This window comes from Alosa pseudoharengus, unplaced genomic scaffold, assembly GCF_046254945.1.
Source record: "Alosa pseudoharengus isolate Yale_2024_CS ecotype anadromous, Long Island Sound unplaced genomic scaffold, YU_APseudo_1.1 YU_APseudo_1.1_scf_4, whole genome shotgun sequence".
Classification (NCBI taxonomy): Eukaryota; Metazoa; Chordata; class Actinopteri; order Clupeiformes; family Clupeidae; genus Alosa; species Alosa pseudoharengus.
In genome coordinates, this window is record NW_027468774.1 from 39989099 (window position 1) to 40061187 (window position 72089).

A 72089-nucleotide genomic window follows, 5' to 3' on the forward strand; every position below is an offset into this window, starting at 1 on the left:
TGTATGAAGGGGAAAACCCAACAATACTTGTAGTGGACAAGTCATCTGGGGCTGGCTGTCTCTAGAACACACAACAACACACAACTATCCCCCCAGAGGACAGGCCACACTTTCAATGACAGTGGAGACGTGGCAACGAACAGACTTGTCATCGCCCTCTGGGTGTCAAGAGGAGCGGACAGATGGATGGACAGAGGCGTCTTGAGTTTCACTGCCCGGAGCACTCAGCAGAGCCGCAGAGGCTCTCCAGGGCCATGCAGAGAATCTGCTGCTCTGAAGGAGGAACTGATCCTCTCTGCTTTGGGTAAGCTACACAGCCAAGTCCACAGACCAACGAAGGAGGAGCAGAGATGCAGACTGTCATTAGTGGTTTGCAAACAGAGAAGGACTGATAGGAAGGGAGAAATGACAGGAGGAAGAGCAGGAGTTAGTCAGAGAGAGAGAGAGAGAGAGAGAGAGAGAGAGAGAGAGATTTCATTTGAGATGGTGGAGATTTCATTTGGGAAAGTAAAGTTCACCATTGATGGTCTCCTGAGGCGAACGTGACTCTCAATTTCAACTGGGTTTAGCAAACCTAATCTAATCCACAACAGACCGCCAAACACAATCACACCACACCCATGTCTAAACTGAGGCCAAAATGACTTTTCAGCCTCCTTTGCCTTGATTTTTGTTTTTCTATTTTTCATTGATTGACACATTGCCGGATGCAGATTGTTGAAATTGGAAAATACCATAATTGTGTGTTCTAGTCATGGAACACATCTATGAAACAAGATTAATGAAAGCTGTTGTACATGTGCTAACAATATGATAGGACCATGACCAATTAAGACACTTCAAGCCAATGGCAGGGTGAAGGGTGCCGTTTTAATGGGGTAAAACATATTCTCACATGGAGCAGAGACCTGTAAAGCTGACTGGGGGTTGTGACACAAGGCTGGACGAGGTGCCCAATGAAATGTGACACAGGATGGAGTGAGGGAGGGCACAGGAAGCAGAGGACTCAACAGATTTATGAAACAATGTGATCAAGAATTGACTGATCAAGAGTTAACTAGTTAACACAAAAGAATACTAGAAACAACTAATCCAAGTCTTTCTGCTCTTAGATATTTTGAAGGAAAGATTATGATGATTATGATGATAAATGCACTCAAAATGCACAGATTATTATCCCAGTGCAACGTTTATTCTTATCTTGCACATCTCTTTTTTAGAGCAACGTGCCAAGGGGTGTGGCAATTAACGACCTAAGGAGAGGTCTGGTGCATTGTCTAAAAATCGCTATCGTCCACTGACCAAGAAAAACCTGGTCAGAAGTCCATGGCGAGTTGTTTATGTTATTTTAAGAGTGCATTATCAACAGTGATATGGGCGGGTGCACAACGCACCCTGCTTCTCTCATCCACAAATGCGCAATGGGAAATTTAAGTAGAATGAAGATATTACGAAATACATCTCACAATGAGTAGTTATTCACCATCATTTGCAAATTGGTAATGACGGATAAAAGTGATGAGGAGAGAGGTGAGGCAAATATGAAGCACAGCTGAAGACGCACTGTCACGAGATGTAAGCAAGCAACTCCTCTGCGTTTTTTATTCAGTCATTCGAACATTATTGGCAGGGCCAGGTTAAGGTCATCTGGGGCCCGGGGCAGAGGCCTCCCCGAGGCCCCCCCCCCCCATTTTTTTTCAATATATATTACTATTATTATTATTATTATTAATATACATAAGACAGAGAGAGAGAGGCGATTAAATTATGACAGACATAATGTAAAAATGAAATTTGCATTTATATTGTGGAACCATATAACCAACATACCAACACAGAAAAAACAAGTAGCCTACAAACATGGGGCAATGCACACAAAAAAATCAACCATAAAAATATTACATTATTACCATCAATTACTTCAACTAAGGCTTGAAAACTGCCAGTGGTACCCAGGTCAGACTAAAATGTACAACTCTCGAACTCTGAACTCATGAAACATTGTAGCCTAGACTTTGGCGCGCGCGCACACAGCCTGATGCATTGTAACACACATCATGATGCATTGTAACACGCTGTCTGTAATACACTGTAACACGCAGCCCTAGCCAGCCAGGACGTCAAATACATTGAAACACGCAGTCTAGCGCGCACACACAGCCCAACCACATCAAATACAAACAAGGGGGGTGTCGCATCCGATAACGGTAACGTTGTCAGGGACATGGGTATGCCTAGACGTGGACTTATCACTATTTTGATCCTCGTTTTGAAAAAAGTGGACAGGGCGCCTGCAGGAATGAATGCGATGGTACGCACACACCCAACTAACTTTCAACGCTTTGATAATATTTGTCCCGGTTAGGTTCCTGTATTGGTCAGTTAAAAAGTAGCCTACATACTGAAGTAGGCTAATAACATCCACATGCAATATCTTTATAACAACGCCTAACAACGACCTATTTATTTGGACAACTTTGTATATAAAGGCTAAAGTTAAGCTAGTTTTGTTCTAGCGAAGGCTACGTTCACGTATGGCTTTAAACAGTGGTAATGCTAGCCTAATCTTGCCTACCTTGTGCTTGCGGCTTGCCCATTTGAAATAACTCCTCTCGCTTTGCTGTCTCCATCCTTTCTGTTTTCGTTGTTTAAAAAAAAAAACCTGTTATATCCATGATGAGTCTCGAGTTAATGAATTAGCTTATACCATTGTTTGCTGATAACCAGCATAGAAAGTAATAGAAAACAACAAGCTAGCCTACAGCTTCTGTAGGATGCCTGTGTATCTCTCCTGCTCAAACAAAAGGTGCGCGCGTGCATAGTTCTGCATTAAGTTGATTTTGATAACGTTACAAACTTTACTTTACAGAAAATTGTAAATATGCAGTTAATGGAATAGGCTACTGTTCAGAGTTGAGAAGTTATGGTAGTCTAGGCCAATTTGATGTGAATACACGCACACAGGGGAAATTCTCTCTCGTTGTTGAGTAGCCTGGCTGATACGCACAGTGCGTACGGCCATGGTTTTGGCGCGCATTACTGAGAACGTCTGGCTGAAGCTCTCTCTTTTTTCGAGATCCGCTTTCATATTTCCTAATTGTCTCATGCGAAGCCATTGTTGTCTGTGATAGCATGCATTGATACGGGCAAAGACAGGTGACGATAAGACACTTGTTTTCTTTTTTTAAATGTCCCGCGCCGGGGCCCCCTAGTGGCCGGGCCCGGGGCAGCAGCCCCTTTGCCCAATGCCCAAACGCGGCCCTGATTATTGGGTAATGCTTTTTCTATGTTTTCGATGGTAACCTCATTGTCAGTCAATAGTGAAAGTAATTAACTGTGTATAACTGTTTTGCCGTTGACTGACACCACGGTGAAGTTAGTTTCACTTTGCCAATGAGTTCAAATGTGTGTAGGCTATACTCCGCTAGGTTTTAGTAAAGCATTGTTTAGTGAAATAACTGTTCCATACAGTCTCGCGTGAAAGCAGATTCCTTCTGATGCGCTGTTTAAAGTTGCACTGCTCGCTGTTAAAGATAATAACAGATGTCATTCTCATTGGTTTAACTGATGTTATGCCCAAAACACACCCATGACTGATTAAGAAACCTAAGAACGCCTTGTTTGATAATGAAAACGCCCAATGTTTGATAATGAAAACACTCCCAATGTGAACTGGACATCCCACTAAATTTAAATAAGCGTTTCACCAGTGACCATGCGTTTTAGACTGCGATAATAGGGCCCTAAGTCTTGTTTTATCAAAAGTATGCGCTGTAGCCAGTTTCATTGATCATAGTGGAAGCTAATTGTTGCAGCAGAAGCTGCGCAAATGGAACGCTTCAGTTACGCACCTAGTGCAGCCTCCCTGTTAGACCCCCATTGTTGCTGAACACACAGCATTTTGGGCCATAGAGGATTTAAACTGAAAAACACCTCAGCGACGTCTGGGCTAATGTTGTGATGGGCTCAATCGTGTACAGTAGGTGTCTTTGGGTGCTGAAAAGTGTGAGTGGTGACGAGGGTGGCAGTGACCTTAACTGTTTACACAGATTTGCTTGGTGGCTGTTTCTCGTCTAGCCTACTGCTAACAGCAGCGGCTCTATGGCACCTTTTGGCAGCTCTCAGCTGCCTGGACGCATTCTTTCCCCAACACGTCACACAAATTTCAGCATCCTGCAGAACACGCTCCATGTTGGGGTGCTGGGAGTTTGACAGGGTGAGCAATCTAAAAGATGAATAACAATAACGTTGCAGAATTTTATTCTTAATGGACAGGGGAGATTTAACATTATAACATTTCACTAGTACCAGTGAAAGCATGCCTTTGTGTCAGTTAATTTCTCGAACAACTACAGGCTCAGAGTAAAAAGACTGTGTATATACAACTGATATGAGTCACAAGCATGGTCATTCCCCGAGGAGAGGCTATGGAAGAGTGAAATGTGATCCGTGGACTAGTCGTGTTTAGGCATTCCATTAAGGGAGAAGCGCAAGCTTAGCACAGGGAGGGGAGGGGAGAGTTTGTCTTTTCTCTTAAACAGAAGCGGAGGGTTGGGCAACACATACATCAAGAACCATTTGGATTCATCCTTACCCAGTCCACCCAACCCCACCCCACTCCACCCCACCTTAGCACTTCTGAGCAAGAACCACCTCTTCACTAGACTGCCTCCCTCTGAGGTTTTCTAACTTCTTTTATGCTATTTCACTGCTGAATGTTGGCCATACATTTTGGTTTAAACAGTTGTACTTACTGTAGTAGTTTGTTTACTCAACTATTTGTCTGTCTTCTATTTTTACCAAATGTCTTTGTTTTGTCTCAGTGTGTACCTTTTTGTTTTATTCTTGAGTCACTTATTCATCATACTCTTTCTTTCTCTCTATCTTTCTTTCGTTCTCTCTTTCCTTTCTTCTCGTCTTTCTTCCATTCTTCCTTTTTCTTTCTCCCACTCTCTCTCTCTCCCTGTCTCCAGAGGTGGAGAGTAAGCACAGTAATGTTCTCTCCAGACGGGGCTCTGAGCTCACTCTCTGACTAATTTTCCCATACTGGAACACATCTGAGAGAGGAGGAGGAGGGTGGGGGGGTGAAGAGGGGGAGCCTCCCCCAGACCACCACTTTTCTGCAGGACATTTTCTTTCCAGCTCAGCGCAGGTCTGGGCGAAGTATTCTCAGCTGAGGAGGGAGAACTCTCCCTAACTGCATACGGCACAGCACAGCACAGCACAGCACATGGGCCATGCGAGCAGTGAGAGGCTGAGGAGTAACTGTCTAGAAATGCAAACCTTGGTCTGATTTTCCACCCTGGGAAAGAACTGGTGAATGTTGCTTTTAGTGTGTGTGAACTTGAACACTTCTTTTTGCAATGATCTCAGGAGAGAAATATTTAATCACATTAGACTAAATGTGTTTTACACAATTTTACAAACTTTTACAGATCAGTAAAACCTTCTGGTAAAGCAGCACTAAAGGGTTTTGGTCTAAGCTAAATAGCACACAGTATCCTTTACATTTCCAAGAGGAGGTGGTCCATCCCAGACCTGTTCTTACATTGTTATAGAATTTTGGATCTGGATTACAATCCTATAGTGAACATCCTGGGCAACTAGTGGAAATAACAGCTGTGCTTATCCATTTTTCACATGAAAATCTGCCATCATAATAAGTTTGAGGACATTATACAAACTACAAACATGTATATATAAAAATTGTAGAGCTCTGCATGATGTGCCTTTAATCTTTAATCTACTGCCTTTATCAAATACAAGCCAATTGGTAGCCTAAGCCAGTGTTTTTCAACCACTGTGCCGGGGCACACTAGTGTGCCGTGAGAGATCATCAGGTGTGCCGCAGAAAATTAACCAAATGTCACTCACTGGTCCAGAAAAGCAACTGTTGCATCAAAGAATTTATAACCACATGCTCTCATTGATTGCATGATTGCACTATTTGTGGTATGCAGGCATTGTACAACGGGGGCCCCATTTCCAGTATTCACAGAATCATCACATATCCAGTTCATAACAATTAAATTAAATTAGATATAGTCACCTGCAAATGAAACAGAGGGCGCTTGTTTTATTGAGCAGGTCTTGCATAGAAGCCATAATAAGGCCATATCTGTGTATTATTTGAAATTTTAGGCTATGGTATGTTTATTTTTTCTTCACACAGGATGTTAGTGTGCCGTGGGACATTTTAAGTGTCAAAAGTGTGCCGTGGCACAGAAAAGGTTGAAAAACACTGGCCTAAGCAATGCACATGTTTTAACGCGCAGTTTAGCAGTAAATCAAGTCCTATTCAACACTGTGGTTTGTTATCTGAGAGCAAAACCAAACATGTGCCATTGACACAACACATACATTAGAACTAGTATGTTTGCATGCACTCATAATTGATATGTAAACCATGACTTTGCCCCGAAGTCTTTTCAGGTTTACAGGGCCATAAAAAACTGTTCTGTGCTTAGATGTGAGTCTAATGTTTGTCTAAGCACAGACAGTACCAGACTGGGGTCTTCCCTCAGATGGAGAGCAAAGGCTGTCCTCCAACATAAGAATGAAAGTGAGAGGTATGTACAGTATACATGAATAAGGAAAAGAGAAAGAAAGAGACAGAGAGAGAGTCAGAGTCATATATGAATATCCCCTTTAACTATGGCTGACAGCCAAACTATTGCACCAAGTGAACTCCAAAGTGCAGTGTGATTTATTTTAGTTGGGGATTTTGTTCACAGCAGGAGTAATTATGAAGTCCCCATCTTGCATCAGATTCATACCAGCCAGTTAATTAGCAAGACAGAGGCTGTGGCTTTTCCTCTGAATGACAGACAACAGGCACAGCAGACAGGTTAAATTGAGGCCAGGACGGATCAGACACAGTGCAGGTTGGTGTCTGAATCAAAGTTTCAAAGTGAAACTTGCACAGCATGTGGTATGTGCTCTGATCAAGAAGAAATATATCTTGCTAACCCATCACAAAAATAATCCATGACCGTCTCTGCCATAACTGCCATCAAATGTGTTCTTGCTTGCGAAAATAGTCCTTGGAGTAAATCAGGCATTCATACCCTCTAATGATGATCAACAGTCATGATATAAGCCAACCTATGATTTTACTCCACATAAGTGAGTTGGTGGACCTAACGAGACTTGGAGTCCATTTTGTAGAATGTGTATGTGCTGATCGAAAAAGATGTTATTCTTACCCTCGGGAACAGAAAAATGTTTACCTTAACAAAAATGTCAAGTGATTAAGTGCTTGAATGTCAACATACAGAGCCATAGGCAGTGTCTGTTCATCCAGTGTCTTTGCACTGTGTCTGGTAAATGACATACCCAGTAATATGTTCTATACTCATTGTCTTCTCCAGACTTGCCATTACCAAAGTGCTCTAAATTATACCACTGAAGTGTTCCATAAAACCTCTAAACAAAATGAACACACATCACATCTTCCTTTTATTCCTCATTCTCTCTCTCTTTCTCTCTCTCTCTCTCTCTCTCTCTCTCTCTCTCTCTCTACTGCATTCCTAAAACTCTCCTCTGCCTTTTTTCAGCCCTTCCTCCTTGGTGTAAATTTGGGATGGTTCCCCCTCTGTCTCCCCTCCTCCGCTCTGCTCCACTCTGCTCTCTGCAGAAGGGTTGGCTGCTCCCAGCACTGTCATATTTTCCATGAACTCTCCTGTCTGTTTCTAAGTCAGCATCTGAGCATAGCTGAGCAGATGGAGAAAAACGAAGAAGAAAGAAAGAGTGAGAGAGAGAGAGAGGAAAATCAGAAAAGGGCAGGATGAAAGAGAAAAAGAGCACAGGGAATGGCTGTCTTGAGTTTGCGTAAAAGACTCCATAGCTGCTGTAAAGTGGCTAAAATGTGTCCCTTCATTTACACCGAGTAACAACTTTTTTTGCAGATGTTTACATTGATGTTACCTTGATCACTTATCACTTGTGTGACTGAACTAGATCAACACTGAACCATTTGAGAATGAAACACACCAGTCAAAATGGGAAAAAACATTGAAGAAGTACTAGTCTGCAAGGGTAAAGCTGATTTTTACTAAAGCAATGTAAAGATGTAAGACAAAGACATTATTGCAAGAGATCAGGGTTAAAATGTCTTATTCAAATAGCTTAAAAGTAGTTTGAAAGCATTGTCCCTAATCAGTGTAGTCTTGATCTACTAACATGCACAACATGAAGCTTCTATACAATGGCTGCTACTTCCACACCAAATTATAGTGTTCAGATCACTTTGCTTTTCCATCCTCTGTCATTTGGAAGCCCATGAGCCAAAATGGCTCCCTGACCTCCATGGTTTCACAGAGATGACATTACATGGCACTATGTAATGTAGCCAACACTCCTGTCCTGTGTCTTTCCTGTGAAAGGACATACAGTAGTTGTTTTAAGGCGTGTCCAAATTGCCACCTCCTCTGTGAAGCAAGAGTATCCCTTAACTGTTTTCCAACTGGTCTTGGTTCAGTGGTTTAGTTTTAGTAGGAACAGGGTAAAATTGTATATGGTCTTTTAAGACAGACCCCGTGTCGGTCTTTTGAAACTAAGCGTTGCATACTTCCACTTCCCATGGTGTAACTTTCTCTTGTTTCTACAGGGAGTTACTGACAGCCTAGCCAAGACCTGATACACACAACCAGACCATTTGAAGAGATTAAATTATTAAATGAAAAGAGAGAAAAAGAGTTAGAGAGGAACAGAAGGGTAAAAGAATGAGAGCGAAAAAGAGACAGAGAAAGACAGAGAGGGGAGAAAGAGAGAGAAGTGCAATTCCACTCTCCCAGGTTCTGTTTTGGTAAATTATATGTCTCTAAAGCTGAAGTCTGCCTGGCTCTGTGAGCAGCTCTAAGCCCAGCCCTCTCCACTGTGAGATCTCTGTCAACGTGGTCAAGCTCCGGATTCCGTATGCACTCTCATGGCCTGTGCAGATTACACGATTTTAGCCCAATTTTGCCATGATTTTGTCGTAGCTGACAAATTTTCAGTGTCATGCCCTAATATGAGTGGTCGGAACGATGCCGAAGGAGGAATGCGTCTTGTAATGTGACATATTCAACGACCAGCGATTTATTGTCTACAACGTTCCATGACTCCACGACCAAAAGTCTAGCATGCCAGACTTTTTGGGGAATCTCCTACGACTCCCATGTCGACACTGACACTATGTCGACACACAACGAGTAGGCTATGATAAGCTACATGATCTTGTAATGTGGCCAAAGATGCTGCAAGAATTTATGTTTCTATGATCTCCTAGTCTGACGTGGTCAATTATAAAAGACCTTCGTAGAAGACAAAAAAAATCTTGTAACCTGGACAGGCCATTAGAGAGACACATCTGCTGGTTTCTCCAGTGTCAGTGATTATGAGAGGCTGGAAAGACTCCAGCCTGCTGCTTCTTTCTTCTCTTAATCTTTGTCAGGTCAAATCTTGAAGCTGAAAATTCTGCGCTGTAATGTTATGCTTTGACAGCCCATTCATTATATTGCATTTGAATGTGAACCCGACGTTTTACAAGCATATTTAATGGTGTTTGGATGCAGAAGACATTCTGTGCTTACTGTAATTCATTTTGTAATCATTCTCTTTATTTAGCTGCTCTTTATACCCAAACATCTATCCAAGAAATCCTTTTACACTCAATCCAAAACCAAAAATAACGCCCATACACTTCTATAGCATTTTACTTAATACAAAGTTTATGAAAGGACATGATCTGGGGTGATATTTTGACTGCTGTGTTTCTAATTGACTTTAGGGACTCCATGGAGCAGGCCTGGTGGATGCGTGGCTGTGATGGAGTGCTTCCGGGATTAGCCCCGATGGCGGAGCGTCTCTCTGGGGCCGCCACTGCCGCTGTGCAGCCAGTGGAGTGGAGGAGGAGGAGGAGGAGAAGGCCGTCCACCCTGTAATTGGGCTGCTGCTTCCTCCCTCTCATTTCTACAAAACACTGCCTTCATTCGCCCTGGTTGGCAAGTCCCACGGTCATGGTGGTTCATCTCTTTCCCCCTCTCTCTCTCTCCTTCTCTCTTTCTTTCTGCATTTGTTCATCTGTCCTTCTGTCTTGTTCTGCCTCTCATTTCTTCCTTTCTTATATCTCCTCTCGTTGTTTCTGTCTCCTCTCTTGTTCCTTATTGTACTTGGTTATCTCCATCCTCCCCCACTCTCTATCTCTCTGTCTATGTCCCCACCAGCTCACTGGATCATCCCTGTAGTCAATGGTTTTTGCAGACCTGATAATTATTATCATCTGTGTTTGTGTGTGCCTGAGAAGGAAGACTGGCTCAGGACTGGCCAGCAAGCTGTTGGCAACATATGCGCCACCCAGATGGACACACCCAGGTACCATTACCAGCTGAGGACTGGCATAGGGTACAAGAGCTGTCTCTATGGAGACACTGTTAACAGATACTGATCGGAAAAGGGAGGTCTGGACAACTGAAAAGCATTCGTAATGGCTGAAAATGACTACAGATCCCAGTAGATCTACAAACAACCTGTGAGAATCCTGTTCTGTGTCGGAGAACTCCAAAGGGCTCTATGTTACTGCACTGTTTCATTTCATGTAGAGTGTGTACAGCAATGGCAGTGGTAGCATCAACTGTGCCGACATGCAACCTCCGCTTCATCAAACAGCTAAATACCAAAACAGTCACTCTGACGTCCACTGCAGCTATGCATGCCTATATGTTGATTTGACATCCATTGCTACTGATGACATAGCAGAATACATAAAATGACACAAAAAGACCACCCTATAAATCTTGAGGGTGGAAAACCTCAGAGCAACTCGGAGTAATGAATGATCAAGTTCAATTATCACACGATTTGTGTGTTACCGCTTGACCCTTGAGTTTGCCCTCCCCTTACTATTGGCCTTGAGGAGATGCCCTAGCGGTTGCCTAGCCGACGCCGTACAGTATAGACTGGGCTGCCACGGCTGTGGGGACGTGGCTCTCTCAACGTTTGGCCGTGTGCTCGTCCTCCCTGCACCACACCAGCGTCTTCCCCCAACCAACACAAACAATGAGAGACACAGCACACAGCGCGGCCGGGCTGAAATGAGCTCCAGTTGGGCGCACTGCAAATCCACTGCAGACAAGCCACTGGACCCAAGAGAGAGACGGAGAGAGAGGGGGGGGAGAGAAAGAGAGAGAGAGAGAGAGAGAGACTCTCAGTGTCCTTTTTCTTTCACTTATTGTTGTCATTACGCAGTCTTATGCATGCAGAGGACAACATAATCTAATATCGGTCAGTATGTGTCTTACTCACTGGTGAGGAAGGGGTGTACTACATACATCTACTGCCTGAGGTGGATGGGAAACAAGTGTGTGTGTGTGTGTGTGTGTGTGTGTGTGTGTGTGTGTGTGTGTGTGTGTGTGTGTGTGTGTGTGTCCACATGTATGTGTGTGTGTGTGTGTGTGTGTGTGTGTGTGTGTGTGTGCGTGTATGTGCTGAAGGATGCCCCACTTAGTTGGCATACACTGACAGAGGTTTAGTAAACACATTAGATTGTGCAAGATGATGTTACAAAAGTCATCACAGACGTAAATCTTTCCGAGCTCTACTATCTACAAGCTTCACAGAACTGCTCCTACATGTGCAGATGAGGCCCTGCTCTGCCATGCCCTTAAGACAGGGTTGAGAGGGGCTTGTCGCTGTGCTCAGATATGTATAACAGGGGAAGATGAAAGATAGAAATGGCTTCTTAAAAAGAGGTGGGATAGGGAGGAGAAACTGAGAGCATGAGAGAAGAAGATTTGAAGTAGGGCTGCACGGTTTGGGGAGAATATATTTATGTCGATTTTCATTTCATTTGCGATAGAATTTTTGGAAGTCAAGCTCCAGTTCCAGTTCAAGTTCCAGCTTTTAAGTTGGGCCACTTCTGATTGTCGAGCATATCTATAATACATGAGAAGCACAGCACTCCTGTAAGGTGAACTTCACTCTCTGTCAGTGACATGAATATAAAAATCATAGATTGACTAGATTGACCATTGGGACAAAGTTGCAAGCTGCGTGATTAACTGCAGTCTATACAAGTAGCTAATTACATTCGTTCAAATTGTGCAGCCCTAATTGAAAGCAGAGGAAATAGAGGACCTGCATGATGACTGGAATCTAAACTCTGTGAATTTCACCGTGCGAAAGGAGAAAGAAAAAAGTGAAAAGATGGACAATAATCTTTAGGCCATAAGTGTTTAGATCAACAACTTATAGTATAACACATTTAAAAGCGAAACTAAGAAATAACAAGTCTTTTTGTGAAGAGAAGGGAATTATAAAAGGAACAGCAGTGTTTTGGGGGAAAATATACAATGTCATTCAAGTTAGCGCTTAGAAAAACAAAGGATGGCCCCTGCTACTCAGTGTCAAGTAGTGTTTAGATGCGGCTCTCCAAGTTTACGCAGCCAGATCAAAATGTTAAGGCCGCTAACACTGTATTTATATTTATCTTGTTGCTAATAGACCATTAAAGTTGATTATAACAGAACAAAACCAGAAATCCCAGACAGTTTTTTTTACTATCTTTTGCTATAGCATATACTGTAATAGCAACATATAAACATGCCGGTGTAAATTGATACACTGATTCTAATGGAATTCTATCGCTAACAACAGATGGATGTCAGACGGGCGACTGAAAAGCGCTTCAAAAACGACTCTGGAGTAAATTCCCTGTTAAGCTTCAGCTTTCTTAAGAGAGCTGCTTCTGCACCTACACCTGCAGGCTTTGCTAGTAACATATAAAAAGGAATGACCCTCTGAAGGCCCTAACAGGTGTGATCTTAAATAAACCGAATAAACAATCCCAACACCCCTTAAAGCCCCAGACATCTGTCATTCTTGCACATAAAGCGCCTGGCCTGCACATGAGTGTGGGCTGAACCAACCTAGAAATGGAAGTGACAAGAACGGCCAGGTGCTCTGTACTTTGTAGAGCTTAGTGTTGAATGTTTTCCCAAATGTCTGTCTGGATGCTCCTCTATGTTTTTACCCTTTTTATGCAACCTGTCCATTTGTGCCCCAAGGTGAAGGTCTTCCAGGAAAACACTCAAAGCCACAGACAAATCTATTTCTGTTGCACGTTTTTGTATGATATGCATGCGCATGACATTTGTGCATGTGTGTGTGTGTGTGTGTGTGTGTGTGTGTGTGTGTGTGTGAGTGTTTTACAGTAACTCAAGGACAGGATCTCTCTCTCTCATTTGCTCTCTCTCTCTCTCTCTCACTCACTGATACACACACAGACACACACACACACACACACAGACACACACACAAACACACACAATACTTTGGGTATAAGCGAGAGAGGGCACCTGTAATTGAAGTGGATGATTTTCATCTTACCGTTAATGACAGGTATTCACCGTCTCGAAAACTGAAGCAGCTTTTAAAGAGCCTCCTTTCAGACCCCTCACCCCCTTACTCCCCACCACAGACCTCCAGAAGCCAGCCTGTAATTTGTCTGGAACGAGAAGAATTATCAAAGTGGGAGCACTGCCACTGCAGCAGACAGATGCAACATACAAACACCGTTTACTATTCACAGTGAGACAAGTTCAAAGGTCTTCACAGCCACTAACACAGTACACTTTGTTTACCGATCAGTATTTATCGTAACACTATGGCTTCCAAAAGTGTAAAGGGCCAGGGCATGTCATCACTGGCCAGAAGAAAAGAGATTGCTTATTCATGATTGTGTGTTTTTTAGTGGTAAATACAATCCTGTAGCTGTGATTTTTAAACAGACTGCAAAGTGCATGTTTACATCTTGCTACAACTCTGTCCTAAGCAACATCCTACACTGCCATGTGCCAACCTGGGTTGGTTTGAGTGTCCAAGCATCTGAATACAGTTTTTCTCAGTCGCTTTGGTGCTTTTCTCACATCACTATTAACATTTGCACAGCAGTTAGTGCATTTCTCAAAACAATTAGTGCAAACGGCAAAACCTAGTGGATGACCTGCAAAAGCACGTCACTTGCTCAAAATGGATAGTCCATTCCTCAAAAGCAAGTATTTATGTCAATGAAACTGTCAGTCATCAAAATGAGAAGTCTTGACACCATCGTTTATGAACAAGATAGTCAAATGGCTTTGTCATGTTTTGATTATGACAGTTTATTCTCTCAGTGTTTTCCAATGCAAAAAAAAGGTCAGAACTCGGTGACACTACCTGAACATGCTCAAGACAGCACTATACAGCACTTGCACAGCCATTTGAAAACTACAGTAAAGTTACACATTGCTCTAGTTAGGTGAGTAAGTGAGTACAAGACACTGAATGCGTACATTTTTACTGTATGCTCTTTGCAATTCCACAGCATTGTGACAGAATTTGATAACTAGTTCAACAATTTTGTATGTAATGACTCAAGCAATGAAATGAAGACTTAGTTTTATTGTGAACGACTATTCAGCATCCATAAGTATAGTTAATTTTGACTGACATGACAAAGCAACTGATACATGTTCAAAAGCATTTGCAATTTGTTCAGAGGAAGGAGAAATTGCTACTATGATGTGCACAAATGACTAAATGTTGTGGAGGTTGAACTAATAGTTATGAGAATTTTCATTCTGATCTGAGAAAAGCACCAAAGCGACTGAGAAAAACTGTATCTAGAACAACATGGACAGAGACAGAGGAAGAAGCCAAGAGGAATGTAATGTGTTAGAGAGAGTGGGAATAAGATGAAAAAACAACTGGGAGAGATAGATAGATAGATAGATAGATAGATAAATAGATAGATAGATAAATAGAGAGAGAGGGAGACAGACAGACAAACAGAAAGACAGAGGAAAGAGAGTGATTAAGATATGGAGATATGGAACACTGCATCTTAAAATCCATTTAAGCAGCAGCTCTACCACCAAATCCTCAGCCATAAAGACCCGACACCAAGATTAGAATGTCAACCTACTGGTGTGTGTCAAAAGGCCATTTTATTGTCACAAGACAATATTATTAAGTCCACCCTGTTGGGATGTAACACACTGATTTAATCATAACTGTAACTACATCCTTGTGAATGTCAAAGGGGTACATCTGTAAATGGACTCCCACTGGGTTCTAACTCAGAATGACTCTTGTCTATCCTCATGATCTCTTGGGCAAGTCTGCCAGCCAGTGTTCTGTTTTTCAGAGGAGCAACAAGGAGATAAGTCATCAAACTATGTTTTCTCAATGATCAGCAAGTCCTGTGTAGAATTATTTTTCTTTTCTTTGGGATAGCACAGCTTGCAGACAAAGTCAATTCTAGGCTAATATTAAAATAGCAGAGCATTGTTACAACATATACTTTCTTTTTGCTATTTCTTGCACATACACACTTCAAAGAGTACCACATAATTTCACCCATATGCCCCTAAACACTCTTAGATGTGTAGTCCATGTACCATTCATATACAAAAAGATGTAGTGTAGCCATGTCTGTACCAAACATTCCTTATAAGACTTCAGAGGGCACTTTATTTATTCTTGAAAAGGATTCCTCGAGGTGAAATTCAAACTAGCCTTTTCCCCATGTCTGTCTGTCTGGCCTTTGGAGCACTTGTGAGTTTTGGATGTCCTCCAACTGTGCCAGTTTTCAGGCGGTCTGTTGGAACCTGAGTGAAGGGATGACCATGGCTGTCACTGAGAGATATTTAGATCTGTTGACAACAATGCACTAAGTAATATGTGTACCCTGATTCTGATTCAGATCAGTTGTAAACTTTAATTTACAAACTACTATGACCTTGGTGACATTTGTGTTTTTGCAATGCAGTCATGTCTGGTGACAGACCAGCTCCATGGTTGTGCTACCTGTCTGCAGATGTAAACTGTTAGCATCTGTGTGCTGATTGGCCAGCTCACCTGCTGCTTTACAGAAGCCCTGGGTAACACAGGCGCCGGTTGCCACGACAGCAGGCCCACACCAGGACTCTAATGGGCGCTTGTGAAGTGTGCCTCGCAGTCAGCAGTTACCGGCTAGCTGACGCCAGGAGAGATGTGAGACATACTGTACACACACACGCGCGCACGCGCACACACACACTCACACACACACACACACACCAACACACACTCACAGAGAAACACACAGAGCCTCAGATGAGGAACAAGCAAGCCTACACAGACACATGGATAAACACATATTTAAAGGAGGAATACAAACAAACACACAGTCGACCACACACACCTTTGTACAATCTCACACTCAATTGATACATGAGCACACAGGTGCAAAACACAATGCACACATAAGAATATGTTCACACAAACATGAGAAACACACACTCTGAAGAGACATGCTGAGCAGAGGAAACACTCTGACAGCGGGCACACACACTTTCAGAGATAACTCGTATCTGTATTTTTAACAGTTAACTGCACCAGCAGCACTTTATAATTAAATTGCTCAATCAAAAATGCATTCAAGACAGTATCAACATCAATCACAAAGAAAGATAAATACACAATTACAGGAACCAACTTCTTTCATTCACATGACATCCCTGTCCAAGCATCCAATAGCCTAAATGAACCGGTTCACAATGTGTGTGAACTGGAGTATGATTTGATCTATAATACCCAATCAAACTGTTCCTTTACTGGTTCCTTATTGTGAGACAAATGTCTTTGTGAATCTTCCTATGTGGGCATGACCATCCAACACCATTATCTCCAACTGAAGTAGGGTTTATTTCATTACAAAAATTAAAAGTGTCATTCAAACGGAGCAGCAATTTTTCCCTTTAGAGTCTAAACAGTCTAGGAGAGCGTGAGGTCATAAAGTGCATTTGGGGAAAATACTGATGCCAGGCGTCTCTTGTTTCCTGGTTTGTTTTCATCTGAGTGTCGAGACATGAGACCCTAATGAAACAATACGAGGGAACCTCTCTTCTCCCTGACATCACGGTGTTCACAGCCACTTAAAAGACCCCAAGTTCAGATTAATGAGGTGGCTACCCAGTGCCTGTCCCAAAATCACACTTTTCTTACAGTGGTGCCCTGGGGGCAAGCGTGCTGGAGTTTAACATCTGCTGGCAAGCTGGGACAGGCAAGCCCTGGCTACTGTATAGGCATAGTTAGACTTAAAGGGATAGCTCATACACAAATTACAAGATTCAACACTTTCTTCTCAATCTTATAGCAAAATGCTATATCATTTGCGAGTCGGTAGTTTACTGAAGGATTGGTCCTTCTGAATCACATCATCAGTCTGTACGGAGTTGTCACCATTCACACCCAGTGGGGACTATAGAATTATAACCACACTGACTCTACTGACTAACTAACATGAGACTGTGAGAGTGTTTACTGCTGTTGTGCCAACTGCACATCTAAGAAGATTTCATGCAGAGGTTCATCTTCATTGCAAATCACTGTGCTGCCTCCATACAAATCACAAGATATTAATTTAATGGTAATAATAATGATAATGATAATAAGCTTTATTCGTATAGCACCTTTCATACACAGAATGCAGCTCAAAGTGCTTTACATTTGGAACATGTAACACAATAATAGAAAAGAATCAGTCATTCCTCTTCATTGCTGTGGCTGTTTATGATCCAATCAGTAGTATATCAGAAATACTGATCCTGGACACCGTCAGAGCTGTTGTTGTAAAGTAAACATCTTCATGGAACTAACCTGATCAGAAATGGGGCCTTGAGCATCATGAAGTTGTCACTGCCAGTAAAAACTATAGTAGGATGTTTAATGCCTTGGTACTAAGAAAGTGCCAAAAGCAAGTGATTTGTCTGTTTTTCTAGTGATGCTTCAGTCACAAATTATATTACAGTTTCCAATACAGTATAGTATGATGAAAAAGTGGAGGCTAGTAGAACATTAAGATTACCACTACTGTACTACAAATGTGGTTACAAAAGCAAGAAATCACTTATAAACTACATTAATTACCAAACTAAATAATACGTTGCTATTGTCGTATCACTATAACGTACTTAACAAACCTAATGGTTCTTTCCCATTGAGTAAAAGTGACTGATAGCTATGTCCACTTTATGATACATGGAAACAGCATACAGAGAGTGCCTCTGGGGTTTGTATTGCAGAAAGCTACATGGCAACGTGGTGGGGGTGGCACAAATACTCCCCCAGGTGAAGTGTGCCCCATTAAAACCTCGCTCCACCAAAACAGACACAAAATGCCTCATTTACTGGTGCCTCTGTTCCTGCCTTGCAGATGTTCGCAAACTACGTGTTGGGCGTTTTAATGTATGATTATTAGACATGTTTTTTCCCCCTTTGTTTCCCCCTCCCTCCTTCTCACCCACCTCTCTCTCTCTCTCTCTCTCTCTCTTTCTATCTCTCTCCCCCCCCCCTCTTTAAGACCCAATCGAGGCATTTTAGAAACATGTGTCTCCAGCAAAACTTCAAACAGCCAGCTTCCGTCCATAAAAGTGGAGCGGCGGCTTTTGTTGGGAGGCACCTTTAAGTGGACGCTCAAGGGGCCACCAGCTACTGGGTGTTCATTAGCGTCCGGCTCATACGGCGGCCATGAAAAACATAACAGCTGTCATAAAGCACTCATAACCTGCAAGCGCCTGAGAGTGTGTGTGTGCATGCATGTGTATGTGTGTTTGTGTGTGTGTATGTGTGTTTGCGTGTGTGTGTGTGAGAGTGCACGTGCGTGCGTGCGTGTGACCTGGTCAATAACTATCAATGCTCATTAAAAAACTGTGACATGACACACTGTTGTGTGGGAATGTTTGCCAACTTGCAAGGATTAACACACTATGTGAGAACATTGGGACCACAGCCAAGAGCTGTCTGCCAAGTATACCCATTTATTAAACACCTCTCAATGATAAGACATTCAATTCTTTTACCTGTCTTTGGGCCTTGGGTGACAATCAGTGTGTGTATGTCATGTATATGTGAGAATGAGCATTTGTGTATCTGTAAGTGTTTCATTATACGCAAGAGGTGGTTCTTCTGTGCATTCTATATGTCTTATAATAATGCAATCACAACTATATTTTGCTATACTCAGATCCACAAATGTAAAATCTGACAGCTGCGCACAGTTGCACTATATCTGCCCAAACAACTACTTGCAAAGGTTGCACGTCATTGAGTTTGCCACTGGGAGCAGAGATCTTTAAGATGAGAAGAGTGCTCTTGTAGTTACTAAAAAGGGATAATAGTGGAACAATTACCAAACTGCAGGCAATATGTAACTTATATTTACAAAGAGCAACTTGGTTTGAGATTTAATCTGGGGTCTCAGTTTACCGTTGCTACACACCTGCACTTAAACAAATTGGATTTATTTGTATGACTTTATTTGACAATCCCTATTCACAATAGACGTTTTATGTATTGTTTAAAGCATTTCAGCGTTGCTGGAGATGCCAAACCACAACCTTAAAAAAAAAAAAAACTCTCCTTAGCACCATGCCACGTTCAGACAGCCTCCACAGGCCCGACATCTGTGATCTCCATCTGAGCAGCTATTGTTTCAACTGCTGTCACGTCACAGTAGCAGAGGCTGCAGGGAGCTGGGTCTTTTCGTTGGAGAAAATGGCAGCGACTTCTCCTCAAAATCCTCTCCTCTGCCATCCAGGGCGGCCCCACCCAAACTTACCAGGCTGAAGCTCTGCTAGAAGCTGACCACAGAACTACAGATCACAAAGAGTCGAGGTCAGACTCCAGAGTTCTGTAAATGGCAGTTTCTATTTAAAAAGCGGCTGCCCTTTGCGCAACTGCCGACCTGCCACAAAGCCCACTGTGTGCCTCAATCACGAGAAACCGGAGAGAATGAGAGTGAGAATGAAAGTGAGAGTGAGAGTGAAAGACAGGGAAAGAAAGAAAGGACAGAAAGAGAAAATGGTACATAGAAAGAGATTATGGAATGAGCCTGACAGGCTAGGGCAATGGAAATACAAGGCAGCCAGCCAGCAAACGTGTTGAGCATTCAAGTGGCTCAAATAAACACATTGTTAGTACAGACATAAGGCCACTAAAACGTAATAGTCTTAGAAATTGATTCTGAAATGGAGACTTCATGTGATAATGATAGAGTAAAAGCAAGTCCCATATTTATATGTTCACAATCTGGAGAAAAACTTTTATCTGTGACCCCCCCCCCCCCCCCTCCCACCCCCCCAACACACACACCAATTCTCCCATTCCTTAGATTCCGCATCTGTGTTTCCATTTCTGGACTCTGCCCAGCTGAGCCGCTGGCAGGACCAAAGTCCAGGAGCCTTTTTTCCACTGAGCTCCACCGGCAATCCTCAAATTTACGTTAAGGTTGACCCTTTAATGAGTTCAGCTAATTCGCACTCCTCAGGACAGACTCCCACACCAGTCACAGTTAATGCACCCCAGCAGCAGCAGTAAAGGTTGGCACGGAGACCTATAACTCGGATGGGTCCAGGACCATCATCATCACCAGATTTGGGCCGGATTGGCTGCAGAGTTAGCTGATATCTTGCAGCTTTGCAGCAACTCTTAAGCCAGTGTACAGGTCATCTGTCCAATAAATCTAACTGCCTTTGGTTCCATATTAACTGCCAGGCCAGCCCCCTTGGCCCATATTGAATATTTTCTTCACAAGGAGTGTACTTGATGGACTTAATGATAGATCAGTGATACTCATTGACACATGTAGACTTCCTTTCCCTACAGAGGAATACACATATAGACACTCCCTCCAGAATCAATTGCAAGATTTTGTTGTGGTTGTTGTGTCCAAAAGGGATTGAATTTGCGGCAGGTATTTTTAGAAATGATGGTTAAAACTGCATAATTTTTGCAGAAATATTGCTGTGGGGAAATATTGACCTGTGAATATGTAAATAAATCTTATATCTTACCAGGACCCAGCTTGACTTACCCAGATATGGTGCATGCAGCTCTGCTATGTTAACATTGAGATCAGGGATGAGAGTGGACCAAACTAATAATTCATGATTTATGATAATTATCAGGGTCAAAAGAATATTAGCCCTGCTTTACAGGCTTCTTAAACTCCATTCACCCACCTGACCATTATAGGTGTCTCTGTCTCACCTCTCTCTCTCTCTCTCCCTCTCTCTCATTCACACACACACACACACACACACACACACACACACACACACACACACACACACACACACACACACACACACACACACGAAATGAGAATGGACCTTTAAAGAGGATGTCTTCCCAGAAGGCAACAGCTGCCAGGGGCGTGGTGAGAAGAGAAGTTGGTATTTTCAGCAGAAGACTCCTGGACTTCACACCTGTTTCACTGAGTGACACCCGCCAATCAACTTCTTACCACCACACTGAGCACTTGGTTACAAAATACCCAAATAGCTTATTTTCTGTTAATGAAAAGACCTGTTGAAAAGGAGGCAACGGAAAAAAACATACTTGTGATCCAAAGGTTCTCTATGATTGATTGTTAACATGGAATTCCTTCCTGGAAAGACTTTCATTTTACTTTCTCATTATGAAATAATAGTTAAATGCCTCATATTCAGTAAAATTCATTAAACTGTACATCTTTCGAGACTCACAATGAATTTCATTATGCGATTGGCCATAATAAATAATGTGCTTGCCCCCCCCCCCCCCCAAAAAAAAAAACCCAGAAAAGATAGGATTTGTTATCTGTACAAACACAGAGCTTGCTTCAATCAATATAATGCTGGGCTAATTCATTTAAAGTATCCTTCACAGTTCAATATAAGATATCGACTAGGAGGACCCTTTGATTCAAACTAATTAAATCAAGGAGAGGCCATGCCTTACATAACTGGACTTGTGATCCAATTAGCAGATATCGTTTTAAAGACCTGTGTCATAATCACAATTTAAGTCACAGACACAAACCACATATTTCTATACATATTTAGATTTAACAAATGCCTCAATACCCTGTTTCTGCAAATCATTCCAAACATGTTGCTATTTCAGTCTGTTGGCCTAATCAAAGGCTTTGCAAAGGTTTACTGGACGGTCATGAAAGGAGCCCTCCAAAAGCATTCAAAGAATCTTTCTAAACAGCCCTTTCCACTGTTACACACACCAATTAAAAACCATTGATTTACATGCTATTTCAAGCGCCATTAGGATGAGAGAATGCTTATAAAGTTGTGACATGCACATTTAACTAAAATTGCCTGGAAAACAAAGTCTTGTCAAAGTCACTCAGAATACAGTTAATTATGTTATGTACAGTTATTATTATTTCATTTGACTGCATATGTTTTCAACCACAATAATCTATGGGATTGTAAGGCCCATGTCCATAAAACCTCCTTTGCAGAAAGGTATGACAGGGTTGTGGTTTACACTTTTGTATGTCAAGGTCAAGTTTATATGTAAAAACAGCTTTGTACACATGAAGACAAACTCTCCACATTGACTCATGTAATCTCATCTGCTTAATAAAATCCCACAGAGAGCAAACCTGTCCGAAACACCTACAGTGTATATACTCCTATATATAGTTTTAGGTTCTGGTGGGGAACGAGAATGAATGAGAGAGAGAGAGAGAGAGAGAGAGAGATGTATTTGGTGAGGTGGCAAGTCCTACGCGTTCCTCTCATCGTCATTCTCTGAAAAAAGAGCAATACGGAAAAGTCCTGATGATCTGATTGGGCACATGCTCATCCAATCTGCAACGTGTCTGTGGATAACTCAATGGCCGCCAAATAGTCCTTTATTGTTTTCATTATAGGCTGACTGAGGCTTATATCTAACTCGTGTCAAATATGCAAGAAAGTCATTAGAGGATTTTGCTTTGAAATGGTTTCTAACAGTCTGCAGTATTTGCATAGCGACATAGCCCATTCTACATGCAATCAAGCACAATGTATTACAACATATCATTTAGGAGTTGAGGGGCCTGGCTGGTTTTCGAAGTCACCTGCTTCTGCTAGTGTAAAATTAAGAGCTCTTGCATCCAACCACGTTGCACGACCCAACCCGAAGTAGTATCCACCTGCATGTTGAATATCCTCTTTAAATTACTGTGATCATTACTCGTGAGATGACAATTATAAAGGGGAAATTACTTAGTTCCACATAGCTCAAGAGAGCGAAGTCCTTAATAGCCAGTTTAATCGCTACCTATCTTTCTCTAATCACCGGTAGTCTCCTCAGACGACCTGTGGTGGATAATGGCCAAGATGAAAGCACCACTGGCACACATCTATTTTCCTACGCGGCAGTCCACGTATCAGCCTGCGAGGACGTATATCGCGCTCTGAAGAAGTTATTTCATTAGTTGATCTATTGTAGAACATTAAGCTATAGGCTACTGTTTCCTCTGCAAATAAATAAAACAAACCAGAAGAAGCAGTAGAAACTGCATTCCCCCGCCAAGTCAATTTGACAGTTGTAACTATATGCTATGACATGTAAGTCAGCAGAATGACATAAGTATGTTCTCGGAGATATTTCTATGCAAATATTTTGTTAAATAAATTATAACAAAACAAGCATTTCCTCCGTTAACATATTTTCCAAATGAAAACACCTGAATAAACTCCAAATGATCTGTCAATAAAGGTGCACGTATCTTATGTACTTTAGGATTATAACACATTTATTCAGCAATTACAACACATTTATTCATTGCAGCAATTACAAAGGTAGGCCTACCACATCGACATTATAATTTGCCTAGCGATGCATGGAAATACACGTAATCAAATGTATCCTGAGTGCTCACAAAGCAAATTATTGTAACAAATGATTAGTAGCTTATCAGATAGGATATTAGCAGCCAAAATAAAGTTACAGGCCTTTCTTGCCACCGGTCGGCGAGGATGCCTTGTGTTGCTGTTGGTTTGAAATAAAAGATTAGATGGTTTTTAGACAGATCCGACACCTTTTCATTCTGAGATCAAGTTTCTTAAGATGCTAGGGGTGAAAAAGTTCCTGAGACAGCCCCCGGTCGGACGAAGGAGGGACTCACTTCACTTAAACGTGAACATGTTCGAGCTATGCGCTGCATCCAGCACCTCCCCAAAACTTTGGAGTATAAAAGCTTGGGGAAAAAGTTGGTTAAGGCAGTAGGGAGTTTCTGTAGGGGTCTGGATTGGAGATACAGAAGACCGGACCCTACCTCGTATGATTGGACTCTAAAGGGGGACAAAAAATAACTTCTCTTGCCTCAAAGAGTCTACATGTCTAATATTTAGACATGTTCAGCTTTGTGGATATTCGGTTGGCGCTGTTGCTTAGCGCAACGGTGCTGTTGGCAAGAGGACAAGGCGAGGACGATCGTGAGTAAACTTTTTTTGAGACTCCTGTTGTGGATGAAAGCTTGATGGTGCTCCTCAGAAACAGGGAATACAAGTGATAATCGTACGGACTGAGGGACTTATAAAAAGAAAAAGGTCTGCTCTTGTCAGGGTGCACCGGTGCGCATCTGTATCCTATTGTTCATCCTCTTGCTCTCCTCCCCCGATAAACAATTAATTCGTTATGTTACAGAGATGTGTGTGCGTGTATTTTTGGATAGAAAGTTTGTTTGCCTTGGATGGGCCTTTCTTTACTGCACATGCATGCGCGAGTACTTAGAGGCAAGTTGGCACAGGTTTCGAGGCCCTTGCCTCCTTGCGCTATTTGATGTCCCCGAGCTACGTTTTCACAGCTGTGAAGAGTTGGACATGGAGACAGGCGTTAGGAAGGCAAACAATCCAATAGTGCACTTTAGATTTATTTTATTCGTAGAAAATACTGACATTCGTGAGGGTGTCAGGATACATTTGGGAGTGATTTCTTTCTCCAGTCAAGCATGATAAGTTCAAGAGAGACAGCTCGTAACTTTGAAGGCTTAGAGATATATTAACAAGGATTTTGTAAATTTCTACTGCATCCACTTGATATGGTAATTTAGGGTTGGGTGATTGGAAAACTAGGCAATAACGTGAATATAAACGGAGTGCTAAGGTAGAACTTTCATTAACAACACGAAAACGCTCCGTCAATTTGTTAAAGACATCAGTGCTTTGTTGGAGGAACCCTCAACTCCACGCCTGATATGGCTTTAACATCTGTCTGTAAACCAAGGCAGATTAGTGATGTACTTGCGCCACCTTGTGGCTAAAACATGAAGTGCATAATGTTGGGAATATCGTTTCACAAGGATTCGCTCCGCCCCCTTTGCTTTTTTCCGCGATAATTGAAAACACATGCAGACATTTCAGACTTTCCACTAAAGGAAAAACGTAGATCTCTGCCAGGCTGACAGTATTCAATTATTTAATCATTGACAGTATTCAAGGCAACGCGGAACTGGGCCTTCTTTCTGTAGACCTATGCATAAACCAGACATTGCATTTTCTCCACCTCTACTAGGCTAAACTAGGCTACTAAGAAGAGTCAGAGATGCTATAGGCTACCTGTAGGCCTAAACAGTCATTTTATGTTCTATACATCAACAGTCATGAAATAATACGAATGAAAATTCCAGCCATAGCCTAATTGCTACAACGAATAGAACCAGACCTAGCCTATGGCTTTTATTACATAGACTGTCTGGCCTGCTGTTACTGATTCTGATAGGTTGGTCTATTATACATTTTAAAGTGTTTGTCATTAAGTTTGTGAAAAAAAATTCTCAAGTTTGGCTCTCAAGCTAAACTATGTTTTTGCTCCGTTCCATTGTAGGCACGGGCGTGAGCTGCACGTTGGACGGTCAAGTCTACAACGACAGGGACGTCTGGAAACCCGAACCATGCCAGATCTGCGTGTGCGACAGCGGCACCGTTATGTGCGATGAAGTCATCTGCGAAGAAGTTACCGACTGCCCCAATCCAGTGATCCCACACGACGAGTGCTGCCCTATTTGCCCCGACGACGGTACGAGTCCTGACCGCACTTGACCGACATGGCCCGCAGTTGTAGGCTAATGCTTTTCTGGGAAAGGCTCAACATATCAAGCCGAATCATTGCCGTTTCTCGGTGGAGTAACGTTCATGGATAACCTACAGTACCATGGGAAGACCGGATATTATCCTTATCTGTCATCCTCTGCCCTTCGTCAGCCACCTGTTCCAATGGGATTATACATAATGGCTTGGGCCAAGTCTGATTTTGTGTTGTTGTTTGTTTATTTATTTATTATTGCTGTTTATTTTTCAGTTAGGCCTATAATGGCTAAACAGGCCATGGTATGGGACAATTCACTGGGGTTACAGTAAAGTAAAAGGAGCAAAAATACTACAAAACACAATGAATAAACTAGAGTTAGAGCTTGAGAATAATGCCTGGAGATACTGACAACTTTCTTTGTGATTTGAGATCATGACTTTTTTTCTCTGTTATTTTATAGGTCGAGGCCAGGGGACTGTTGAGGTAATTAGTTTCTTTATGAATGATTTATAATGTAATACTTATATCCATATTATTATTAACATTATTATTACTACTATGATTACATGCTGTATTTTCATCTACATAGGGACCCCGCGGACCCAAGGGAGACAGAGTAGGTTCCTCTTCTTCATTTCTAGCATGCTTTCCATTTCGTCTAGACATTTATGTCTGTATTGGGATGTTTTGCTTAGACTGTGTTAATTGAAGTTGGAACACCCCAATGTCATGCTTTTATGGAGGTTTTTAAAACGAAAGAGATCAGACTATCAGATTTAAATGATCATTTCCAAGATTGTTACACTGTTGACAAAAAATAGTTGAGCTCTTTTACAGTATTGAGGTAGTTGGCTAAACTTCCAGATAGAAAATACATACATCCTATCAATAAACTGAGATATTATATTATATTATTCTCTATCTATGTAATCTTGATAATAACCGTGTATTAGCAGATTGACTGGCAGTTATCAATGGTAAACAGTTCAGGTGGCTACCTGACTCCAAACTTCCAACAATCTCTAAAAAATTCCCTTCGTTTCACCTTCTAAAACAGGGCCCCGCTGGTTATCCCGGAAACGATGGCATCCCTGGCCAGCCCGGCCTTCCCGGACCCCCAGGCCCACCTGGACCTCCCGGCCTTGGCGGAGTAAGTTAACTCCCTCTCTCAGATACAAAAAGATTGACCCCAAAAGGTCAGAGGTCAACCGTTTAACCCCCCACAAAAATGTACACACTTCGGTCACTCATGCTGCCCCAGACCAAAGCCTCAGGGGGGCACTGTAAGCAGATTCCCAGAGTCAGTTCAGCACCAGAGTAGTGGACAGCGCTCTGGACATCACCTAGAATAGAGCATGCTGTCCCTCAGCTTGTTAAGCTGCTTGTTCGCTATACATGACATAATTAGGTCTGTGTATCTAGCTGCTGACTTTATTTGTCATGATGAGAGCCAGTCTTATGTCTCTCCGCACACTGACAAAATAAGATAATACGTTAACACTTTTGGTTATCCAACATCTCCTTGGGAAATCAAACCAGGAAATGTGACAGGGGAACATCTGTTCAGTCTCTCTCAGTCTGTAATCTAGTTCAAAATATGTTGACACATTTCATCACCCTTTTAACCTCTAGTCACATTGGACACATGGTTAGCATAGCTGCTTGGAAATTCACACAACCAACATACTAAGTGCAAAAGCTGCTCTTAGAAGAATAGATTGTGGTTATGGCAAGTATGGATAAATTGACATCTGTTTAAAACTCTGAATGCATTACTGACCCCTTTACCCCTTCTTTCCCACAGAACTTTGCTCCTCAGATGTCTGGTGGATTCGACGATAAGTCTGGCGGTATGCCCATCCCTGGCCCAATGGTACGACAATATTTGCAGACAAACACCTCACTGGCACACCGATTCACTGTTCATTTCTGTAAACAGTATGGGTCAATGAGACATTACAGTGCCACAGACCACACAAACACCCAATGTCACTGTTCATTTCTGATAAAAGAATGGGCCTCCAGGACAACAGCACATAGGCTACATGTGGTAACACTTAGATGCAATTCACACAAACACGCAAACTCACCATTTCTAATAACAGTATGGGCCAATGGTTCATCACACAAATGCACACCACTCGAACACACAAATTCAGTGTTAATTTATGTTACCAGCAAGGGCCTGCAATATGACAACACATGCACCATAACCACATTAGCACAGATGCACTTTTCACTTAGCTGCTCTAGCAGGCCTTGTAGGAAAATGGGACATTCATGACAGCCCATAGAGACTTGAATTTGAGCCTGTGTTGATTACCAATACAAGGTCAACCCAAGGTCAGCTATACATAATCAGTGAACTTTGTTGACCTACTTATGACTTTAATTTGACCTGAGTCTATATACAAATATTTGGATCCCATCAATTTATTGGAGGCCACATTTCAATTGAACATTATTGTTGGCATGTTATACTGACATGCATCATATATAATGCTAAAATAAGATCATGTTGCAACACTTAAAGAAACATTTTTCTTTTGCCCTTTTCTCTCCAGGGCCCAATGGGTCCCCGTGGTCCTCCTGGACCTCCCGGTAACAGCGTAAGTATTTCCTCTTTTTTGTCTGCTTGTCTTTTCCTCCTTTCTTGTCCCTTTACCAGAGGTTTTGGAGTTGAGCCCGCCATGAGGTCAACCAGTGAGTCTCCTGCTTGCCATGTTGGGACTTGCAGTGTGGTTGATGGAGTGCTGCTGATTATAGAGCAAGCACTCCAACATGAACATCAATTGCACATGATGTCTATTGCAACCAAGACTGTTTTAGTTGTATTTCCATATAATTCTTGCCAATAATACATATTATTACACTATTTTATTAATTGTATTTATAAAGCAGATTTCAAAGAGCGTTAAAAATAAATAATGGCAGTTGATCATTTGTTGGATCTTACTTGTACTCTATGATGTACCTTTAGTGAGCACTCTTGGCGATGCCGGATATCTGACCTCTGCTTTTTGTCTCCTTACAGGGACCTCAGGGTTTCACTGGCCCCCCTGGTGAGCCTGGCGAGGCTGGTGCTCATGTGAGTACACACACTGATACACAAAAATACATTCAAAATACATTCAAATATGCACGTTCGCATATGCTAGGCGAAAAATAGAATGGACATTTTCCTTGTAAGCAAATCTAGCAAACCCTAGGTTTTAATAGAGGAAAATACTATTACAGTATCTATTGCCCTATGTGGATTCCTAAATTGTGGTTTTCTTTTACATCTCATAATATGATTTTCATTAATACCATAATCCTGGAATGTTCACTTACATGAACTTTGACCCTGTGACCTAGATATTAATGTTAGCTTTACATAAAATGCAAATATAAAAACAATCAAATAATTAAAGGTGTAATTGCTAAGAAACCCACAATTCTATCATATCATATACAAACACACACACACACACACACACACACATACTGTAGACACACATGTGGAAAGTTCAAAGTTCCTAGACATAGTCTCTTACTCAGGGCTTTTTGTTTTGTCTTGTTTCATGTAGGGTGCCATGGGTCCCCGTGGTCCTGCTGGCCCCCCTGGAAAGAACGGAGAAGATGTAAGTTGTTTTATGCCTCTACATTCTCAATATGATGATCATGGAACCACAAAGATACCAGGATATACTATTCTTCAAAGCTATCAGTAGATTTTCTGTTCTCTTGCCTGTGAAGTAAGATGGGCCAACTAACATCAGCATCAGATCTGGACAATAACAACATTTATATGGAGACTTCTCAGACTTTGCAATAGTTTACTAAAATATAGATCAGGGTTAGAACCATTTAAAATATATAATCAATGTGGATTATTCAGTGTTTTTCATACAGGGATACAGAGGGCCTGATGCTGACTGCTTGTGTTAATTTATGTCCAAGTTTGTGCCCTCTTAACATCTTCCTTTTGTCCTTGTTCAGGGTGAGCCTGGCAAACCTGGTCGCGGTGGAGAGCGCGGACCTACTGGCCCTCAGGTGACTTTTATTTGTAAATCTTTGTTTTGATAACACTTCAGTCACTCTTTACACCTTCACATTTACCCTCATTCACAGAGTTAGTGTACAGAACAGGAAAGCCCCATGACTAAAGGATGCCATTTTGTATCAGATTTATGTTCCACTTAATTTATTATCCTCTATAACTACATCCTAATATATGCACTGTACAATGCACATCACAATAAGATAACCAAATCCTCTCTCTATAGGGAGCTCGTGGATTCCCCGGAACCCCTGGACTTCCTGGAATCAAGGGACACAGAGTGAGTAATTCTATACACAGAGAGAACCCCAACATGGGGTTGAAGCTATAGCAAACCCAACAAGCCGATGAAAGGCTCTTCATGTGGAAGATGTTTTATGTAGGAACTCAAGGGTTTTGTGGGATGCTAAGAAGAGCCTATGTGGGACAGCTTTGACCAAAGTTTTTCTTCAGAGGTCACTGATTGACCTCCTGTTGTCCATCTCTTTCAGGGATTCAGCGGTCTAGATGGAGCTAAGGGAGACAGTGGCCCCGCTGGACCTAAGGTAAGTGCTGCAAAATCCCCCACCCCTACTTATTACATATACACTACATTTCCCATGATGCAATGTTCTTAATATCTTATTTTTCTGGCATACAGGGTGAGGCTGGTGCAGCTGGAGAGAATGGAACCCCCGGAGCAATGGTAAGTAATCTGTCTTCATCTTTCCATTACCATGTCCCACACAAACCTGACCATAATCAGATGACCCCTCCTAAGACCATCTTTCATATGCTGTGACTCCACTGTCACTTTGCAAACACATCATTAACTCCTGTTGTTAAATATACATGTTATCTAATATAAACATAGACAACAAAACGTTACAGTAATGTTACATATTTACTTTAAAATATCTAAATTGTTTGTTGTTGTAGTTACTGTAGTAATCCACTGTGAATTGAACATCTCCTTTTGTCTTTTCCTTTCTTTTTAGGGCCCACGTGGTCTGCCTGGTGAGAGAGGCCGTAGCGGTCCCTCTGGAGCTGCTGTGAGTATAATGTTTACATCAAAAACTGTTTGAAATCTTTACCAGATACTAAGAGGTCCTGAATGAAACCACAAGCCATGGAAGACCCTGGGGGCATTGTGGGCATGAGCTGAAATCATGGGTCATCACCACTGAAATATTTCTCCAGACCTGAAAGAGACTCTCTTAGGATGCATTTATATCCATATACCTTAAGGAATAATTATTAAACAGTAAATTTGGTCATCAATTCAAGCCCTTATGGACAACTAATTTACTATTTTACACTAGTTCTAATAGATAAAAGTTTACTCCTCAAGATTACGCTAACTGCATACATTTTTGTCTACTCCCAGAGCTATGCCTTCCATACATAATTTAGATACACAACTGTTTGTTCTCCATATGTTCATATAATGTTATTCATGTGTTATTCCTGTGTTTTGCAGGGTGCCCGTGGTAATGATGGTGCTGCTGGTGCTGCTGGTCCTCCTGTAAGTTTTCCAATCAAAGCAGCATATTTTGTCCTATGTGTTATTAATATGTTATAAACATCAGAGTATTATTTATTTCATTGTTGTTATAAACATGTTATGAATGGCAAGCGATATAATGACTCCCCTCTTTATTACAAAAAGTATAAACACAACCATACATCCCACAGGACATAGGCTACATACGCCCATTAATAGTGTACTTTTAACTGCTTTTTAATGTAAATGAGGACTATATATATTAGATCACACTCGAATGTTAGTTAGCTGAAAGTAAATGTGTAAATGTTTTCAATTATATTTTTTCATGTTTTGACTGTTTTTTTTTCATTCAATCATTTTATTTTTAGGGCCCAACTGGTCCCGCTGGTCCTCCCGGTTTCCCCGGTGGCCCTGGAGCCAAGGTAAGCAATCACAAACATATCACAGAATACTTCCCAAAGCCTACTCCATCACTAAAGTTTCCCTCACACCAAGATAGGTCTGAGTAGCCAGTCAGACCAAAACTATCTTGTGGTATTCAGCTTGTAAAGTTAAGCGCATTTAGTCTTAGCAAGATGATTTCATTGTGAAAACCATCTACGGATAATTGACAGGGAGTCTTGAAAAATGTAGAAAAATTGAGCCAGATGTGCAGTAAAGTTACACATAGTCTAAATCTTTACACAGAAGTACCCAGAAAACGTATTATAAATACTGAACACAACTGAAAACAACTGTAATCTGTGTTACTGAAAAAGTTAATTTTGTGTGTGGAGAGCTTGATTTGCGGATCATTGCTCTGAACTAGAAGATGGAGAGGCAAGATTTAAAAACATAAATTCATGCCAGAGGCCTGAAAAAATGCCTTATGTTGAAAGATAATGGTCATTCTTTGGCCCAAGGCTCAGCTGTTGGATAATAAAAATCTTCATTATCTATCCTCATCCAGTACAGTACATCACACTGTAGCGCGTGTAGCATTTCCTTTTAGCTAGCTCCTTCAGCCGAGCCATAGAGAGGGCATGTAAGGTCATGGTGTCACACACTTTGCCCAATCCTGACTGTATATCTTCTCAACCCCACAGGGAGAGGGCGGACCTCAGGGAGCCCGTGGTGGTGAGGGACCTGCTGGAGCTCGTGGTGAGCCAGGAAACCCCGGACCTGCTGGCCCTGCCGGACTTTCTGTACGTGGACATAACGTGTCTTTTTTTGTTTTTGTTTCTGTATATTTCTTTGTTTGATTGTATGTTGCTCGGTGTGTGACCTGTGGAATGTGTTGATTAGTTTGCTGCACACTTAGCCACTACTAACCTTGCTGCCATTTTTTTTTTGCCTTGTTTTTATGACAGGGAAACAACGGAGCTGATGGTAACCCCGGTGCCAAGGGTGCCCCTGTGAGTAAACTGAGTGAATTTTAGTCTTTTTGACATATTTTGGACATTTCTTTACTTGTGTACAACTTTTCCAAGCAGAGGAGTCACTGTTGAGTAACTGGATCTCTGCTGCCCCCTACAGGGTGCTGCTGGTGTTGCTGGAGCTCCTGGCTTCCCTGGACCTCGTGGTCCCCCCGGAACCGCTGGTGCACAAGGTGCCCCAGGACCCAAGGGTAACACTGTAAGTGTCCCTATCACATTGTTATTATACATAAGAAAAAAATTCCTTTTACATGAAATTGGTTAATTTGAGTATTTTTAAAAGTTAGTTCAATGGATAATCGTCAATGCCACCCACTTTAGTATTTTCTGTTGATATAAATGTCAATTCTATGTGTGAACTGAATGTATCCATTTTGACACCAGGGTGAGGCTGGTGCCCCCGGAGCTAAGGGAGAGCATGGTGCCAAGGGAGAGGGTGTAAGTACACCTGCATTTCTACACAAACCCTATTTAACAATACTGACCAGATAACGCATAACCACTTACACACCTAAATATAAATAAATGATCAATTTATGTTATTTTAGTTATTAGTTGTCCACAACATTCAGTATGCCAAGTGGTTTGTTATTGTTTTGTACATGTTAACAACAACAGTGCATGTTGATAGTAATGCATTGTAATAGGTTTTTTCAGTTAATTAATGCATTATAATGTTAATTAAGGAATCCTTCCTTAACCCTGTCTGTCTCTTATGGCCTAGGGTGCTCCTGGAGTCCAGGGACCCCCCGGACCTGCTGGTGAGGAGGGCAAGAGAGGTGCTCGTGGTGAGCCCGGTGCTGTTGGATCTCGTGGAGCCCCTGGAGAGCGCGTATGTAACCCCAAATCTCACCTCTCATCACCCCATTCCCTCTCTCTTTCTGCATCCCATCTGACATCCCCCCTTTTTTCAGTCGATGTCCAGTTCTGTGTGTTTTCTCTTCACAACACAAATTGTCAACACCACATAATCTTTGAAAGTTGTTGATTGGCATGAGATTGGACAAAACAGTAGTTTGTTCATTAGCAATACTGAAAGGTAATGTTAAATGTACATAATTCAATTTACTGTTAATGGGCTGGGGAAAAACTATTAATAAATATGGGGATTATTTGCCTGATTCTTAGTTCTTCAAAAAGGAAGAGAGTAAAGAGATGGTGGTTACAAACATGGATTCATGACAGTCTTTATCCATGGTCATGACCCATAAAAACATTTCTTAAAACATCACTGTCTACTAATATGAGGAGTAAGGACATTTCACTTGATGCACATACTATACTGTAAAAAAGCCTGTGACCTTGGTTAATTGGTTAATTGGCTTGTTTCAAGTATTGCCGCTTTGGATCTGCAGTGGCTGCAGCAGAGCTGAACTTGTTATTGGTTTATTCCAGATCTTTTGATTCAGACGTTATAGTAATGAGTTTGTCATGGCACTAACATGTATCTGTATTTCTTTCTCACAGGGTGCCCCCGGAAGCCGTGGTTTCCCTGGTGCTGATGGATCTGCTGGCCCCAAGGTGAGAATCAGAAAAACCCTAAACTCTGTTTTTGACGGACTGATTGATTAATTGATTGATTAAGCATAACATGGCATAATCTAAAATCGTAATATGGACGACTAATAGATACTTTTATATTAAGGAGGAAAAAACATTGTGTCTGACAGAAAGTCTTCTTAGTGCCTAATCATTTTCTGATCACTTGAGTTCAGGGTGGTAACATTGCTATTCCTCTCTTTCCCTCTAGGGTGCCACTGGTGAGCGTGGTGGCCCTGGAGCTGTTGGACCTAAGGGTTCTTCTGGTGAGCCTGGCCGCAACGGTGAGCCTGGTATGCCCGGAGCCAAGGTGAGTGAATAAACAGAACGTTTCATGTTCAAAGTCTCCAGAGGACAGATCAAAGAGTGCCTTATGTTAATTAGCTTGTGATCTTTAAAATAATTATTTCCCAAAGTTGACATGGCAAGAGAGAGTAAATGTAAAAACAATAAAATATGTAAACCACAGCAACCACAGCACCCTTAGAGAAATGCACGGCTTTTTGAATGCCCACACATGGGATATTGCTTAAGGAATAGCAAAGTCATCAGCCATTTGGAAATAATGAACATTGTACACTACTTGTGACTGCTACAGCATTTGACCTCTTGCCCTCTAGTTGACCTTTCTTTTTTTTTACCTTCTTAGGGAATGACTGGCAGCCCTGGTAGCCCTGGCCCCGACGGAAAGCTGGGCGCATCTGTAAGCACAACCTCTTCTCTACAGTATTTTGAAAACCACTTGACTAAATCTACCTCATGCTGAATCACATCGTATTTCCTCTCAGTGTTAGCTTATTCCACATAACAACACCTACATGTAGCTAAAATGCAGAAACCGACTCATCTGTTTCACTAGCAAGCACACAAGGCCAGCTAGCTACTCAACACATCCTATAGAGTTATACAGAGTATGTATTTGAGTACTCAAAGGAGTCAAAATGTTCGAATATTACAATACAATTCAAAGTAGCCTATATCAAAAGATTTGATCACATTTTGAATAAGGAATTCTACTGTGAGGATTTACAAAAAATCTTTGTTAATCCATGGAGAGATATTTACAGGGTTAGATATGGATGTTAATACATTAATTTTATGGAATAAAACTTTTGTGACTTTGAGAGACTCATGGTTTTTCTTCTCATCCTGAACTTTACAGGGTGCCCCTGGACAAGATGGCCGCCCTGGACCCCCAGGCCCAGTTGGAGCCAGAGGTCAGCCTGGTGTCATGGGATTCCCCGGACCCAAGGGTGCTGCTGTAAGTACCAACACATTTCACGACCATTCTAAAATGATTACACATTCTGGCCAAAATTTTGGCATGGCAGCCTTTGGCATTATTGTTTGACAGCCTTAGTTGTAACAATTTGTCCTCAGAGCTGACATGTTCTTTTCCTTGACAGGGTGAGGGTGGCAAGCCTGGTGAGAGAGGAGTGCAGGGACCTGTTGGCGCCGTTGTAAGTTCACTTACTCAGCTACCCAACACCTAACTTAACTTATGTGTTAGCTTAATAAATAGGCAGACCTTATTAAATAGGCTGACCTTATTAATGTCTTCTTTAAGTCTTATGGTAACCTTGCTGTTGTTCTATAGGGTGCTGCTGGCAAAGATGGTGACGTTGGTGCTCCAGGTGCCCCTGGCCCCTCTGTAAGTGTCATACTGCTCCACCATCCCACAATGCTCTGTGTTAACCTGTGTGACATGTACCTGCTATTACACAACCTTGGCAACTACTCAATGCCTGAAACACATCAACATCCCACAATGGACAAAACTGTCTGTTCCAACAGGGTCCTTCTGGAGAGAGAGGTGAACAGGGACCTGCTGGTCCTCCCGGATTCCAGGTGGGTGTGCTCTCCTTTGCCCTCTTCAGTATTTAGATATACTTTGGGAGTGTTGTGAAAGTTAAATCACAGACTTAATTACTTATTTGGTCCTCCATTTTGTCTCACTACAGGGACTCCCAGGACCTCAGGGTGCCATTGGTGAGCCTGGCAAGGCTGGCGAGCAGGTGAGTGTCCCAAGTGACTGGACACATAAATGTTCATTCAACTCAGTCAACTTTGATGTGACATCAACTGACTTATCAACTCAGACAGGTGGTAGCTAAAGAGGAAGTTGGCACCATCTATTGAAAAACAGAACTCCATGCTAATAATCATCTCTTCTTCATAGGGTTTGCCTGGTGAGGCTGGCGCTGTTGGACCCGCTGGATCCAGAGTGAGTACTTCTCTAACAATCAGACAGATCTATCTTATAACTGATCCACTCAGCACCTATGGATCTTCTTGTTGTTGCTGTCTGGATCCTTGAACAAAAAGCTCATGACTCTTTTCTGGTCTTCCTCAGGGTGATAGAGGATTCCCAGGTGAGCGTGGTGCCCCCGGACCCGCTGGACCTGCTGGCGCCCGTGGTTCTCCTGGATCCGCTGGTAACGATGGTGCCAAGGTATGGACACAAAGACCGTGGCACCAACCAATTCCGCTCTTTCTATGTATTGCTAATATTAGAGGCTAAACCAGAAGTTGATAGCCTCAACTCCAACCAAAATAGCCTCAGCGGCTCACTGATGAGAACAATGTGAACTTAAGATTGATTTAAAAATGCAGATCACCAGACCATCCATACAGTCAAAACTACATAATAATGTCCTTTAATTACCTAGTCTTGACCATAACTAACTATAACAGTTTCAAACTGTAATATTAGACAGTAAGATGTACTTTGATAATGACATTGGCTATGATTTTGCTATGATATGGTTTTAGACACAACTTAAGCAAGCAGTAACGCCAACATCAGCTCTCTAGCAAATTAACATTGTTAAGAACCCTCATCTAAACGAGTCATCCCATTTTCTCCCTTCTCTTCTCTGTTGCCAGGGTGATATTGGTGCACCAGGTGCCCCTGGCGCTGGAGGAGCCCCCGGACTGCAGGGAATGCCCGGTGAGCGGGGTGCTGCTGGTCTCCCCGGACTTAAGGGCGAGAGAGTAAGTCCACCAGAGCGTCTTGATAGATTATTGATTGCTTCAGTACATTGCTGTGGGATTTGGTGACATATTCCTACCTCACAATGTAAAGCTAATCCTAGGCTTTTATCACTGTGATGGAAGTGATGCTTCTATTAGCCTTACCTATAAGTCACTGTGGACAGAAGTAGAAGACATGATTGAATGTAAATGTCAATAACAAAATCGTCCACCATGACAGTCATGTCAGAGCATCCACATCCCAGACAGAAGCTGAATCTAGAGTGGCTTTCATTCTGAAAGAGCATACAGAAGAACTGTAGAATAGTTCCTGGAGGACTTATGCTTATTGATTTTTCATTTATAGGGTGAGCATGGTGCCAAGGGAACCGATGGTGCAACTGGTAAAGATGGTGCCCGTGGTATGACTGGACCTATTGGACCTCCTGGCCCTGCTGGTGCCCCTGGTGACAAGGTGAGCCTCCTTTTGAATGTAAACTTTAAAAATGTGCATTCACATAGATGACTGACCACTGTTTTCTTTAGCATGGGCTAGCACTTCAAGTCTTCTTTTATTCTACCTAGGGTGAGGGTGGTGCTTCTGGACCTGCTGGACCTACTGGTGCTCGTGGACCCCCTGTGAGTATATTTCACAAACTTTTCTAAAGATTACACAATTATGCTGATCATCAACATCAATAGCAACGGCAGTAGAATTAGACCAAAAGAGTTGGTGTCATCCGTTCTAAAAGAAGTCATGACATTATTTGTAATAGTGCACCTGGCTACTGTATCAGAATGCAACATTTGACCCTTAATGTGTAATGTCCTTCATTCATATGACTAACTCTCCCATGCTCGGTCTCCTGCTAGGGTGAGCGCGGAGAGGGTGGTCCTCCCGGACCTGCTGGATTCGCTGGACCTCCCGTAAGTATCCCAAAATGCCACCCCACCCAACAAGCCTGTCCACCTTAACATCCTTTCACGTGATATCCTACTGACATGTACTTGGGTACTATGCTGTATGGGGGCTTATTAACTCTAGTCTCTTTCCACTTTCTCCCCATACAGGGTTCTGATGGTCAGCCTGGTGGCAAGGGAGAGTCTGGTGACACTGGTGGCAAGGGTGATGCTGGATCTCCCGGACCTGCTGGAGCCACTGGTGCCCCTGGACCTCAGGTAGGCTACTTGATTCACCTCAGACACAACCCCACTAACAATTTGCCAAAAATAACAGTCTAAGTGTGGGCATAGTCTGACCATACAAGGCATCTCCAGAGCAAGTGCAGGGATTCATCCATTAGCAGAAACACTCATCTTGGGCGAATCAGTTGTTTGAAGACACAGATCAGTTTTATGATCAAATTAGTTGTGCACCTGTGTGGTTAGGATGAACACCAGAAGCCAGTCTACATGGACAAATTCCTTTTGAGCTGTGTGCCAGAATATCAAGTAAAAACAATATTTGGTAGGTGTTAGGTGCCCAGCTACAGCACAGTCATAGAAATCCAGTGCAAGTGATTGTGGTATGGTCTATGCACCCCACCTTAGCAATTGAGACCACAGTTGACTGGATGTCTTAATAGCCTGTGATGATGATTATACCTTTGACTTTGATTTGCCAATTTGCTCATTTGAGCTATAAATGACAAATAACAACATTGTCATGTTCCACATTGGTTAACTATACTATAGCACACCAAAGCGATTATGATTTTTAAAAATAATCTGTACACAGTTCCGGCATAAGTCAGACAGTCACAAGTAATACTACTACTATTAGGCTATTATTTATTCCTCCTGTTTATTAATACATGTTTATATTCACACAGGGCCCCGTTGGTGCTACTGGAGCTAAGGGTGCCCGTGGTGCTGCTGGACCTCCCGTAAGTATATTCATTTTAAAACAAATTTAAAATAGACATATACCAAATTTCTTGCAATTACAATAGGTGTGCCCAGACTCTTGGCACTCAATCTCATGTGCATCACTGGATAATATCTACATTTTATTCATCAACCAGAGTCTGTGAGTTTAATTTAACTTGATTTGTTTTTACCCCATGCTAGGGTGCTACTGGATTCCCTGGTGCTGTCGGAAGAGTTGGACCTCCCGGCCCCTCTGTAAGTGGACCAATTCTTACAGTCCTCAAACTCGATCAAAACAACAACAATGCATGTTGTTCGTAAGATCCATCAAAATCCTGATTAACCCATCTGGCATTCCTCACTTTTCAGGGAAACCCTGGCCCAGCTGGACCTCCCGGACCTGGTGGCAAGGAAGGACCCAAGGGTAACCGTGGTGACACTGGACCTGCTGGCCGCCCTGGTGAGCTTGGTGCTGCTGGTCCCCCTGGCCCATCTGGAGAGAAGGGAGCCCCTGGTGGTGAAGGACCTTCTGTAAGTCCCTCTTAGAAAACATCTAACCTATCTCAGCTTAATCTGTTGTGTTGCGCAGCAGAGGGAAAACAGCTTGCAGACAATAGTCAACAGTCAGGACATTCAGAGCACACAATAGGCATATAATCTTTGACTGAACTTCTACAACAAGCTAAACCTCTGACTAAACAAGTACTTCTCAGTATAAATTGCCAATGATATACAGAAATCCATCCTTTGGCCCTTCATTATTCCATAGTTGATCTTTATTCTTTTGAGAATTACTTTTTGGAGTATGTGGCTAACATTAGAAGCTCCGACAGTGCTCAAGACACTTAAGCGATCTCTGCTTTATTTATTTAGGGAGCCGCAGGTATCCCCGGACCTCAGGGTCTTGCTGGAAGCCGTGGTATTGTTGGTCTTCCTGGACAGAGAGGCGAGCGTGGTTTCCCTGGTCTTCCTGGAGCAGCTGTAAGTATTTCCCTCAACAGAACAACTTGTCAAACATAAATACCACCAGATAACACTGTAGCTTCTTCTATCATAACTCCTGATATATAGGAAGATAATATTGAAGACCATTCCCCAAGATATAGTCTAGTTTCTCCACATTATTTCCTTATGTCTTGTGTTAACCAGAACAAAGGTGTTTTCTTGACTGCTCACATTTCTCATTGTCTGCTTTAGGGAGAGCCCGGCAAACAGGGATCTGGTGGACCTAGCGGCGAGCGTGGACCTCCCGGACCCATGGGACCTGCTGGACTTGCTGGACCCCCTGGCGAGGCTGGTCGTGAGGTGAGAATCCTGTCTGATATCACCAAGACTTTGCTCAGAATTCACTCCTTTTAGAGTAGATCTGGCTGTGATTCAGATCTGTTTCCAGTGTCAAGGTCTACTTGGACAAAGTAGTTTCCAGTACAAGTCTGAGAGGATTTCTAAGTCATTAGCACAATAATGATACCAAATTAGTGGACAAGTCAAGTACTCAAAATCACTTCTTCTCTGTTTCTCATAGGGAGCCCCTGGAAATGAGGGATCTGCTGGACGTGATGGTGCCCCTGGCCCCAAGGTTAGAACGTCACTCCTTTGGTTGCTGTGCCCTGTACAGTTCCATTAAAACCTATGAGTGTACCACACCAGTATCTCCTTTATTCTTTTGACTAACTTTTCCCTCATTGTCTGGTTCCACCATAGGGAGAGCGTGGTGAGTCCGGTGTTGCCGGAGCTCCTGGTGCCCCTGGACCCCCTGGTGCTCCTGGACCCGTTGGACCTGCTGGCAAGACTGGTGACCGTGGAGAGTCTGTGAGTGTTTACGAAGCCAACAACACATCTTTGCCCCGAGCAGTGGAGACAATGAAAATGTATTTAATTCCAAGAGAATGACCAAGGCTAAGTAGGACCTGACCTAACATTTGCTTTTCTCTACCTCTATCTGTCCAACTCCAGGGCCCTGCTGGTCCTGCTGGCGCTGCTGGCCCCGCTGGTCCTCGCGGACCTTCCGTAAGTACTCCCTCATTCTCCCTGATCATCTGTAGTCTAACCTCTGTCCCACTTTGGGAACCAATGTGCATTTCACTGTATCTGGGAAATTCACTTCAGGATCTAAATCCAGATTTGATGGATTCCATGATTTCCTCATAACGTCTTACAACTTACATCATCATATAAATATTTCTACTATTAATGGAAAGTTCTTAGTCTTTGTACGGTTACTTTAAAGTATTCAGATGTTGGTTTCTTTTAAGCATCTAGAGAACATATTTTTTGTTGAATCTGCTGTTGGAGTGCAATTGAATTGAACTAACTTGACCTCCTGTACATCACAGGGACCTGCTGGAGCTCGTGGAGACAAGGGAGAGACCGGTGAGGCTGGAGAGAGAGGCATGAAGGGACACAGAGGATTCACTGGCATGCAGGGACCCCCTGGACCTCCTGTAAGCCTACTTGCAATCCTTCACTTTTATAGTGTTAAGTTATAGCTACAACACACAACACCTGCCAGTCACACTGGAGTAGGCCAGTGGTTTGAAACATCTCAACTTCACTCTTTTCCCTCATGCTCTCAGCTAATAACATTAATTTTCATGTTTGACTGACATCCTAGATGTTCTAGGATTCTCTTAGCTACTGATGGAATAGAAGAGGGGAAACCTCTTTAAAGCTTAACAGACTTTTGAATAAGCCTGGATTGAAGCTTTTGGAAAATAATAATTATCTATGGTCATCTCACACTTCTGATCATATTGTATGACACACTTGAACTGTATGTTTCTTAGCACAATAGATATGTCACCAGTGTTTCCCATACATTGACTTATTTGTGGCGGCCCACCACAATGTCAACATTGACCACCACACAATTTTTCCAGGTTGTACTAAATTGTGCTTAAATCTGGTTAGCTTCATAACCATGCTGCACTAATTTGTTAAAAACTGTTGCATTCAAGTTAATTCTGCAAACATGCCACCACAAATAGAATTCAATTCTGTGGTAAACACTGGTCACTATAGTGCACACGGAAAGTAAATTGTTATTTCTGTGAATAGGGATCTTCTGGTGAGGCCGGACCTGCTGGTTCTTCTGGACCTGCTGGACCTAGAGTACGTATTTCTTGTATATTGTTACAGTATGTTCTTTATTATTATTTCTGCACTTCCTAAGTATTGATATGTACACTGCCAAGACAACTAAATCAGCTTGAATGGGAAGTTAGGTGCAATTTTCATATCATGTTGGTGTCTCTCTTCACAACACCTAGGGACCTTCTGGATCTGCTGGCTCCCCTGGTAAGGATGGCATGAGCGGTCTGCCTGGACCAATTGGACCCCCTGGACCTCGTGGTCGCACTGGTGAAATTGGACCTGCTGTAAGTCAACATCAGCTACCTTTGCAGTTCACCCCAACATTCATAACATGTGGTTTCAAGTCCTGCTTGCTCTAAGCATTTTGCTTTCCTTCCTGTTGTTCTTTAGGGTCCCCCTGGACCTCCCGGACCCCCTGGACCTCCTGGTGCCCCTGGTGGTGGATTCGACCTCGGCTTCATTGCCCAGCCACAAGAGAAGGCTCCCGATCCCTTCCGTTTCCGTGCCGACGATGCCAACGTGATGCGCGACCGTGACCTGGAGGTTGACACAACACTCAAGTCCCTGAGCCAGCAGATTGAGAGCATCCGCAGCCCCGATGGCACCAAGAAGAACCCAGCCCGCACCTGCCGCGACCTGAAGATGTGCCACCCAGACTGGAAGAGCGGTAGGTCTCTCTGGTGTCTAGTTCATTTCTGAGCACACTGTTTGGCCTTCATCAACAATGCTACACATTTCTGTGATACGATTACTAGTATTTTTGACAGAGAATATTATTAGTATTGATTTTTTTTCTAAACTCACACTTATATTGCGCCGTGTCCCCCAATCAGGCGAGTACTGGATCGACCCTGACCAGGGTTGCACTCAGGATTCCATCAAGGTTTACTGCAACATGGAGACTGGCGAGACCTGCGTCTACCCATCTGTGGCCGACATTCCCAAGAAGAACTGGTACACAAGCAAGAACATCAAGGAGAAGAAGCACGTCTGGTTCAGCGAGTCCATGTCCGAAGGCTTCCAGGTAATATCCTTTCCCCCATTTTAATCCTATCCTTCAAATTGTATCTCGCTTCATCTGAATACCACTCCCTGTACGTTCAAGTGTTTGTTGCTAATTTTACCCTCTGATGCCTTCTTACCATCAGTTCGAGTATGGCAGTGAGGGATCCAAGCCTGAGGATGTCAACATTCAGCTCACCTTCCTGCGCCTCATGGCCACTGAGGCCTCCCAGAACATCACATACCACTGCAAGAACAGCATTGCCTACATGGATCAGCAAACAGGCAATCTTAAGAAGGCTCTGCTCCTGCAGGGCTCTAACGAGATCGAGGTCAGAGCCGAGGGCAACAGCCGATTCACATACAGCGTGGTCGAGGACAGCTGCACGGTGAGTTTCGTGTTACTTTTAAGGTTATTTCTTTCGCTATTGGTATATGAATGTGTCTACTCTCTTTAATGTGGCTTAAAGTAGAATATGTGTGGCTAATGTGTAGACAAAATGTGGAGGGAGTCCTACACTGGTTCAGTAGAGTCATTTCTTCCACAATAGTGACCACTGTATAAAGACAAATATTTGTAGTGAAGCTTGTTGAGTCTTCACGTATAAGATAGAGCAATGAAGAATGAACCAGTTTTACATAAAAGATCTGAGCTACCTGTAAAGATCTTAGTTACCTGAGGTACTGACTGTCTCTGTTTTTGTTATCATCACAGTCGCACACTGGTGCATGGGGCAAGACAGTCATCGACTACAAGACAACGAAAACATCCCGTCTGCCTATTATTGACATCGCTCCTATGGACGTTGGTGCACCCGATCAGGAATTTGGCATTGAAATTGGCCCAGTCTGCTTCTTGTAAAAAAGAAATCTGGACTTGAAATTGTTTGTGTGTTTGTGTGTGTGTTTTTTCTAGCAGTCATCTCTCTAAATCCTTTTCCTATGCATTAAAATACCCCTCAAGTTTGATTTGGCTGTCAGAATGGTCCACTTGCTTAAAACTGCGCTTCTGAAGACAGTGGTCGTGTGTTATCGAGGTTTTTTTTTCCTGGGACCACTATATTATGAACACCTACACCGAGGATACTTTAGAAGACTCATTTGTTTCACTGGCAACAAGAAAATAATTTATACTTGTAAAGCGTAAAATCTCCCCCCTCCCATCAGATACAGGTGACTTTTTTTACCACTGCGGAAGGACAATGAAAAAAAGAAAAAACAATGCTTTGTACCATGTTCAGGTGTTAAATAAATATGGAAAACGACTGTAAAGTGTCTTGTTGTTCTACCCTCCAGGACAAGCACCACTAAAGGAAAATACCATTGTTCTGTCGAGTCACATGGCAAGCATCAGTAGAGACAGGGGTTCAACTTCATTTTGAAATCTAATGGCTACCTCAGACAAGAAATCAACTTTACCCAGTATTAGACAACACCAGGGTAGATTTTACACGATGGAAGTATGATTGAATGGAGCAGACAACAGCTACATTGGTGCTATATGAGGCCTTGTTAGTGGGATGTATTAGAATTCTGCTTTTGGAAGTGATGTTTTGTTAACATTCTTGCTTACAGGGCCTTTGGTGCTAAGAAACCACATGATCTTGCTGTTCAGTTGTAACAGATGCCATCTTTTTAAAGTGTGTGCTTAACCGCTACTTGAGCCTTGGTTAGGGGTAAAAACTACAGCTGTGATGCACACAGTCTTTGTTAGTGTAGAATAAGCAGGTGGATTTGTCGAACCTATTTTGTTTTGTTTTGTTTCGAACACCTTTTTTGACACTTTTTGGTTGTTGTCTTTTGTTTTTCTTTTTCATCCCCTCTTTATGTTGTCCAGTTGCCTTTGGCAATTACCCCTCTAGCCCTTTTGTATTTGTTTTCTTTTGTTTTTGACAAAAGTTTTAGGAAAATGAGAACAGGAACAAACTGAGAAAGTCCAACTATCATGAGAGAAGCAGACACACCATAGGGGGATAAAAAATCAAGAGGATCTGTACCTATTTTGTATATGTATAATAATTTGAGATGTTTTTAATTATTTTGGATGCTGAAATAAAGCATGTTAAGTGGTCGACCTTATGTTTGTCAGATGTGATCTTGACTTATCCCTTTACTGCCCAAAGGACTTGAATGAAGCACGGCTTGCACCTGTTACAGTTGTTTTTTGACTGAAAGGAAGATTAAAAAAATCTCAGAAATAATTGTCTTACAATTGTACCTGTTTCTTTGACCGTCAGTGTTTAAAACCATTCAACAATATGCTTATAGCTTCAGTACAATTTGAGTTTATGTCAGGTTCGGAAAACCACAGCTAGTTACTGTAGCCTACTGTAAGCCTACCTTAATTTGGAACATTGGTCCTCTGCAGTGGTTGTCTAGAGCTTACCTGTATCAAAAGTTTTTTTTTTTTCGTTTGAAGAGTTGTTCAACTTCTCCATGATTTGAAAAGTACAATCCTTTGCATAAATCCAAAGTGTAATCCGACATATGTGGGGGTGAGATACTCGTCCATTTAGAAGTACGGATTTCAGTTCAACGAAATCTTAAATCCTTAGCGAAAGTAAACATGTCCACTGTAATTGACGTCACGGGATGTTCAAGTGAATTTAACATCGCAATTTGACAAACTGTTACTGAACTGATGATACTTTGTTGCTGCATTCACGTAATCTTCTTCGGCCTAAGCTTCAAATGGTTTCATCTTCGTTGCAGGCCTACCGGAGAGATAGAGCTTACAAAACGTCCATGTTGTCGATTTCCTAGGGTTAGTGTGATGCGATGTGAAGATATTTCCAGGCTGTGCTGTTTTACTTTACACTCAAAAATTGAACTGAATCGAACCGTACCTCTGGCGTTTCTCCTCTCCTCCTCTGGAAGTGCTTGGTGTACTGTCGCGTTAGGTGCCTCTCCTTGGGCCTCCAACAAAGGGCCCGTTGTGTTCATACCTTCAATGGATCCTCTGCAGGGTTTGGTTTAAGAATGTAGGAGCCAAAATGATTTCCTCCTGGTCCTACGTGTTAAGAATTTTATCAGTCAGTCAATATGATGGTTATAGGCTGTTAATTATTTCTTTTATCCATTCTTCACAATGTTATTGGTCATTTTGCATTTCAGGCCTATTAAAGGGACTGCAATTCACAGATGTTTTCAGTTATGGAAACGTATTGCTGTGTCTTTGCTTTGATTGCGTATGTGTGTGTGTGTTTGTGCGTGTGTGTGTGTGTGTCTAAGAGAGAGATAGAGAGACAAAATACTTTGGTCTTAAAATACGATTGAAAGGCTATCAAATCAAATGGTATATTTCATTACAGGTGATTGCAGCTGGCCTGGCACAATGCATGATTGTAGGCCTACCTGTTATTCTATCACATTTTTGTCCGATTTATTTGAATGACAGATGGCGCCATCTTGTGGCGGCTACTACTGTATGTAACATTAGGCCCCTTACATCCACTCCCAGATTCATTTGGTCCCCAGCAGTGTTGCGCGGTCTGCCCGAAATTAAGCGGTCGCCCGCGGATGACCGCGGTCACCCGCGGTTATGAGTCATAAACAAAATATTTTAATGATATTCGGGTCATTTGCGGGCGGGTCAGTTAAAATTAATTAAATATATATTTTCTACAAATAGGCCTACTTAAAATATCACGAGAAAGCTAGCATCAATACAGTAAAGCATCAATACAGTAAAGTCAACAGTAAAGAAGCAAGACGCGAGTTAAAATAATAAAGACACCCCTTCAGGAAAAGCGATATAGGCTATGGTTATGGTCTAGGCCTACTTCTTGCGAAGCCATTTAAAAGTATGACAGCCAAAACGGGCAGCCTGCAGGAATAAATGTTATGGCACAGACTACACAGCCATATCTACCGGTATGTATAGGTTCGCGCATGCATGAAAGTTACCTTAGTTCGTTGTGTTTGTGACTTTAAACAGTGGATGTGCTTTAGTAAAGCTTTGTGTTTCATTCAGCATTATAAACCAGTTCTTACGCTAACGTTTTGACCAGCAATGTATCTCTCTTGCCTACCTCGCCTCACCATTTCTGTTTTCGAAAGAAAGATGTATGTCCATGGCCTTCAAATCTTATCCTAGTGTTCTTATCCTTTGTGCGTTGCGTGCGTGCTTGCGCTCTTATTCTCATTCTTTCTCCTGCGCAAACATTATGTACTGCGTGTAGTTCTACTGCATCAAGTTTCGTAAATAAATTAGTTTGTTTTTACAGAAATGGCCTACTGTCACACTGCATGCAGCCTATAACCAAAAGCACACATTTTGTAAATAAGCGGGTCGGATCGCGGGTCGGGTATAATTTTGTCCTAATTAATATTCGCGGTCCGAGTTGCGGTCGGGTTGATTAAAATATCGGGCGACCGCGGGCCGCTTGTGACCAAACCCGCGCAACACTGGTCCCCAGTCTAGGCCATGTCAGAACTCTTTAGTGCATTGTCTTAACCTTTATCTGGGTGCTATTTGTGGTATGTTTTATGTCTTTGTCCTGCTGGTAAAAGCATGACCTCTGATGATGAAGCAGGGCTGTCAGGAAGCCTTGAAATGTTATAGAATATAATAGAATAGAATAATACATAGGTAGTTTCACGATCAGGGTAAGCGCTTGACATTTTCTGCATACATGTCTGACAAAATGTGTGACTGTGTTGGATAACTGTAGGCCTATGTTTATTATTAATGACTAGACTTAGAAGCACCTTGGCAGTCTGGGAAATAAGTGCAAAAAATAAAATATGTTGGCACAAAACATTTTCATCCTCAAATTGACATTTTGTTTTTAAAACAACGCCACTTCAAACCATTTCAAATATACACAGGAGAGATATAAAATTCTTAGTGCTATAGCCTAGTTAGGGGGTTACAGCTGTCAATCAAAAAATAAGCCTATTTACCATCAAAAACCAAAATCACTAACAAAGCAACTTTTGTGGGCAAAACAAAAAACATCACCAAGAGAACAGCCTTCGAAAGCATTTCACTGGGGCTATAAAGCATGCACCTTCATTGGTGTTTAATTGAATTAGGCCCACAACACCTCCAGAAGGCTCCAAAAGACATACTACATAAAATTATTTTTACTGTGAGCACAACACTGGACTACACTTGGACATTCTGTAATGTGTTTCAATTGTAATGTTGAAGAAGCAGAGAATTATCATAATTTTGATGGAAATGGCGAGTATTTGAAATATTGTCACATTTTCTGTCAAACGTTAGTTAAGAAAAATAGCTGAGCTGTTTGAACATATTTAGCAGAGGAAATACTTCACACATGCATCAAACCAACAGCCTACCAAGAAAATTTTCACACACAATTAGAACATCATAATAACTGATTATGCTTAACCACTAAATTTTTCCGTTAAACAGTTTATGTCCACTCCAACACATTTTCCAAAATACTGTATGCTATGAAAAAGTACATTATGTATTATGATGCAACATACAATCAGTCTACAATAAATTATGTTAACCCAAAATAGAAGAATAAACACTAGAAATATCGTTTGCAAATATCTAACCTAGTCTGATGCTGAAAAAAGATGTCCAGACACACACAAACATGGGAAGTATACATATCTAAGAATTCTCATTGATCTGTTGCCATGAAATCTTTTTTTATCCTTCAACTGCTGTATATTAAACAAACAAAGAATATAGGCCCTAAATAATGACATTTCAAGAAGGTTGGAATTTTAGGAAACAAAGTGCTTACCGTGATTGTGAAACTACCCTACATGAACCATTAGCACATGTACAACCCCTCCCTCCATCCCCCAGTCTAACATCATACTTGACCAATGGCTGATACCCTATTACTTCAAACTTATCCTTGCACTGCTGCTATAATTCTTATTACTATGTTTACATTTTTCTCTATATTGTCCATACTTATACTATAACTGTTATATGCTTACATTTATCTCTATATTGTCCATATAATTATACTATAACTGTTATATTACTATGCTTACATTTTTCTCTTATATTGTCCATATAATTATACTATAACTGTTATATTACTAACATTTAATTTTTCTCTTGTATTGTCCATATTTAATACTGGTCTCTATATTGTCTTTATTTATTGCTGGTTGCTAGGCTTTAACCCTGCACTGTTGCACTGTTGGACTTATTTGCACTACCACCATGACACACACCTCATTGAGCACCTTACCACTGCATACTGAATCACAGGGTCAGTCCTTGCCCTGTCACTGCAAGCGCCTCATGCTTACATCCTTATACTTTCACGTGGATCCTTGTTTTAGTATCTTTAGTATCTTTTACTGTTAATTTTAGTCATGTGGATTTGTTATTTTATCATCCTGTTTATGTTGTTGTGTGTGGTGTCTTAAGCTACTGGGATCTTGAATTTCCCATTCAATAAAGTATCTACCTACCTATCTATCTATCTATCTATCTATCTATCTATCTATCTATCTATCTATAACAATCATCAAACAGCCATTCAATCAGGCAAGAAGACATGAAAAAGTTAACCCCTTCAATTGGTAATTTCATAAGCTATTGTAGGTTGTCAAATTAGCATGGTGGACACAGGAACACTAAGATCTCTGGAGGTCGACATGCTGCCTTGAGATTATCAAGCTTTCGTATTGTCCATCCATTTTAGGTTCTTTGCTCTTTGTTATCTTCATGCTCAGGATCACACAAAGCCAACACAAAGGTTGATTCAACTTTTAGAAACTGGGTGCAAGGGGAGTCCAGTGATTTCTCCCATTTTCCAAAAGGTGTCAATATAGTTGTATCTTTGTGGAAAAATATCGCATGATTTTTTTTGAATACTAAAGCATTTGAAAACTTAAGGAAAGGGGTGACGAGGTAACAGTAGTTTTGGACATATCTATAGGGGGAGGGGCCAGTCTTTTGCAGAAGCCCCCTCACCAAGTGTAATGGTATTTGATATTTGGAGAATCCATGGTGTTACTAAGCCAAAATGCTGAGTATGCCTTAATCCATAGGCTACAGCATGGATGACCAACAGCAGGAATGCAAGAAGGCATCTACATGCCCTATTCTATAGTTAGAGACAAATGGGTTGTTATAATGCCTCTTTGCAGAGAACAGCTAAAACTAGAGCCATTGACTTTGGCAGAAGATAAACCATTTCAACTACACACATTAAAAGGATTGTTGTGGTAGTAGCTCTGTGGTCAGCTGAAGGATGCACTCTAAGATCTATGACCTAATATCCATAAAACTCAACAAAACTGTATCCTATATATCCTTCTGAGTAAAAAGCCAGTTTTATTTTTGTCTCTATCTGACTTTCCTAGAGTGAAGACAGAGGTTGGGCACTCCTGCGATTATTTGAGGTGTGTGGGATGTATGATGAGTGATGGGTTTGGCCCTGCAGGGAACAACAAACATGCCAAATCTGGGTCACTATGGGGCTGCGGATTCACGTGACCACAGGGGAGCTGTTGCTATGGATACCATGCAGCTGTGCAATGTGTGTGCACATGTTTGTGGTGTGTAAGTGTGTGTTTGTGTTGCACCATGGGTATAAGTGTACCATGGTTAAGTATGAGGAACAATGGCGAATTGGCGTCTGCGCCTTAAGTTTGTAATGTTTTGCCTGGTGCGTGAACTCCAAAAGTTGAGTATTACAGAAGAAAAAGACAGAGGCGCACTCAAGGGCTTGATACTAATACAATTTGTATTGAGAGCCGAGGTTTTTACAATGAGTCTAAGGACAAAAAACTAGGAAACAAACGTTAGCCCATTATCAATGTCTCCATTATCATGATAAAAACGAAATGTGATAATATACAAGTCTCGTAAACCCATATTTAGCAGCAAAAAGGACACAGACAACATATCTAATGTTGAAAATGAAAATTTGGACTATTTCATGGAAAATATAATGTTCATTTTGAATTTGATGCCAGCAACATAAAAGTTGGGGCGGGAGCATGTTTACCACAGTACTGTGTGGTGTTAAAATCCACATTAAATAATACAAACTCAAAAGAAGTCCGCACACCATGGATGTATACTGCAGATGATGGCTTTAATGCACTCCGGAGCATTAGTGAAGCAATCAAGTGAAAGCAAAGTAAGCAGTGAGCAGTGAGCAAAGTGAGCAAAGTGAGCTAACATCCTCTGGCTGTTATCCAGCCTTTATACCCCTTCAAGTCATCCTAGACAGCACCCACTTTGTTTACAGATAACTGACCAAGTAATATATGGTACTCCACCTTTGCCCTCTCATCCTGTTATTCCTACATTCTTTAGGTTTTGTATACATTTCCTGTCACCAAACCTTATCTATGCCATTTTCTGCTAGGCCTGCTCTTCCCTTAAACCAGTCTTCCTTTCCCACACTGAACATACTACAGAATTCAGTTTCACAAAACAATGATATTACACAGAATAAAGATACTACATAAAATATATATAAACTAAATGATATAGTTCAATAAAGGCCACGACATTCCCCCCTTTGAGCATGAAGTGCTCACTTATGCAGCAAGATCAAACATTTATCACTATTTTAACACCTCCCCTACTATCAAGAAAATACAGCTGCTAAGCTGAGTCACACTACAAACAGTCAACTAGGCAAACCAGTTACCACAGCAGCAACTATAAGATTAAGCAATTGTCCCCAATACCACTGATAAACATAAAACTCTTATATTAGTACTGTTATAACACCCTTGAACCAACCCTCACTTAAATTAAATCCAATAGTGTAGTGTTATTATCAAATAGAATGGCAAGTTTCAAATCCTCTCGGTGGAAGCGAAAACCCTTAAGGGAAAACCTCTTTTTTTCCATTGTTTTTAGAGTAAAAAAACCTTCATAAGGGAAACTCTTCTACTGTCCTGTTTGTACAGCAACACTTGTTTACAACAAGCAAGAGGATAAACTTTCCTTCAACTACACATATGCTTTTCCCATCCCCATAAATTCATCAAATGAGCAAACAGATCACATAAGAATTCCTGATGGGTGTTTTCAGATAGGGCTAGCCCTATAATATTCTAAGCTTCTACATGAAGATAGGTTACATGCTATAATGACCCTCTTCTCTGAAAACTAAGTAACACCAAACTATTAATAATACATTCTCATTACACACAGTTTTTAGTCCATTGTTCCTCGGAGATGGCAGAGTGTAAATGCAATCGCAGATGTATTAGCAAATGTTGGATGCTGCTCTTCAAGTGTGAAGTATGTTACGAATGTTGCAATTCACAAAAACAAAAGCCATTGTCTTAGTTCCGTACTCCATCTCATATGCTCTGAGAACATTGGTGGCTTGGCTGTTGGACGGAGTGGAGTCCACACCCAATCCCACTTCATCAATGAAAGAGCTGGTTTTGCTTCCAACCAGCATACTGTATCCTAATGTTCCTCCTTTCTCCAATCCTCTATGAGGAGCATCAGTTCTGGCATCACTGGCATCACTGTCATGTTTCCATTTCCTTGTCATCTGTCCTGGCACTAGTATCTCCTTCCACTTGGGTTGCCATTTGCTCTTCATTCATCAACAGCAGTGATCCATTTCTCCCAGCCACTGTTTTAAGCACTATGGATCTCAAACAAGGAAGAAACAAAGAGAAAACAAGCACAAATACAAGCAAACCTATTCCTACAACTATTCCTATTTGTGCTAGCCATATTTCTAATCCTCCTAATGCCCCCTTAAACTATCTTTCTATCATTATTAGTTTTGCCATAGCTATGTTATGGGAATAACAATACTGCAATATACTCCTATGTTGACACACACTCCACTTTCTTTGGCTAATATCTGATCCAACATCATCCAGTGGTGCATAACTACCCAGAAGGTTGCAGCCACCTGTTCTCTTAGTGCTCCAAGCACATAACAGACTTCTTTCATATTGGAAGATTCGTCAATATTCCAGATTCCTGGTGGTTGATAAGATTTCAGTCAATCATTTCTGTGTTACCTGAGTCTTCTTTGTCAGCCTCACTTGTGAAAAAACAATTGAATGGCTCATTTCCTGGTGGTTTGGTGGTATGTCATGGACTGGGATCTCTGCAGTTTTCTGTCCCTTCCCTGTTCATTATCAGGGCAGATGTTGCTGGGACAATGTCCCCCCTTCCTCACTGGATTCCTTGCCTGGAAGTCTACAATCAACAGGGGAACAGGAGCATACATGCCAAAAACACTATACCCACCACTGCCAGGACCATTTCTGTCCCCAGGCAGTATACTGTAGGTTGTTGACTCTTTTCCTGTAGGTCCTTCCGAAAGTCCTTTTCCTGCTTATAAATTGTTCTGTGAATGAATGACAATTATTCCATATCATTTCTAATTTGTCCTCGGAGCTGATCCAAAGGTGGGCCTCTGATGGACCTCTCAGCTTTTATCTTTAATGCAAAAAGTAATTACTCTGGTTTTGTTGTGACCTTATTTGCATTGAAGCAATGCGTAAGGCATCAAACCAGTTTAAATCTGTTGAGGCACATATTTTAGCAATTCTCCCTTTTAAAGTGTCATTTGCCCTTATTATCTGAAAACCCCTACAAACCTCTACCAAAGTTTCTTATTTTTATCATATCAATGTAATCAATAACTAAGTGTTTTTATGATCCTTCTGGGACCTATATGTGTCCTAATGGTTTAGACAACACTATCACTTTCCTGATATTATGACTATACACATGACATTTGTTAGACTATCATCAATAACTTCCTGTAACTATGAAAATCAAAAAATCCTTCAATAAAAATATTCCTCTTTACTACTCCCCCCTTGCGCATAGATCCAAAATATGCGCAAAGGAAAGCACCATATCAAGTATCTGTTGGGAAGTATCTAGTTATTATCATATAAATGCCACTAACCATTAGAGTTACAGTTTATGGGACTTAGCAGACTCTTTTCTCCAAAGGGACATTCAAATAAAACATTAATCAAATAATGAAAGTGAAAATTATAAAAAATCTGTAACCCAAGGTAACAAATGTAACAAATAATATGATTTAACATTATACCAGGGGTTCGCCCCCCTTTGTTACTGTGATTAACAGAATAGAGTTGGTGGACCTTCATTCCTTCCATGAAGACCAACATCTTTCCACCAGCTTTTCTATTTCTGAAATAATAAAACATTTTAATCTTCTGACAATGACTTATGATGATCCTAATTCCATCTATTCTCTTTTTGCATAGAGATTAAACAAATTTCCCTATAAGCATTGTTATTTTATTTATTGTCAATTTGGAATACTACTTGAAGACTGGTTATTATGCAAGCTATATTAATTAGATGTTCTAGGACATACAGTAATCTCATAATTTCTTCAACATACCTTACTCCAAATTTATTTGCATGTCATAGACTTTTATAATGTTTTATTCTTCAAAAACTACACTTACCTCTTCTAGCCCTATACTACTTTATCTAGGCTATCTAAACTATTAGTAAATCCCAGTTCTATTTTCTAATCCTATTTCTCTGCTTTCTTTATTTTATCTATTGCTTTCTTTATCAAATGTCATAGTATAGTACGTAAGATCTTTTGGCTTCACATTATTTACATGTAAAGCAGATATTATATCATTTTAATATTCCTACAAACTTTATTTTTCCCATTAAAGCTAAATAATTCTATTCCTTAGACTTGTTGAGTGTGAGTGACCACTAGGGAACTCCCATGATCTAGAGGTAATATTTTAATATGTAACAGTCCCTAGGACATAGCCAAATTAGTCTTACCTACTTACACCACCACCTATCCTGAAAAATTAATGGAGTGTCATTTGACATTAAAAATAGCAGTGCTATCACTTTGTCACTTAATTTGATTAAAACTTTTGCATTTACAATTAATTAAATGGTAATCACTTTTATTCAAAATAACAATCAAAATAATAAAGGTAAGAATAAGAGTAAATCATACTTTAAATTTGCTTAACAAAGTATTTACCTACTTACCCTGAGATGTCTTAACTACCTTCTCTGTACCTAGTCTGGGCATCGTTGGGTATCAGGTGGGCTAACCCATAAGATAGTCCCTCAGCATGGTTTCCTCATCAACTCCCTTTGATAGTATTGGTATCCCCCTTCTCTTGTAGAATTCACTAGGCCTCCTTAAAACTATGCTATTTCACAAGGGAAGAGGAAGGCATGCTCGTTGGGTTCATCCTTCAGTGCCTGGGTGTCTCCTCCCTCTCCCTGTCCTTTCTTTTGTCCACTTTTTTTTTGACCGTCAAAACAAACTGATGATTGTCTTGCTTCAGATGTCCATTCTCACATGATGCCTCCTCTGTAATTGCCTCTCACTCTGCCTTAGTTATTCCCATCTTGTCTGAATCTCCACCCCCACTGACATGGAGATTGTGGCTGCCATGGGCTTGACTGTGCCCACTATAATAGGTATCCATAGGCCAGTAGACTGACAGGTTTTGGAACACCTGTGATGGTTGCTCCTACTGCCATAGTGTTGAGGGTGGTGCTACTACTGGTTTCCCCAGACTTGAAGCCTTAGGTCACCATAGGTGCCTGTATTGTCTTTTTGATGCTGCAAGCGCTTCCATTGCACTTCCAAGTTCCCTCTTTGCTCTCCAGTTTGCCACTGTTGCCTTAACAAAGGCCTCAGAGTCCATATCTTTTTCCAGTTTGTCCATGCTCAGCACTGTTGTGCTGAACTTGCTCCGAACTCAGTCAGGACAGGGAGTACTTGGATTAACCCCTGCACATCAGCATGTCCTCACACGGCTGGTAATGAGCCTTTCCCCCCTTAGATATAAGAGGCAGCATTACATTTACTGTTTAGCTGGAGGGGATGAGGAACTCACGCTGCAGGCAGATTGTAGTATTTACTAGATTACTCTCTATCTATCATCTACTTTACCTTGCCCTTTTGTAATTTACCATTAACTGTACATTTTATCCCTTATATCTTCCTATAACATCTGCATCTATTATTATTCCTACATTTATGGTCACTCACTCCCAAGTCATCTCCTTACTTCTGCCTCTTATCTCCTATTGTATTAATCTATCAAGATGTCAAGATGTTTTTAAGCATTTTAAATACCTCTTTCTCCTACTATTCCCACTATGACTGACCTATTCTTCTTATAGCTCTACTATTGTCAATTTTCATGTAATCCCTGATCTTTGTAACAGTGCTAAATCCATTAATTCTTGTATAGGCCATAAATCTGTATATTTCCTCATTCTCTCAACCACTTTCCTGCAACACTTTTTCATTGTTCTGTTTACCCACTCATCCCTTTTGGTCTCTTAAACTATCAGAATGGGGATTCCACTAAGTGGAACACTTAGTCTTTACACTAAGTCATTTTACTTTAGCCTGGGGTTTCTGTAACACTACTTATTACCTTATAGGTGACTATCAACTTTCCATACTTACTTGGTTGACCATGGCATTCCCTTTACCCTTAGTCAGCTTACCCAGTTTCTCTAAACATTACTAGTAATTATCTTATAGAATTCTATAACTTACTGTCCATATGCTACATTCCACAGTGAATGGTCTAATATATTATGCCATTCCTCACTACCAAAACATACTTCCAGTTAATTTATCAATTAAGCCATTGAAGTATAATTCCCCAGTTGTCTCCATGTATTTTTATATCCTTTAGCACTGTAACTTTATCAAAAGTGTAATATTAACATTTACTAAATGAATTTTATGAAATTAACTTTATCATACCTTATCATACCTCCTCTCAACATTCAACATTCATTCTTAAATTTCCCCTTGGCGATCAATAAAGCATCCATCTATCTATCCAACCTCTAGCTATAGGTAAATAAGTATCCTTAAACCTTTCCTTCAGTATAAATATACTATACTACATATACAATCTCTAAGTATAAATCTAAGCATAAGTATAGGCTAGATATACTTAAAACCCTTATGTATACCAAGTATAAATCAATTTCCCATTCCTATGATTTTTACACAAAAAGTTTAAGCTATGCATATTCTTTGTTAGAAATAAATAGACCCACAGTACATTTCACAAACTCATTTTTACTAAGGGAGTCACTACTCAGTTCCCTCTGTACTGAGCCCCCATGAAACCCCCAACAGCAAATTAACTAACACCCCATATAACCCTATAACCACTTAATTATAACAGTATTATCTAAATTATAATATAGCTATGTAAATAACAAATTATACTCTATAGGGCCAAACAGCTTAGCACCACTTTCCATCAAATAACCCCCAGTGCTAACAACAATTGCTGCCTTATACCATATGATTCTTCAAACCATTTGACAGGTAGAAACTAAATATCCCCAGAGATCTTCTGTAAACATCAATATCCCCATTATCTAGATTGTTAAATATAAAGTAGTAATCCAAAACGTTTTAAGTCAGTCAGAGTCAGTCTTTTTCAGTGTCACCTTATTTCAAATATTAACCATTTTTTTGATTATTATCATATGTCAGTTGATCTTGGCTTATGCAACCCGTGATGTGAACAATACAAAACCCCTTTTCCAACTCTTAACAAAAACAGGACTATGTGGGAAGGCTATAACCATAGCTATAGCCATAAACCTTTTCCACATAGCAGGACAGCTCTATAACCAAATGACCTTGCCCAAACCACCTCTTCAGAGCTAAACAGTCACCTGTACCTTAAACTGTAAATGTACATGGAAACAATACCTGATCTTATTGTATATTATCACCCATAACACCACAAGGTAGGATGTTACTCATAATACACATACTCATGACACACATACCACAATACACCAAACATATAACTGTAATATGAGTTATTAATAAACCTTACTGAGTTCCTATATATGTCTAGAACATTATCCAAAGGAGTCTTAAATTCAATTATTTTCCCCAATAACACTGTGGTGCTCCATGAACTATAATCCATCACAAAATCTTTCTAAAATCTATCTAAAGTCTTCTGATGTATGGGTAGCATACCTAAGCTTCAACAATGTTACCATGAACCAAATTAACTTCAATACTGCTATCCAGTGTAGTAATGCCAGTTGCTGACCCAGCTTTAGCCTAATAATGCCAACCGCTATCTGAGCCTAATAATACTATGCAAACCTAGCCTAGTCTAGTCATGCTATAGCTAAGCTATTTAATTGGACCTATTGTTAATACTACTATCATAATTATCATATCCTTAACAATGTTAATTTAACAGTTGAACCTACCACCTACTGATAAGCTAACATATATCATTAGTAGGCTACCACTAATATAACCTATCAATTGCCAACATACTACTACTACTTATACATAATATATCTTAGTCTTTTCATCAACACTGGACACAACAACACTTTTCCAACCCCTGGAACCACCATCAGCGTTCACCCCAAATCCTGGATCTTAAAACTCCATATTTAACCATGATGGGCCTACTTATACATCTGTCAGTAGGCCTACTCATCCACAGCATAGCACAGATGTGATTTTTCCCACAAACTCTCTCTAACTTGTAATAATAATCTTATTATAAACAAGGCTAACTTGAAATGACCTTTTAAACAAAACAGAAACCTAAAGAGACTAGCTTAACCAGCCAATACACTATACACTATTTGACTACTACATTAGTGAATTATTTATGCACGTAAGCTATATGACTAAAGTATGTAAACACTAATATAATTTGCCTTTATCCAGTATCATGAAAATCTTTTAACCTAGAACTGTAGAGTATTTTAAAGAAAATCAAAAACTAGCAGAACTGTATCTGTATCTCTCATTATTGCAAATTCAATTTTTAAAAGGTCAAAGTGACTATGACAGCCCCAGTGTCAAGCAATGAAACTATTCTTCTTTTGCCTTGACCATCTATTATGGCAATATTATATTCTCAGCAAGCAGCACTCCACTTCTGCAGACAACTGCCCACTGTAATTCAGAACCATTCTGCTCTGGCGTTACCAACCTTTCAAAACCATTTTCCCACTACCACATTCTCATTATCAACCATTTCTAATATCTTGATCATGGAAGACCAAAACATTCAACCCAACACTTTGCAGTATTAAACATTCCCCAAACATCTTTCAAAGTGAAATATTTTCCAATATTTCCCAGTTCAACATTCTTTAACCATCTCAGACCTACATCCTTTGTCCCCAGCATTTGCTCTGTTTACACAAGCCCCCACCTTTTCCTATTTCAACCAGCAGCTCCTCTGCCTGGTACCACACACACACACACACACAGCCTCTTCTCCTTAATTACAAGTTATACAAATATATGACGTCTTTTACCAATGCTCTGCCATGGACTTCTAATTCTACCAGCAACATGTACTAACCATCTATTATACTTCCATTCAACACTTCTTTGTATTCTCTTTTAGCTTTACATCCACAACTTTTACACAACATGTCCACTCACTCTTGGAGTGTTTCAACTTCAACTTATTCAGACCTGATATCAGATATCAGCTGTACTCAACTTGTTAGTATATTATTTCCTCCACATGCAGGAAATGAGGTCTTCACATGCAGACCTGGTCTTCACATGCAGACCTTTCAGTTTTTCACATGCAAAACTGTTACTTTTATCTCTCTCATTCCTTCTCATGCAGGAATTGAGTCAGTTCTCCTCATGCAGAACTTTAAGTTTTCCTCATGCAAAACTTCTTTGATATGGCTATAGTATTCCTCCACATGCAGGAATTTGCCTAGTTCTCCACATGCAGAACTTTTGTTTACATTAGTGTACACACAAATGCTTACCATAATCTGCAGTATTAATCCCTTGGTCTTTGTTTTAGCAAGATTCTTTGACTGGAGGACGTTTTAGACAAGTATTCATAACTCAGTGTACAGCCTGATCAGAGGAGACTAGCTGCTATTAAGCAAAGTTGCTCACCTTAGTTTAAGTTGCGCATCAGCTTCTCCCCTGACCAAACCCCGGACTCTGAGATGATACTTAAATATTGTCCTTTCCAACTCCTGGCTGGTTCTCGCCAATTATGTGGTGTTAAAATCCACATTAAATAATACAAACTCAAAAGAAGTCCGCACACCATGGATGTATACTGCAGATGATGGCTTTAATGCACTCCGGAGCATTAGTGAAGCAATCAAGTGAAAGCAAAGTAAGCAGTGAGCAGTGAGCAAAGTGAGCAAAGTGAGCTAACATCCTCTGGCTGTTATCCAGCCTTTATACCCCTTCAAGTCATCCTAGACAGCACCCACTTTGTTTACAGATAACTGACCAAGTAATATATGGTACTCCACCTTTGCCCTCTCATCCTGTTATTCCTACATTCTTTAGGTTTTGTATACATTTCCTGTCACCAAACCTTATCTATGCCATTTTCTGCTAGGCCTGCTCTTCCCTTAAACCAGTCTTCCTTTCCCACACTGAACATACTACAGAATTCAGTTTCACAAAACAATGATATTACACAGAATAAAGATACTACATAAAATATATATAAACTAAATGATATAGTTCAATAAAGGCCACGACAACTGGTTCACCACTTAATTTAACAAAATTCTGTAAATGTTTCGGAACTGAGGAGACTATTTGCTAGAGTTTTGAGAATGAAATGTTGTCCCATTACTCCCCAATACACGATTTCAATTGCACAGTATGGGGTATTATGTTTTTCATTCCATTATGCACCTAATTTGACAAATCTGGACTGCAGACAGGCCATTTTAACAAATGGACTCTTCCTCTATGGATAAATACTATTTAAATATGTGCAGAATTCATTTTGCCATTGTTTTCCTGAAATATTCAAGGTCTTCCCTGGAATAGATATTGCCTGGATGGCAGTATATGTTGCTCAAAACCTGTATACATCTTTCAGAATTGATTGTGCTTTGCCAAATGTGCAAGATGCCCATGCTGTAGGCACTAATGCTCCTCCACACCGTCATAGATGTTGGTGGAGCACTAAAACAAGTTGGATAGGTTGGAAACATGGATAGGCCCTCTCCTCTTTAGCCCAGATGAGTCCATGATTTCCAAAAAATAATGGCAAACTTTGATTGGTTTAACCACAGGACCTTTTTCCATGTTACCTCAGTCCATTTTAAACAAGCTCAGGCCCAGATAAGACGGTGGTATTTTTTGTATTGTGTCTCAATACAATTTTGGTTGTTAACATTTTGGCTACAGTTTTTGAATTGAGTATCAAACTGTGCACATAGACAATGGTTATCAGAGGTTGTCCTGAGCCCATACAATGACAGGTGTGGAAACAGGTTTGGTGTTGATGCAGTGCCTGAGGTCCAAAAGACCACGACCATCCAATGTGTTTTTCAGCTCCTTCCCTTGTTTGCAAAGATTTCTCTGGATTCTCTGAATGTTTTAATAATATTATGTCCTGTAGATGATGAACCCCCCAAATACTTCACAATTTCACCTTAAAGGAATTATCCGGAGTAAAATGCACTTAAGATCGATTTCCGGATGATTGGGGGTACATACGTTGAGTTGACATCAAAATTATGTCATTCGGATGTGTTTTGAGAAAGTTTGATTGTACCGTTTTCAGTCACAACTCGTAGCCTGGAAGTGAGCGGGGCATTTCAATTGCTCCGCTACAAAACGCTATTTCTATACCTCTTCTACAGTTCCAAACAACATAACACTTACGTGGTAGTGAGTAGAGGGTCCCTAAAGCCAAACCGAAGTATCCCGAGGTCTTTATGTGGTCGAATAGAGAGTCCAGAATGAATTTCATCAAGCCAGTACCTTTCCAGGAATGTTGCCATCTTTGCCGCCACCTTGAGGGGAAAGTCCGTAGGAGTCTTATTATGTTCATATACAAAATTTGCGCACAGGGAGAGTCATATGGCAAGCGATTTTATCATTTACCCGCTAAATTTGACTATCTGGAATTAACATTGTAGATATCAACAACGTCTTTCTGACTAGTCGCAATTACATTTTGGATAGTTGGAATTGTCATTCAAGATATCTGTAACGTAATTGTGACTAGTCGAAACGTCAGATAGAGATATCTGTAATTTAGTTTTGACTAGGCAAAACTGAATTACAGATATCTGTCCTCACGTCATTGAAAACAACATTCAACTCGTCACACATCTTAAATGGCAATTGCAGATATCTTCAATTCAGTTTTGACTAGGCAGAATGAAAGGTGAAGATATCTCAAACGTCATTATGACTAGTGCAAATTATTGTGCAAGACGTTGCTCTTTAGTTCCGTAGCAGAGCCCGTCTAGATTTCTAGGCTAGCCCATCTACTTAGACATTGTCAGCTAATTTCCCCTCCCCAACATAATCGAAGAAAAAGTGGGCTTATTTCCTTATTTCTATGAATGGAAGAAGAATAAGCAGGATGTAATGTCGTAGCCTACATTAATTAGTAGGCCTAGGCTAGCCTGCTAAATTCACCAGCACCAGCTACAGGAAATTCCATTCATAATGGTGTTGGCTGTAATCGAAAAAATCAAAGCAACATTGAATCATCAATTCTTGCTGCCAGCTCCTGTCTTGCATAGGCTGCAGCATTAAAAAGACGATTAAAAACTCCTTCGCCCTCTGGCTGCTCTGACATGGTGCTAATTACAAAGTTAACAGTTAACAGGTGCTATGTGATTTGATGATTTGAACAACAACACGCTCTTCTCCCGCCTAAAGTGGGATGCGGGCCTAATTTGCATAGCAATACAGATATCTCTAACGTCATTTCGCCTAGTCAAAACTCTAATTCAAGATATCTATAATTACATTTTGACTAGGCAGAATGAAAGTTATAGATATCTCCAATTTCAGATATCTCTAATCAAAACTCATTCAAGATATCTATAACTTGATAATAGATATCTACAATCAAATTATGACTATCCCTAACTCCAGTTTGAGATATCTACAACGTCATTTTGACTAGTCAAAATTCCATTTACAGATATCTACAATGTCATTTCGCCTAGTCAAAACTTAATTCAAGATATCTGAAAAGGAACATGTAGATATCTTGAATTGAAGTGAATTAAAGATATCTTCAACTGGAGTTATGACTAGTCAGAATCAAATTGTAGATATCTCTAACTGGAATTACAGATATCTACAATTCAATTGCAGATATCCGTAATTCACATAGTGGATATCTGCAACTGAATTGTAGATATCCGTAATGATAAACCCCATAGAAATGAATGGCAAATGTGGCGTCATTTGTCCTAGGAAGAATGTCTTTGTGGATATCTGAAATGACGATTATGGATAGGAAGAATTCAGTTGCGGATATCTAAAATGTTCGTTTTGACTAGGCAAAACTGAATTACAGATATCTGCAATACATATCCAGTCTAGCGGGAAAATGTTAAAATCGCTTGCCATAGAGTCAAAACTCTTAGGCTTATAGGCTATTAACGTTAATGTTGCTGACATGTAAACATGGGTTTGATATTTTATTGATATTTTATTTTCCAATTCTCACATTTATGCTTTTCCTGTGGCTCAACAGGTTAATGCTTATATAGTCTATTGCTTTTTCACGCAGTTCTATGTTCATGGGTTCAATCCTCCCCATTACACGTTTTTTTTTAATTATTATTTATTTATTTTTAGACCAGCAACGCTTCCTCAATTTAGACTACAGATACTAGGTGGCCACAGAGAGCCTGACCAGCAGTCAGTGAAATGTTTGAAAACTTAACCATGATACTTTGAAGACCTACTGGCTTGGGCAACTGCTGTAGCAAGACAACACCATCAGCCATGCATGTTAACTTGCTACAATCAGCTGACTTCTTTGGACTTCTTTGGACTTCTTCCTTGTATAGACCAAGTCAAATAAATTTCATTATGACTTATCAGCTGGTTCGTGGCGCAAGTACGTAGATGAATGGTTATCATGTAGCCTAAGTGGTTTCATTTAGGAAGCAGGTTCGATACCCACGAGTTATTATTAGGCTATTTGTATTTATGTTTTTGGTGGCATATTCATGGTCCAGTGCATGTAGCGTACTACAGACAATTTTGACATTTAAATATGTCATGCATATTTGTATTTGTTCGTCTCCAGTTTCCATCAGAAAGTGACAAATCTACAAGCGGCCACATCTGTCAAAGAAACGTCATCACTCGTGAAACGTCACCAACGCAGCCAGTTAACATGGGTGCCAGTTGCCATGTAACACCGGCGATTTGGGGAGCCAGGAGACAGGACCTATGGGTGGGACCAGCTAGCAAATTTAAACGTGACGTGCAATAGGGGGCGTGTAGACTGATATGCGTGGGCCTTATGCACCCTTCAGATGCAGCAGGTGTGTAATTTTCAAAACCATGGCGGGAGAACTGACAACACTTTGGCTAGCTGCTGCCCACATCTTTAGTAGGCCTACCTTGCAGATGCAATTGAAGTTGCTTTGCATCATCGTGCAGTGCTATGCTTCGATAGAATCGGATTCAGAGCAACGTCTTCGGACAATAAAAAGTAATTTGGATGAGAAATTGAAGAGAAGCAGGGAGCAGTTGCATTAAGCATTACAATACCTACTCTTGTTCAAGAGCATTATCGCCTGTCCTCGAACAATATAGCAGGCATTCCTAGCATTAAAGTCCACAATATTCTAAACAGGTGCAGTTACCAAAGCAATCGGTATACAATGCATTAAGCATTACAATAAGAAGTGATTTCACCGATTAGACGTACACATTTGAATAACCGCGGACTTAGGCTGTTTGTGAAGTCTGGCGAATGTAAATGAGTGAAGTACACAGGAAGATTAAACTATAAATGTTGTAATAGAAAGAAATGTGCTTGAACTATTTACAAGTGCAAAATGAAACATCCAACAGTGCAATTTAGGCATATTATAACTATTTACAAACATGAACTATTTACAAGTGCAAAATGAAACATCAGTGCAACAGTGTATTATAACTATTTACAAACATACAAAAAATACCATCCATACCAAAAATAGAGCCCTATAACTGCAAAATATGCAGTGCTAAAAAATGTTTTAAAAAAATCGCAAAATTAAAAACAACAATATGATCAGTCCAGCTGCTGATAAGACGCAGACGGCCCGTTGTGTGACTCGTCCATGTGGAAGCTGGGGAATGGTGGCGGAGGAGAGTGGTAGGACGCTGCAGCAGGTGCACGGTAGTGGCGTGGGGTGCTGTGCTCTGGTACAGGAGCTGGTATTCTTGCAATCATGTCCCGCATAAGGGAAGACTGCGACTGCATGTCCCTTTGGATACTTACTCGGGTTGTTTCATAGGCAAACAAATCGGTGAAACACACAGGGGAATGTTATGGCCTGCAATTGCGAAAATGAGTAGGCCTACGAATTTACCTGTTTGGTTATCGGTGGCTGATTGTTGGCTTTCGGTGTTGGAATCGCTGGTGCTGGTGTCGGCGCCAGAACAGACACGGGATGCTGGGGATGCAGGTGTCGCCTCCATGCTGCTCTGAAGAGCGACAGGGTTGGCCTAGTGGCTGCTCCCCCAAATCGCACAACAGAGGTCGAAATATGGCCAATCCAGTCTCCCCCTGCCACTTTTGCCGTTGTGGTCATTGACGCTGTTGAATTTTTTGCAGGCTTTTTAATTTGCTGGTGACCTGCATCTTGTCCCGTGCATAGCCGAGGTCGCGGAGTTTTCCGGCCAGTCTTTCCAATATAGGACCATCCTTTACTGTCCCGTTCATGTGGCGCCTCATCTCATCTTCTCCCCTAAGGGCAAGGAGCGTCCGGATTTCTTGGTCTCCCCAGTGTGCCATGTTTTCTTTCTCCTTGTTGTTGTTGTTCTTCTTCGTTCTGATCAGCTGTGTGTGTTTTTAAATCTCCCGGTGGTGGGTTGCATATAGCGTCACTAGACACCCCCGCCCACGTCCCCTTCCCACGCCCACGTTCCCCCTTTCCGCCTTGACCCATTCACACTGGTGGCGGAACGAAAAAACTCGGCAAAATGTCTAGGGGGCTTGGTAGTAAATTTGCCGAGACCCTTTGTCCCGCCGTTCCGCCTCGGTCTATGTGAAAGGGACACTCGTTCCGCGATTCTGGTACATAAAATCGCGGCAATTTTGCCAGTGTGAAAGGGCCTAGTGTCAAGGATCCCCTGGAGCACCCCCCCCCCCCCCCTTATTATGACCGCCGCGCAGCGAAGCGGCGGTCATATAGGTTTAGTCAGATTTTTTGTTTTTATTATTATTATTATTATTTTTTTTTTTTTTTCGCATGTCCAAATTTCCGTCAATGATTCCCGGGACACTGAAAGACCGGGGTAGACGAAACTTGGTGAGCATGTAACCCCATATGGATAGCATGGAACCATCGTTTTTCGTTTTGATCTGTAGCCCCCCCGCTGGACTGCACCCCCTGAAAGGAGGGTAGGGCAGACACAGTTTTCTGTGAATATCTCGAGAACCGTAAGGTTTAGGAGGACCATTTTTTTTTGTTGATCTCAAGGGGCCATGTCAACCCATTCCATAACCACTCATTTCATGTATAGCGCCACCTAGATAAACACAAAAAAGTAAAAATGAGGTGTTGTAATCACAGGTATCTGTGACCTAACATAGTCAAAACTGCACGAAATTGGAAGTGTAGGATCATTATGACACCCTCTGAATGCACGCCAAGTTTCGTGGAATTCCGTTCACGGGGGGCCACACAATAAATTAATTTATGTTACTATACACCAACTGGCCTGTAGGTGGCCGGAGACAGTTTTCTGTGAATATCTCGAGAACCGTAGGGCCTAGGAGGTCCACCTTTTTTTTGTATGTTGGTCTTAAGGGGGCATGTCAACCCATCCCATTACCACTTATTTCATGTATAGCGCCACCTAGTTAAAAATTAAAAAGCAAAAAATTAAGTGTTTTCATCACAATATCTCTGGCTGACATGGTCAAAACTGCACGAAATTGAAAGTGTAGGATCATTATGACACCCTCCAAATGCATGCCAAGTTTTGTGAACTTTCGTTCATGGGGGGCCTTACAATAAAATAATTTATGTGTACATTTAGTGACCGTACACCAACAAGGATTCCCGGGACACTGAAAGACCGGGGTACACGAAACTTGGTGGGCATGTAACCCCACATGGATAGCATGGAAGCGTAGTTTTTCGTTTTGATCTGTAGCCCCCCCGCTGTACTGGACCCCCCGAAAGGAGGGTAGGGCAGACACAGTTTTCTGTGAATATCTTGAGAACCGTAGGGCCTAGGATGACCAATTTTTTCCGTATGTTTGCCTCCAGGGATCATGTTAACCCATTCAATGTGCACACATGTGCATAAACAGATACACACGCACACACATACATTCACAGTAATCATACGTATGACACATACTCACACAGTAGACATATGTACGCATACATGCACATGCACAAACACACATACGCAGGCAAATACACAAGCACGCACACACACACACACACACACACACACACCCACACACATAAACATAAACGTGTACACGCACACATGCACACAATTCAAGAATTTCTCAGAATTATGAACAGGCAAGATGGGGGTGGGGTTGTATAAAATAAATTTTACATGTGAAATCTATGAACTAATCATGTTTTGGTACTTGTTGTCTAGCAGATACCAGTGAGAATTGAGTGTGACTAATGCAATTTAGTGAGACAGTTAGAATCATATAGGCCTTTCAGCGTGATTTATTTTTGTGGAAAAAATGTGCTGGACTGGGCGGCGGTCATATTTTGTACCGCTCTGCGGTACATCTAGTTATTTCCCAGTATAGTATTTTCTTTTTCTGTAAAACCTGACATTTTTCGTTAAAATATGTAGAGTCAGGTTAGTCAGATCCAGCATATACACTATATATGGATGGCGTACAATATTGCCCACTGCTGGGCAGCTGTTTCTCGGGAATTCCCTCATTTCACCTCACGAGGTCGCCGAAAGTCAACTCGTCAACTTAGTTTGGTGCGTGCACCTCTTCACTTGTTTCGTAACTGGTCCCGCCGTGGACCTCGGCACACCTGCCATCAAATCTTTACATGATCAAATAATCTCTCCTTATTCCTGAACATCTGGATTGAATTTGTACAAATGCCATAATTCAAGTCAGCTATAACTGGTTGAATGTGTGAACTGGGAGCGAAATACTAGCCATATTATCTCAAATAGAATTGTAATTTATGTCAGTCATGTAAATTAAATACATGACTGACAAAGTTATTGTACACTACTGCTTGAAGGGTTAAAGAGACCTGTGATGCCATATGCCGGAGGTAGTGCGAGAGGAGGGGGCAAGGCGCGCGCAGGATCGCAGCGAACGGGAGAGGGCAGGCGTCAGTAGCCCAGTGTGCGATCGCGGGGGGAATCGACAGGGCGAACACGGGTTGTGGACACAATGGATTCTCAAACTGACGGACTGTAGGTAGCGGCAGGACGAGCCTTTGATGAATGCAGGAAAAAAGGTAACATAGACAACCTGCGTTGAAATGTAATGTTTCACTGTTCACTGTTATTTGTCCTTTCTTGGTTTTGACACGAATAGGGAACTGTTATATGGACAGCAGAAGATGCAGGAAGCGACGTAGCTGACTCTAGGCATCAGGCAGCTGAAAAGCGAGGCCCTTCTTATCTGCAGGGTCCTAGTGCCATTACTGATAGGCTACATGTCATCCTGAGAAGAGGTTGTTGACACGGTTGTATTGTTAGTGGAGTAAACAAATAAATCATCTAGTTTCTTCAGATGTGTATCCGATCAAGCCAACTAAAGGTATTCTTACTATTACTAACACTGTTTTTTATTACGCGTTTTTATTACTGAGTCTGCGATTAGCACGAGACTCGCTCACAACAAAGCCTGCATAAGGCATGGTAGTTCAAGGGCTCCTGCATAAACCGCTAGACTCAAATGCATCCCAATTTATTGTGTGCTTTGTTCCTGTTAGTCCTTATACATGTTTTTCAGATGTCTTGTCTTCCGCGACTAACTGTTTGTATTTACGGCGTTGTATGACAACTTTATGCCCTCTAAAATAAATGACGCCGGATAATTAGATGGTGGTCAAAACCTCATGTCTGTCATAAGAGAAAGGCTTGTTCTGCTATGCGAGAAACATTTTTGAGGGAAGTGATATAGTTGTCTTCAGACCTGTTTCACAATAACTGCAAAGGAAATTGTGCCTGGAGCCTTCTCTGCCTTTTAGGTGAATGCTATTTTATTACAAAAAAGTATTGAAACACAATAGGTGTGTTTACGTCTGAAATACGTTTGTACACAAGCTGGCTGTAGGAAATATGTCATAACATTGGTATAACTTGTATAATAATAAAATACAGTGTATTCCATTTAATACAATATGAGGTAATGGCTGCAATGCAACCTACCCTCCTTGATGAATCACAGGCTAAAATGGACAAGGGTTTGTGTTTTTCTGTTTGCTTGAGATTATGGGTACATTTCAGAAACAGTACACTCGTTATACAGAAGTCAATGCAACATGTGAAAAAGTCCATAGGCTACCTCCCTCATGGAATTGTTTACCTGTGCACATGTTCATATTTATATCTGGTATGGTTACTGACCTAAATGTCTGTCAAAATATCAGAGTTGACTAGAGAAATTATGAAATGCTGCTGATTTGTTTGTGTGTGTAAATCAATGTCCAGAAACGACTCATGCTCTGTCCTGTCTGTCCTGTCTATGTTGTCTGTTTCCTCCACACTGCTGTTGCTCAGACGGAGAAGCAAGGGGGGGCTATGACGTTTCAGCTCAGCCACAGCAACGCGTGATCAACCATGATGAAGACAGAACCCCCCTCTGCGGCTAGTGCCACCGCCCCCACCTCTCTCCGGAGCGCCTCCCCGCACAGGAACGCCTACGAGGCGGGCATGCAAGCACTCAAGCAGGCCACGGACACCCTCAACAGTGCGGCCAATGGTGAGGACGCCAAGGATGGCAAGGCGCGGCCCATGGGTCGAGGCCGCCGCTATGGCGCCAACGTGCATCGCATCAAGAACATGTTCATGCAGATGAACTCCCCGGGCGATGAGGAGGACCCGTCCAAAGTCAGCGACCAGGTGCGCTTGTCCATCCCGCGAGCCAGCAGCCTGACTGACAACTTGGACCAGGGCGCCCTGGGGCCAATCAAGGCGGCCACCAATATCTCGGAGCGGGCTAGCCGCTTTGACGGTAAGGTGGACGGGGGCATCCCCCGAGGAGCACCTGCTGGTTACTCCAAGCTGCAGGAGATGAAGAAGATCTTCGAGCAGCGCCAGTTGCAGGAGAAGCAGGTGGCCACCAACAGGATCCTGTTGAAGAAAGAGCGTGCCTCTGGCTTTCAGGACGGGCGCCTGGACGTTGTGGTCCGCTTCAATGGCAGCACCGAATCCCTGGACAGCCTGGAGCCGCCGCCGCCACCAGCCGGCGGAGGTCCGACTGAGGCCGTCTCGCCGACGGTCAGCCAGCTGAGCGCCGTGTTCGAGAAAGCTGAGCTCCGCAACAACGTCCACCGGTCCTCCTCTTCCTCCGTCTCCCCGCTATCCTCGCGAGGGGTCAGCCCCATCCCAGGCAAGCCGGCGCCCCCTCCGCCTCCCAGCTCCAAAATCTCAGCCAAGAAGGTGCGTATATTGCCCCCGCTGGATGGGCAGCAGCAGGAGGAGGGGGGAGCTCCAGCGGAGGAGCACGAAGCTGCATCAGGGAGCCCCAGAAACAAAGCCCGAGTCCCGGCAGAGAGGGCCGGCTCGCAGGGTCCCCTGCTAGGAGACAAGGCTCAGGCAGCCCACAGCTTTGCCACAACAGAGCCGCACAAAGATGGCCAGGACCGACCTGGGCAGGAGGCGGGTGCCCGAGGAGCGGAGCAGCTTGAAAGGCTGGCCAAATCCGGGGAGCAGGGAGATGCAGGCACCCCAGAGGCGGCGAGCAGACTGGTCCAGGCTGAGGTGCACGCCTCCTTAGAGAACGGCGAGGCTCCTGGGGGCCCGCAGGTGAGGGTCATGGAGGACGGCGTGGAGAGGCTGGCTACGGGACTCGTGGGCGAGGAGGACGAGATCGAGGAGGAGTCCCGGAAGGAGGATTACTCCGAGGGCGACCTGGTGGACATCAGTGCCTACAGTGGCGTCGGTGACGATTCGGGAGGCAGCCAGCTGGACGAGGATGAGGAGGTGGACGACGACGAGCCCTACGAGCCTGAGTCCAGCTGTTCTGAGATGGCTGGCCTCCCTGCTGAGGAGGAACCGCCGTCTAACCGCAAGATACGCTTTAGCGTCGATCCAATCAAGGTGAGTTAACACACCAAGCTGTGTTCGCTGTACTATAGCCATGTAAACTATGCGTTAAATATTCAAACAGTCACAAAATGACTCAAACTCCTTGCTGGCTAAAGCTGTTTAATTTTTATATGTTGCTGGTCTTACTGGCGAGGTGGTTACTGTAGTCTCAGAAGCCTACTGCTCACTGTTAAAGGCATCTGACAGTTGTGATTGTGTACTGCATAGCAGTCCTGCTTGCATCAAATGGAGGTCAGGGAAGGGTCAGATGAGACCGATGTGAAGCCAAAACAGGTGGACATGCCTGTGCATGTGAAACATTTACAACTCAAAACAAGAAGGGTCTAAGAAAGGTGCTGACTCTGGGCTGGACTTGGGCCAGATCTGGCCCTGGTTTGAAATGATCCAGCTTTGGTTGCTATCTCAGATGGGAATTTGACATTATCTACATAGAAAATGGTTGCCAGTTTGTGCTGAATAATTCCGAGTAGCTAGGTTTCAGATAGTCTATGGATAATAACATACACGTTTTGAGGATGGGGCTAATGCAACTCTCATCAGGATTTTTTTTTTTCTGATTTAAATGTTGGGGTAAAAGT

The 72089-nt window shown here is 41.7% G+C and overlaps 2 protein-coding genes across 3 annotated transcripts in view; both read left to right on the plus strand.

Annotated features, from left to right (window-relative positions):
• The first annotated feature begins 24048 nt into the window (after nucleotides 1–24048).
• On the plus strand, nucleotides 24049–45355 carry col1a1a (collagen, type I, alpha 1a). The gene is made up of 51 exons (XM_076266289.1): nucleotides 24049–24263; nucleotides 25654–25845; nucleotides 26318–26340; nucleotides 26447–26473; nucleotides 26915–27007; nucleotides 27662–27730; nucleotides 28422–28466; nucleotides 28892–28945; nucleotides 29427–29480; nucleotides 29839–29892; nucleotides 30126–30179; nucleotides 30391–30444; nucleotides 30540–30584; nucleotides 30877–30930; nucleotides 31359–31403; nucleotides 31754–31807; nucleotides 32471–32569; nucleotides 32735–32779; nucleotides 32901–32999; nucleotides 33185–33238; nucleotides 33525–33632; nucleotides 34268–34321; nucleotides 34551–34649; nucleotides 34989–35042; nucleotides 35502–35600; nucleotides 35746–35799; nucleotides 35937–35990; nucleotides 36134–36187; nucleotides 36301–36354; nucleotides 36519–36563; nucleotides 36693–36791; nucleotides 37226–37333; nucleotides 37680–37787; nucleotides 37898–37951; nucleotides 38186–38239; nucleotides 38384–38491; nucleotides 39145–39198; nucleotides 39383–39436; nucleotides 39551–39712; nucleotides 40055–40162; nucleotides 40379–40486; nucleotides 40707–40760; nucleotides 40886–40993; nucleotides 41138–41191; nucleotides 41518–41625; nucleotides 42239–42292; nucleotides 42451–42558; nucleotides 42665–42941; nucleotides 43108–43298; nucleotides 43423–43665; nucleotides 43992–45355. Exons 1-51 carry the CDS (start codon nucleotides 24182–24184, stop codon nucleotides 44136–44138), a joined length of 4332 nt encoding a protein of 1443 aa, XP_076122404.1. The 5' UTR covers nucleotides 24049–24181; the 3' UTR covers nucleotides 44139–45355.
• A 23208-nt stretch (nucleotides 45356–68563) lies between these two features.
• Nucleotides 68564–72089, plus strand: part of ppp1r9ba (protein phosphatase 1, regulatory subunit 9Ba) — a 57698-nt gene continuing 54172 nt past the window's right edge. The window contains exons 1-2 of one of the 2 annotated variants that reach the window (XM_076266290.1): nucleotides 68564–68690; nucleotides 69961–71502. In XM_076266290.1, coding sequence (XP_076122405.1) covers nucleotides 70021–71502 — 1482 coding nt within the window. In that variant the 5' untranslated portion in view covers nucleotides 68564–68690; nucleotides 69961–70020. Of the gene's footprint in view, nucleotides 68691–68830; nucleotides 68996–69960; nucleotides 71503–72089 lie in introns of those variants that run through there. The other variant, XM_076266291.1, reaches the window with a different exon arrangement.

Excerpts from the sequence above, each read along its gene's own strand:
- col1a1a (XM_076266289.1), top strand. The coding sequence starts at position 24,182 with ATGTTCAGCTTTGTGGATATTCGGTTGGCGCTGTTGCTTAGCGCAACG. Across the intron at positions 40,994-41,137 it reads CTGGTGACCGTGGAGAGTCT|GGCCCTGCTGGTCCTGCTGG; the intron begins GTGAGTGTTTAC and ends GTCCAACTCCAG. Across the intron at positions 41,192-41,517 it reads CTGGTCCTCGCGGACCTTCC|GGACCTGCTGGAGCTCGTGG; the intron begins GTAAGTACTCCC and ends TGTACATCACAG.